The 51,960-nt window shown below is 54.0% G+C and overlaps 2 protein-coding genes and 3 long non-coding RNA genes across 6 annotated transcripts; 1 reads left to right on the forward strand and 4 right to left on the reverse strand.

Moving 5' to 3' along the window:
- The first annotated feature begins 7,293 nt into the window (after positions 1-7,293).
- Rfx1 (regulatory factor X1) lies at positions 7,294-43,989 on the forward strand. The gene is given in 23 exon segments (XM_028858622.2): positions 7,294-9,119; positions 19,508-19,846; positions 25,708-25,817; positions 26,188-26,271; positions 27,543-27,632; positions 28,884-28,997; positions 30,354-30,446; positions 31,796-31,890; positions 34,011-34,273; positions 34,276-34,397; positions 36,758-36,872; positions 36,875-36,938; positions 37,539-37,658; positions 37,952-38,064; positions 39,123-39,241; positions 39,358-39,467; positions 39,553-39,704; positions 39,794-39,891; positions 41,720-41,869; positions 41,964-42,172; positions 42,359-42,512; positions 42,594-42,639; positions 42,763-43,989. Coding segments are annotated over 22 exon segments (2,889 nt in total). The 5' UTR covers positions 7,294-9,119; positions 19,508-19,548; the 3' UTR covers positions 42,933-43,989.
- On the reverse strand, positions 17,386-29,469 carry LOC119088056. Its single transcript, XR_005091633.1, has 3 exons — positions 29,375-29,469; positions 19,828-19,940; positions 17,386-18,835 (listed from the first exon to the last, which is right to left on the reverse strand). It is a non-coding gene; the product is annotated as an uncharacterized LOC119088056 (long non-coding RNA).
- LOC119088055 lies at positions 32,488-37,541 on the reverse strand. The gene is made up of 3 exons (XR_005091632.1): positions 37,135-37,541; positions 36,534-36,769; positions 32,488-34,647 (listed from the first exon to the last, which is right to left on the reverse strand). It is a non-coding gene; the product is annotated as an uncharacterized LOC119088055 (long non-coding RNA).
- LOC119088054 lies at positions 39,891-41,782 on the reverse strand. Its single transcript, XR_005091631.1, has 3 exons — positions 41,703-41,782; positions 40,555-40,861; positions 39,891-40,273 (listed from the first exon to the last, which is right to left on the reverse strand). It is a non-coding gene; the product is annotated as an uncharacterized LOC119088054 (long non-coding RNA).
- Positions 43,990-44,062: 73 nt separating the features above from the next.
- Dcaf15 (DDB1 and CUL4 associated factor 15) lies at positions 44,063-51,642 on the reverse strand. Of its 2 annotated transcripts, none has more exons than XM_028858623.2 (13): positions 51,467-51,642; positions 49,773-49,870; positions 49,554-49,689; positions 48,974-49,080; positions 48,742-48,881; positions 48,487-48,657; positions 45,802-46,236; positions 45,623-45,714; positions 45,404-45,532; positions 45,238-45,323; positions 44,983-45,087; positions 44,783-44,898; positions 44,063-44,502 (listed from the first exon to the last, which is right to left on the reverse strand). In XM_028858623.2, the coding sequence occupies exons 1-13, from the start codon at positions 51,596-51,598 to the stop codon at positions 44,447-44,449; spliced, it is 1,803 nt and encodes a 600-aa protein (XP_028714456.1). In that variant the 5' UTR covers positions 51,599-51,642; the 3' UTR covers positions 44,063-44,446. The 2 variants fall into 2 exon arrangements, with proteins under 2 accessions (XP_028714456.1, XP_037061930.1); XM_037206035.1 differs by having other exon boundaries at positions 48,487-48,672; positions 51,467-51,613.
- Between the last annotated feature and the right edge of the window lie 318 nt (positions 51,643-51,960).

The following is a 51,960-nucleotide window of genomic DNA, read 5'->3' on the forward strand; positions in this document are numbered from 1 at the left end:
GCCCTTGTAGCCCGGGCTGGCCTAGAACTCACTATGTAGCTGAGGAGGAGCTGGAACTCCTGTCTTCCTGCCTCGGGTTGCAGGTGTGTTCTACTGATCCCAGCTAGAATCTGCGTTCATTGATCCTCATTAACGCTGTCTCCATCTTCACTTCCCACTTGGTCTCCAGGCTGTCCCAGTCTTCCTCCCCAACAGCAGGATTAGAATCCAGAGCTTTGTTCACAGGAGGCAAATGCCCGACTGGGCTCAGCTCTAGCCCAGATGCCTGGCTTTGCAGGTCCCTGTGTCTGCCCGTAGATGTGTGTCATAACCCGGGTCAAGCCTTTCGTGGTTAAGTCCTGACAGTATCCTTCAGGCTGGTGCTGTACTGCTTCATTTCCTTTGTAGCCAGAGCAGCACCAGCTCACTTCCTTAGCTCCCTTCGAGCCGAATTTGGCCTTTCTGAAGGGGCAGCAGGCACAGCCAACTTGGGCAGCCATGTTGGAACACATGCGTCTCCCAGAGTCCAAAACTAGCTTTGCCTGTTTGTTTGGAGTTTTGATGGTCGTTTTGTTTATTTACTGTTTAGGGTTTTTTTTTGTTTTTGTTTTTGTTTTTGTTTTTTTTTGAGAGTCTTCCTGTATAGCTCAGGCTAGTCTTAAACTTCTGATCCTTCCACCTCAGGCTTCAAGTGCTAAATGTTCAGGCCTAGCACACTCAGAGGTCAGAGGAAGATGCCAGGTGACCGATTCTGTAACTCTTGCTTATGCCTTTGTGACAGCATCTTTCACTGAATCCGGATCTAGGCCTAGAACTCACTAGGATCTAGGCTGGCTGCTTATAAATTTCAGTGATTATTTCTTCTCTGTCCCCAACAGTGCTGGGGCTACAGGTCTCACATATGTATGCAGTTATCTACTACATTTATCTCACATGTGTATACATGTGTGTATGCACATGTATGTGAAGACCCAAGGTTGGCCTTGGGTATTTTCCACAATTGCTCTCCACCTTATTCATTGAGGCAGGATCTCTCGATTGAACCTAGAGCTCACCGATATTCCTGGCCTAGCTGACCAGTGTGCTCTGGTGATCTGGTCTCTACTTCCTGAGTGCTGGTTTACAGCTGGCTGTCATGGCCACTGGCATTTCCATGGGTTCTGGGGACTGGAATTCTGGTCCTTTTCCTGCCAGACCCTCCCTGGTCTTCTGTTGGGTTTAACTCTAATTTATCCCTCTCTTTGCTCCTCCGAGGTGTGGATGGCCACCAGTGCTTCCAACCCTCAGGGGACAGGGTCTCACTATATTGTCCGTGCTGGTTCCCAGCTCCTCAGCTCAGGGATGTTCCTGCCTCAGCTCCCGGGTAGCTGCGTCACAAGTGCGTGCAACACTGCACCCGGGTGGGACAGCCTTGTCACTAGCTTTTTTGTTTTTTTCCCACAGGGTTTCTCGGTGTAGCCCTGGCTGTCCTGGAACTCACTCTGTAGACCAGGCTGGCCTTGAACTCACAGAGATCACCTGCCTCTGCCTCCTGAGTGCTGAGATGAAAGGCGTGTGCCACTAAGCCTGGCTTGTGGTGGTCACTAATCTTTTGTTTTGTTTTTGTTTTTCGAGACAGGGTTTCTCTGTGTAGTTTTTGCACCTTTCCTGGAACTCACTCTGTAGCCCAGGCTGGCCTCCAACTCACAGAGATCCTCCTGGCTTTGCTGGGATTAAAGGCGTGCGCCGCCGCCGCCGCCGCCGCCGCCGCCGCCGCCGCCGCCGCCACCACCACCACCACCTGACTTTGTGGTCACTTATGGCCAGATCTTATCCCTGGGTATATCTGGTCTATTCACATACATGTTCACAGTGATGTGAGCCAGGGCCTCAGAGGTACTGTGCAGGAGCTCTAGCACTGAAAAACCATCCCAGCCCCTCATGGGGCATTCTAGGCAGGGGCTCTGCCAGGGAGCCAAACTCATCCCCAGCCACAAGTATTGTCCCCGCCACCACCAAAAGTCTGCAGGACAGGAAAACTCTACCTACGAGGCCTGGTTTTTGAGATACTGGCAATGGAACCTTGGCTTTGTGTATGGAAGGTTAGCACCCTACCCCCCAAGCCACACCCCAGCCCAGTCTTTGTGAGCCCCAGTGCACGGAGAGCCAGCCACCTTCATGCCTCATCTCCAGGGAGATGACAGGTTCTGGATTCCCTTCTAGACCTGGCACATAGTAGTCTGGAGCCTGAGGCAGGATTGTGAGTTCCACGCCAGCCTAGGGCCACATAATGTGAAACCGCGTCAGATCAATTGTCGGTTTCTTTTTGTCTGTTTCAGGGGAGCCCGACTTCCTCTTCCACTGATCTCAAAGAACACAGTTGCGTTTTGTTGAGATCTACAGGCTTTCCTCGTCCAGCAGCCTTGATGACATTCGTCTTTGAAGCTGCACGAGGGACTTAGTGTCCTGCCTGGTGGTCTTCATATCTTTGTTTTGTTTATTTTTTTCTGGTTTTTCGAGACAGGATTTCTCTGCTTAGCCCTGGATGTCTTAGAATTCTCTGTGTAGCCCAGGCTGGCCTCAAACTCACAGAGATCCGCCTGCCTCTGCCTCCCGAGCGCTGGGATTAAAGGCGTGCACCAACACTGCCTGGCTTCATATCTCATCTTTAAAAAATATTTATAGGGTTGAAGAGGTAGCTCAGCGGGTGAGCGCACTTTCCGCCAAGCCTGACGACCTGAGTTCAGTTCTCTGGTGGAAGGAGAGAACTGGAGGTCCTCTGACCTCCACACAAGTGCTGAGACAGGTTTGTGCCCACTTAACAAGATAAAATTATTTTTATTCCATTTATTATGTGTATGTGTATGAGCACCTTAAACCATAGTACCATCTTGACGGTCCTTTTTGTTGTTGTTGAAAGAATCTTGGTGGCCTGAAACTCACTATGTAGACAAGGCTACCTTCAAATTCAGAGAGATCTGCCTGACTCTGTCTCCTAATTGCTCAAATTAAAGATATGTGCCCCATGACCAGCCTTTTATGTCTTATTGTCCCAAGAGCATCATACTCTAGAAGTGAGCTTGTTCTTAAAAAATTTGTAGTGTGTGTGTGTGTGTATATATATATAGGTGTGAGTGAATACCATGTATGACCAGAGGCTGAATGAAGAGGGTGCCGGATCCCCTGGAGCTGGAGTCACAGGCCATTGTGAGTTCTCTCGCATGAGTAAGTGCTCTTAACCAATGATTATACTGCCAATTGCTTGTGGTTTTGTTTCGTTTTTAATTTATTATCTATACAGTGTTCTGTCTGAATGCTTGCCTGCATACCAGATGAGGGCATCAGATCCCATTGTAGATGGCTGTGGTTGCTGGGAATGGAGCTCAGGACCTCTGGAAGAGCAGTCATGTTCTTAACCTCTGAGCCATCTCTCCAGCCCTTGTTGCTGTTTGTTTTTATTTATTTTTATTTTATTTATTTATTTTTAATTTTTTTGGCTTTTTCGAGACAGGGTTTCTCTGTATAGCTTTGCGCCTTTCCTGGAACTCGCTTTGGAGACCAGGCTGGCCTCGAACTCACAAAGATCCACCTGCCTCTGCCTCCCGAGTGCTGAGATGAAAGGCGTGCACCACCACCGCCTGGCTTCTTTTTAAAATTTTAATTTTTATTTTATATATATATTTTTAGACACAATGTGATGGCTATTCTTGGTTACTAGCTTAACTACATCTGGAATCAACTAAAACCCCATACTTAGGTGACTAAGTATACCTGTAAGGGATTTTTTAATGAAATCATTTGAAGTGAAAAGACCCACCTTTTTTTGAGACAGGATCTCTCTCCATAGCTCCTGGGGAGCTCACTCTGTGTCCAGACTGGCTTCACACTCACAGAGATCTGCCTGCCTTTGCCTCCCATGCACAGATTAAAGGTGTGCAACCCCACACCTGGCTGGGAGGACCCATTTTTTAAAACTTTTATTGATGTTTTGTGGATTTCACATCATGCACCCCAATCCCACCTATCTCCTGGTCCCTCCACTTCTGCCCTTGCAACCCCAAAACAAAGGTTAAAAATACAAAAGAACCAAACAAAAAATCTCAGTGGGGAGCTGCAGTGTGGCCCTGTGAGTCACACCGTGCCCTTTAGTCCACACATCTTCACTTGTGTTCATTGCTGTGAGTCACTGGTCTGTCACACCCTCCTCCTGGGCCCTCACTGGGCCCCCTCCTGGACATCCTGTTGCTGCTTGTGTCACGGAGAGTCTGTAGCTCTGAGTTTGTAGGCTCATCCTCTTCACATGCCCCAGCAGTTCATAGAGTAGGTGGGCGTTGGGTGGGCTACCTTGTAATCCTGGTTCTGGGCCAGGTGGTGACTGAGTTGGAAGACTCACTTTTTTAATGTTTTCAATTAATTAATTTTTAAATTTTTATGTGCATTGGTGTTTTGCCATGGGTGTCAGGTCCCCTGGAACTGGAATTACAGATAGTTGTGAGCTGCCATGTGGGTGCTAGGAATTGAACCTGGGTCCTCTGGAAGAGCAGTCAGTGCTCTTAACCACTGAGTCATCTCTCCAGTTCCTGGAAGGCCCACTTTTAATCTAATCTTCTGAGGTGCACCCCTTTGATGCAGGTTTTTTTTTCCCAATTTTTTGAGACAGGGTTTCTCTGTGTAGCCTTGGCTGTCCTGGAACTTGCTCTGTAGACCAGACTGGCCTTGAACTCACAGAGATCCATCTGCCTCGGCCTCCCTAGTGTTGAGATTAAAGGTGTGCACCACACCAACACCACCACCACCACCACCACCACCACCACCGTCCAGCTTAATCCACATCTTCTGAGGTGGAAAGACCTTTAATCTGGGCCACACCTTCAGGAGGCAGCCTATGTAAGGACATGGAAGATGAAGCTCTCACTCTGCCTGCTTGCTCTCGCTCTCACTGGCAAGTCCATTCCTGCACTGGCATTAGAGCCCACCTCTGGAAACTGGCATTTACTGAAGACCAGCTGAGACTGGCAACTACTGGACCTTTTGTTGGTAGACAGCATTGTTGGACTAGTTGGACCACAGCCTGTAAAGCCATTCTAATAAATCTGTATTCGTAAAAATCCAATTCATAATAAATCCAATCCATTCCATAAATTCTGCTTGTCTTACTTAAGGTTACTATTGCTGTGAAGAGACACCATGACCACGGCAACTCTCATAAAGGAAACATTTAATTGTGTTGGCTTGCTTACAGTTCAGAGGTTCAGTCCATCATGGTGGGGAGCATGGTGCGTGAGGCAGAGGCGGTGCTGGAGCTGAGAGTGTTACATCGTGCAGGCCACAGGAAGTCAGCTGCCACACTGGGTGGTATCCTGAGTATATGGGACCTCAAAGTCCACCCCACACTTCCTCCAACAAGGCCACACCTACTCCAACAAAGCCACACTTCCTAACAGTGCCACTCTCTATGAGTTTATGGAATTATGGGGGCCAATTACATTCAAACTACTGTACTGCTCCTCTAGAGAACGCTAATACAGACAGGGTCTCACCATGTAACTAACCCTGTCCTGGAACTCCCCGTGTAGATCAGGCTGGCCTTGAACTCAGAAATCTGCCTGCCTCTGCCTCTCAGGTGCTACCACCCCAGGCCACATCATATTGTTTCACCTTTTAACATCCTGTGTCCTAAAAAGCTTTCCTCCAAGACGCAAGGTTGTAATCTGCTACACAAGAGGTTGCAGGTGGAGGAATGTCTGTGTGTGCGGAGGGCAGAGGGCAGCATTGGCTGACAGTCACCAGGCACCCCTCTTCAATGGCATGGAGCTCACTGACTGGCTGGCTGGATATAAGCCTCAGGAACTCTCCTCTCTCGACCTGTCCAGTGCAGGCGTTACAGGCGTGCACCATCATGCCCAGTTTCGTGTGGGTTCTGGGAGTCTCGTATTTGCAAGGTAAGCGTGTACCCATCGAGACATCTGTCTAGACCTCTCCTTTTCAGTGACCAAGGACAAACCCAGTCCTTGTGCACGCTGGCAAGCACTCTGCCATTGACTCCAGCTCGAGCCCTGTGGCTTCCTGCCGCTCTGATGTACACCTCCACCCTTTCCACTTCCTGTGAACTGGTGCACTGTGTGGGTGCAAAGCTTGAGCCAGGCTGGTGTTCTAGGCAGCTGTGTCCCCAGAAAGTTTCTGTGAACTTCCTTTTTCAGTTGTTGAAGACACGCTGGCCTTGGCTCTGCTTCTGCCTATCTCAGGGTTCAGGGTCCTCTGGGAGTTGGGGAATGGCGGGAAGTGCAAATAAGGCTTCTAGGTGCCTCTCCACAATGAGGAGTCTTCCTCTGACCCAAAACCTAAAGTCTTGCTGGAGTTTGCTTTTCTGCCCTCTGGCCCAGATGTCTTTCAGTTCTTAGGAGGCTCTCACTCTCAGGGCTGAGTACAGCAGTTATTTCTAGATAGGCTGGAGGAGCCATGTTCTAGGTAGTCATGGAGTAGTTTTTACTGATGCTCACACATGGGACACGGGAAAGCCTTATCAGGGACACAGGCAGCTGAATGCTGCATCTCCAGAAGCAGGTGGAGCAACTCTATTCCTTGGAGTCCCTCCACTGTTCATCGTCCCCAGGGCGCCTGCTTCACTCGCCTGGGATATTGCATTTCTACAGAATTACCTGGCAACCAGCGCCATCAGCCAGATGTAGGCCTCCTCCTTTGTCTCCGAAATCCCTTTGTTGACCTTGTTTGTGGTGATGGAGACAGAACCACCAAACCACACCCCTGCCCTCAGTGGGGTACTGAGGCAGTACCACAGCTGAGCATCATCTAACTCTTTCTTACTGGTGGGCCTCAGGCAGGTGCTCCAATGGTGAGCTATTATGTTCCCACCTCTTTGTTTTTTTTTTTTTTTTTTTTTTAATCTGGCCTGATTCAATCTTCCTGCCTTGGACTAGAGTGGCCCAGGCCTTCCTCCTTCTAGGTTTTGTGGTGCTTGTCCCATACCCCCTCATTTTGAGGGGTTCTTCTCCTCAGAGAATACTGGTTACAGAAGCCTCTTTCTTCCGTCTCTCCCCTCTTCCATTGCCAGAGCAGGACCTGTCTTACTTGTGACTGTTTATTGGGGTCTGATATAGACAAGACAAAGACAGGAGACTTACATATATATATATATACATATACACATATACACACACATATGTGTGTGTATATATATACATATATATACATATGCATATACATATATATATACATATATATATATATATATATATATATGGTTTTTCGAGACAGGGTTTCTCTGTGTAGCTTTGCGCCTTTCCTGGAACTTGCTTTGTAGACCAGGCTGGCCTTGAACTCACAGAGATCCGCCTGCCTCTGCCTCCTGAGTGCTGGGATTAAAGGGGTGTGCCACCCCTGCCTGGCTGACTTATGTTTTTACACTTACAATTCAGGACCTGGCATAGGAGAAGTATGGGAAACAGGCTCAGAGAGGTGGAGCCATTTTGCCTTTAGAACACAGCAGAGCTGGAACGAAGTCTCCAATTCCTGAACCTTTCTCCACCCCAGCTCCACAGGTATGAAATGGCAAAACTTAAGGTGTGATGGTTCACCCCTGTAATCTCAGCACTGGGAGGGTGGGGGTGGGGACAGGGAGTCAGTTCGAGGTCATCCTCAGCTTCAGAAGGGGTCTAATGCCAGCTGTGGGCTTCAGACCCTGTCTGTAAAAAAAAAAAAAAAAAAAAACCAAAAACGATCGTTTTTTGAGCTGGGACTTGCCATATAGCTCAGCTCCAGCAATCTTCCGGCCTCAGCCTGCAAAGCAGCTGTGTCTACAGGGCCACTCTACCCAACTTGGCCATTTCTGAACATTTTTGAGGTAGGCAATAGTTATGACACATGATTACTATATAGGAATTAACATATTCATCATCTCTCACAGTTACTCATGTTCTCCTGTGGAAAGAGCAGTTTGAATCTCATTTAGAAAGAAAATCTGACTCAATAAACAAAAATATTGGAGCACAAGATCCATCCCTGAGTGGCAAGACTCATCTCACCCTAATCTCGGTGCCAGCAGAACGATCGCATTTAACACTTGACATTTTGTTCATCGTGGGTCTACTTTTTCCCATTAATTGATATTTCAAAATACTGCATTAGAATATTATCTTGGTGATTAATTTCTGAGCTCGAGGAACTCACTCCGGCCTATGTCTGTTTTACCTTTTCTGGCTGCAGCTGACCTATCTCTTGGGGAAACTGAGGTCCGGAGCGGCGGGAGCTCTGGGGACAGATTGCCGCTGACCTTTGCTTATCGTCCTCTCATTAAATCCCCGTCTGCCAGAGACCTTTTCGCCGCCTGCGTGGCCGAGATAGCGGCTGAGCCAGGCCGTGACCTTTCCGAGGTTCTGACTCGCCCAGCGCCAGCCCATGCCTCGCCACCCTCTGGGGCTGGGAGAACGCGCCCGTGACGTCATCGAACTCCGAGCCCGGCCTCCGCCGCCGACGTCACAGAAGGGCAGCGCCGAGTCGCAGCGTTCCCTGGGGGTTACGAGCGTGAGAGGCCAGAAAGTGGCCCAGCGAGAGCAGGTCTGCGGTTCCCACCGGCACGCAGGGCCGGAACTACAACTCCCGACGCTCCGTGCACCTGGCCTGGGAGCGCGACAAACTTTTGGACGAGATTGATTCCTCCCTCGTCCAACCGGAGGGCCGACTTCAGCGCGTCATCCCGCCCCTTTGTAATTCTCAGGGCCGCTTCCTCGCGCGAGTGACGGGCTTCGCTGCCTTCTAGGGTTCAGACTCCGCTGACGGACGCCCGAACCGAGGAATCGCAGCTCCGAGAAGTCCGGAGGGCGTTGAAAAGCATGGACGAGAACCAATAGCATGCTGGGAGCGCCCGGCGCCGTCCAATCGCCGCCCCGGAGCCCCGCCCCGGCGCGTGACGTAGTAGGGTGGGTAGCAACAGTTGCCCCGGTGAGGGAAACGGAGGCGCCATAGCCACGGTAGTCGTGGCGACCAAGCAACCCAGCAACGCCAGTCAACAACAACAACCGCGGCCGCCCCCCGCCCCCACGCCCCCGGCCCGGCCTGGGGACCCCGGCGCGCTTGGTCCCCTCTGCACAGCGCCCACGCACCTCCTCAAAGCCTTCCGCGGACACGAGTGCGGAGAAGCCGAGGTAACCGGGGCAGCGCCCGGCGAGCTGGGCGCGCCGGGGCGAGCGGCGGGGCCCGCGCGGCGCCTGTCGCTGGAGCACAGTCCTGAGGGAAGGGGCGGGCGGTCAAAATGGCGGCGGCGACTGTCGGGACCGTGGGGGAGGGGGCCAGGGTTCGGCCCCGGCGACGCCACCCGCCCCCGGACCCGCAGCCCGGCCCCCGCGAGGGGCGGGTGCTCGCAGGCCGCGGGCGAGTGGAGGTCGGGCGGCTGGGGCGGGGGGCGCTTTTATGTGCCGGGAGGTGCGGCGAGGCGGGACTACCGAGGCTGGACCAATGACAGCGTGCGGAGGCGGGGCGTGACTGGGAGGGCGGGGCCTAGCGGCCCTCCGCCTTCGGAGTCGGGTGCGGCCGCCGCCGCCACCCGGACGGTCCGGGTCTTCCCGAAAAGAAGCCGCCGGTCGGGTACCTGCCTAAGATTCAGAACTTAGGCAGATGTTCGACTATTCTGTTTCGGGCCTTTGTTTTCCTTCCTATAAAATGGGGGAAATTGTTGCCATCCCCTTCATGACAGTAACTCCTAATTCCTTCTGGGAATTTCCCCGGGACTCATCCTTAAATTCTCATTCTCTCTCTCTCTCTCTCTCTCTCTCTCTCTCTCTCTCTTCTCTCTTTTCTCTTCTCTCTCTCTCTCACACACACACACACACACCACGTCTACTGTTTCTCAGTGAGATTTGATAAATTGTTAGTATTGATTGCAAAATGACCTCCACTTCTAAACCCGGGAGAAGGTGGAGATGGTCAAGTTTCAATCTGACTCTAGCCTGGGGGATTTAATTGTCAGAATTTGAAGTTCCTGCTGGAGAGAAGTGATCTTAGGCCACAAATTTAGAGGCTCTGAAATTGTTCTCTGGGGTGCCATCTCAACCGTGCGGTGGTACAGGTGTGGGCTCTTGTTCCTGGAGGCTGGACTTTTCTCCCTAGTCAGAAGGTCTTGTGGAAACAACAGACCAATGGAGTTGTCCTAGATTCCTTAAGCCACATCTCTTGACCTGCCACATGTTTATGTCAAGTCAGTGTAAGGGGTCCAATGTTATAAGGTGGTACCAGTCCCACGTGGGCAGGAGCAGATGTGACGTCAGAGCAAGGAGAGACACATCTGTTAGTGCACGGCCTTTGCAGCTGCTTTTGGGGGTGCAGAAGTAGGCAGCCGGCCCTGTGCTGTTCCCTGCCTTGCATTGTGGGCACTGGTCTATCCTGCAGCCAATAAGAAGACTGGCTTTGAGCCAGGCGGAGCTCTGTGAGTTCGAGGCCAGCCTGGTCTACAGAGCGAGATCCAGGACAGGCACCAAACTACACAGAGAAACCCTGTCTTAGAAAAAAGACTGACTTTTCCATTGGAAATTAAGCAGGGAAGTATGGGCTCCCACTTACAGCAACTTTTCCTACTCTCTTCAAAGGGTTTTCAAAGTCATGACTGTGTACATTAACTTTCGGGAAGATGCCGGGATTAGCTAGATTGCTTTTTTAAAAAAAAAGGAAAAAGAAAAGAAAAAAAAAAAACTGTTCAGCCTCTATGAGGGAAGGTTGACTTTGAACAGAAAGTGGTTGATTCTCTGGTTTAATTGACTGCTTGAACATCCTCCTTTCCAGCAATTCTCACAGTTGAAGGCCCAGAAGGGTCATTTGACTGGGGAAGGTTGGTACTGACTCAGTTTCTTTTTAACCTAAATACAGTTATTCTGTAGCTGTGTGTTCTTGGGTGAATCATGTCACTTTTGGGGGTCCTCCATGTGCTCTCATCTAGGGGCACAGCTTTAGATCACTGTGTATGAATGCCATGAAATGTATCCCACATGAAGCATCAAATACATAGTAGGGCTCAAGTGATGTCACTTCCTGTCCGCCCTCGGAATTAGCTGGTGTTTTCTATCATTTTGTATGAGAGAGAAGGCTGATGCTGTGAGTTGATGACAGGAAGCTGGAGACCAGGAGTGCAGCTTCTTTGTCCTCTTTTCTCTTCTGGGGATTGAACCTATGGTACCTTCCAAACAGGCAATTAATCTGCCAGCCCTACTTTTTACTTTAAAAAAAGTTAAATGTTTACTTTTTGTATGTGTGTGCATGAGCATGCATATGTGCTACAACATGCAGGTGGAGGTCAGAGGCCGGCTGGTGGCAGTGGTGCCTACCAGAAGGTCCATGGGCTAGAGCTGGTCATCAGGCTTACTTAGCAGCAGCTGCTTTTACAGCCTCATCTTAATGGTCCATTTTACTTTTTGAGACATGGCCTTGCTAAGTTGTCCCGGTGGGCCTTGAACTTGGGAGCCTCCTTGCTTAGCTTCCTGAGTAGCTGAGATGACAGATCTGTGCCACCAGGCCAGACTTAGTGCTCCTTCCGCTTCCTGTGGAGAGGTGTAGCCGACTCTGCTTGCACTTGAGTGACTTTTGTTTCTGAGAGTATCCAGGAAAAAGTGCTACTCTCTGGCACTGAGCAGCACTGTGAGGAAGGTAGGAAAGTGTTTTTTTAAACAAGGATTTGCCCTCTTCCTTGACAGCCCTGAACTAGGGAGGGTCTCGTGTGTGTGTGTGTGTGTGTGTGTGTGTGTGCTGTGCGTGTGCGTGTGTGTGTGTGTGTGTGTGTGTGTGTGTGTAGGTCGTATTGTGCACCAGGAGGGATGGCAGTCACGGGGTCAGCTGGCACCTGCTACTGCAGAGGCTGGAACCTCCACCCAGAAGCTCAGTCAGTGGCCTCCAGCCGGCCCGCCTTCCACGCTCACTAGCCATCTTCATTCAGCTGCGCACCTATGCCCAATGCCCCGTGACAGCTGAGTCCCTTGGGGCTTGGGACTCAATGGAGAACACCTGCCCAGTGTGTGTAAGACCTTGCATTCCATACCTAGCACTGCAAAAAGGAAAACAAAAAAGGATTGAACTCCCAGGATATGCCCATCAGCGTTCTGGAGCCGGGGATGAAAGGGGGCCCTTATGGAGCTTACCTTTCCAGTTCACAAGGGAAGAGAAACTGTAAGGAATAAACAAACGGCTATACAGTGGCCAAAACATTAAAGGGAGTGTGTGCTTCAGAGTATCAGGGGACAAGGGGAAGTGGCCTGAGTGTTAAGGAGCTAGGCTTGGGACAGGGTCAGAAGCAAATGTAAGTGGGCGGGGGGGGGGAGGTGCTGAGGCAGGAGGGAATGGGAGCCAGAACAAGAAACACAAGGTCTGAAGGGACAGGTCCTGAAGGCCCCACAGTCATGAGAAGGACTGTGAGTGTTACATGTTCTCTGGTGAGACAGGACACAGTCCAGAAAGGATCCTGTAGGATGTGGAGGCAGTCCTGAGGACATGTGCTTCAGGGGTCCATGTGAAGATGCAGCGTCACAGATGTCTAAAGGAGAAGTAGCCAGCCCAGTCAATCAGACAAGGACAGGGCGGGGTGCAGCATTACAGCCGACTTTCCCACTTCCCTCCAAGTCCATTACCAAAGCTGTTCCACAGGTGAGCTGAGTAGAGCTTCTCTCCCTGTCTTGTAAACCATTTGGTCCTAGAATCTGACATTTGTGACCTGGATCTCTCATATCAGCTGTAGCCTGCTTCCTGTGTTTGATGACGGGATGCAACCTCTCCTTACATAGGCTGGGCTGGGCTATACGGCCTTCCCCCTCCAGCCCTGCTGTCTGTGTGTGGGTGAGAGCTGAGAATGATTTTTACAGTTTGGGATGATTGGAAAAGGTCAAAAGAATACTTTATAATGTGAATATTTTATAAATTTCATGTCATAAAAAATCATAAAATTCAAGTCTGTGTCTTGAGTTGGTTTTCTTGCCCCCAGTCTGCACACCTTCTCACCTGTTGCTCTATCACAGTGCACTGGCAGAGTCGATTGGGTACCAACAGACACTGTCTGCCCACAGAACCAAACATAGTTACTCTCAAGGAATGGGTTCAGGCGTTCACCAGAAACTGGCCGTTGGCTTTGAAGACCGTGTTGTGTTGGTGATTGGTTCAGCAGGTCATTGACAGAGCACATGGGCTTGCTGCGGGTTCCTTTTCTGTGTAGTACCTTCCAGGAAACAAGGGTCTTGTGCTCAGGTGCATGGGAAATATGCATGCCACATCCACGTGTGCGATTCATCGGCCTCTAGAGAGCCCCAGGCTTGACCTTGCTCATGGGTGGGGGGGTGAGTCCTCAGAGAAGGACCCATGAGCATAGGCTTTTGGAGTCCTTTCCTGCCATAGAGCAGCTGGCTCTGTGGCAGCCTGGGCTAGGGTAGGAAGTCCTGAACTTCTGGAGGTATTATGGGGACTAGCTAAGTTATATTTGGGGCCACCACAGCCTTCCGAGCAACAGAACCTGGTGACCTGCATGTTAGCCACCTCCCCAGGGACTGCCTATTAAGTGCATGCACAGTTGTGAATGAATGGCAGGAACAGCGTTTACTGTCCATAGCACCGGCTGGCTGCTAAGTGATCACTCGAGTTTTACAGTGGTCCTATGAACCCTAGTCACAGATAGGTAAACTAAGGCACAGAAGACAGTCAATAACAAATGTTTAGGAAAAGGTTCATATGGGGCAGATGCTAATGGCTACAAACCCTGAGCCAGGTTGGCTCGGATGCAGTCCCTTAACAATGGCAAGAAGCTGGGGTCAGTGGAAGATGTGCTCTCTGTGTGGTGGAGTATGGCCTCTTTCCTGTCTTGATGCCTAAGTCCTTGGCAGGGGTGGGGTGGGGTGGTATTGAGGCTGCCTGCCGCCCCATATCTTGCTTGGGTCCTGTAGTCTGAACCACTGTTCATCCTCTGGGCTCTCACAGGATGGCCCAGCACCAGGTAGTTCCAGGGCTACACTGACTGTCTCTCTCACACACACACATGTGTGAGACACACATATGAGGAGTGTTGTTTTTTACTCTTTTGGGGGGCCTGCCATCCAGCTCCCAGATAAATCACACACGGAGACTTATTATTAGCAATGCCTGGCCTTAGCTTGGCTTAGTTTCTAGCCAGTTTTTCTTAACTTATCCCATTACCTTTAGCCTCTGGGCTTTTTCCATTCTCTTCTGTAAATCTTACTCCTGTTCTGTCTTGCTGTGTAGCTGGGTGGCTGGCCCCTGATGTCCTCCTCTTCTGGTTCCTAGATCTCTCCTTCCTTCTCCCAGATTTCTCCTTCTATTTATCATCTCTGCCTTCCAGCCCTGCCTATTTATCTCTCCTGCCTCACTATTGGCCATTCAGTTCTTTATTAGACCATCAGGTGTTTTAGACAGACAAAGTAACACAGGTTCACAGAGTTAAACAAATGCAACATAAACAAAAGTAACATCCCTTAAAATAATATTCTACATATCCCTCTTTTTGACTAAATAAAAATGAAAGGGTTTTAACTTAAACATAGTAAGCCTATATACAATAACAATTATCAAGTAAGGATTGCATTTACAATATTGTGTCTATTTATAGTTAGTGTATTCAGAGAAAATAATGCATTATTTACCCTATCTTAGTGAATCCAAAGTTTTACACCTAACTTACTGTCATAACTAAGGAAAACTGCAACTATAACTATCTAGTCTTCAACTCTATCAAAGACCCAGAAGGATGTAATATTATCTAACAACAGAGACATTTGGCTGCCTGGACAGTCATCCAGAGTTCTCTGCAACGTTGGGGCATCCATCTTCAGCCTACATGCCTACAGTATCTGGCAGACTTTTCATTGAAGCAGGAAATTTGAAGGACTATCTTGCCTTGTATTGGCAAAATGCATCAGTCACTTTTCTCTGTGTCTGGCAGGATGTCTGACAGACTCTTTTGTGAAGCAGGAAATTTGAAGGACTGTTCTGCCTTGTTTTGGCAAAGTCTTTTTTTCCTGTGTGTCCTGCACATCCAGTCTGCACAGCACATAGTCAAACAGTCAAAGGCAAAACCAGTTTTTTGCCCAGTGGCTAACTTCGCTACAATGAAAGCAAACTCCATAAGGAGTTTCTTCAATGTCCATCATCTCTGAAGTAAATGGGTGCTGCCAGGAACAGATGTGTCTCATTGTCATGGAAAAACTTTGTTACCAAAATATAAAATGCCATATTCTGTAGGTCTTTGAAAGGTTTGGAGACCATCTGTCTATCTAAAAATATATCTCTATATGATCTGGAAAGCATACCTAACATATCTACAAATTTGATTGTTATAAATGACTAACCACTAACCTATATTTCCTGATTATCCTATATAGTTTGTAGTATCAGCTTTCAAAAACTAGGACTTTATATTTTTAAATAAACTGCATAGGCACAATACCTTAAACAAGAATAGAAACATATATACAATATGTTCTAACAAAAATAACTTTGAAATTTTTATCAAAATACAAAAATCCTTTAAACAAGAGTAGAAACATATATATAGTGTAACAAAAATAACTTTAAATTTATATCAATATACTATATTCCCCTAAATAATAAACATCCATAACCCACCAAATAACCAAAAGCCTCCCACACCCTCTTGGGAATGTGGATGTCGTTTTCTCCAAACTGCTTCCTATTTGTCTGTGGGTGAAGCATCTTTAGGGTCCCAGAGAGAAATTTTTGAGATTATGACCAAGTCTTGGGAAGACCAGCAGTAATCTTTGCTGATGGATATTACCTGTCAAGTTTTAGGAGGTCTCCCCTGATCAAAACTCATCCATATTAACCCTGAAGAAATCCACAGCCTCTCATCTCCTGTGGGAACAAAACTCCAGAGCATTTCTGATTTCTATTCAGCAAATATATTTTTTGACTTTTTAAAAGTTAAGGCATTGCCGGGCGGTGGTGGCGCACGCCTTTAATCCCAGCACTCGGGAGGCAGAGCCAGGCAGATCTCTGTGAGTTCGAGGCCAGCCTGGGCTACCAAGTGAGTTCCAGGAGAGGCGCAAAGCTACACAGAGAAACCCTGTCTTGAAAAACCAAAAAAAAAAAAAAAAAAAAAGTTAAGGCATTCCTAAAGTACATAAGCTGATTGATTTCAGCAGTCTCTCTTTCAATTCCAGATCTCTTTGAAGCTCTCCTTTGCTTTTCAACACTCAAAAAATTCAAAATCAACACAATACCATATAGGATCCAGACTCCCTGTATATTTCCCATCTTATGTGGCTTTTTTTCTTTTATATTACTTTTAGTCTCTCTTTAAAGACTTTATTTTATAAACTATTTTTTTCTATGACTATACCCTTTTCCTTTCTTTTTTCTTTTTTCTTTTCTTTGGTTTTCCAAGACAGGGTTTCTCTGTAGTTTTTGGTGCCTGTCCAGGATCTCCCTCTGTAGACCAGGCTGGCCTCGAACTCACAGAGATCCGCCTGGCTCTGCCTCCCAAGTGCTGGGATTAAAGGCGTGCGCCACCACCGCCCGGCCCCTTTTCCTTTTCTTAAGCCTACGCACATTGTTAAACACACTGTAATCTGCTGAGGTTTTTCCGTCTGGACCCCTTTTATTGCATGTCTTCAGCCTTTTTTGACCGTACGAGCAAACTTTAGACTGCTAACCTACACCTGGATGTAGTGTGCGACTCTCAGTTGGTTCCATTGGATTCTCAGGTCGTGAAAGCCAAGTGTAAAACTCACGGCTGTCCAGAGGTTTGTCTGATCAGGAACTGCATTCAACCTTCCTAGTGTTCTAGAATGCCGATGCTTGCAAGGTGGCAGGCGTTTTTACCTAGTTTTTTTGTTCCTACTTCATGTAGGAACGCTCAAGAGCTCACTGACTGATTGGCAGAAACTGTCCCGCTCAAACTCCTAAAGGAGCCATGTCCCTTTTTTGTTTATTCAGCTTTCTCAGGCTCTAGATGGTATGCCATTTTGTTGTTGTGTTTGGTCTTTGTTTTTTTTTTTGGCCTTTTGGGGGCCCACCACCCACCTGAGCTCCCAAATAAATCACACACACACACACACACACACACACACACACACACACACACACACAGAGGCTTATTCATACTTAAGAGTGCTCGGCCTTAGCTTGGCTTAGTTTTAGCCAGCTCTTCTTAACTTTAAATTATCCCATCTACCTTTTGCCTTTGGGCTTTTTCCTTTTCTTCCTTCTGTAAAGTTTACTCTCTTACTCTGACTTGCTGTGTAGCTGGGTGTCTGGCCTCTGGAGTCCTCCTCCTTCTCTGATTACTTCTTTCCTTGATCTCACTCCTCCCAGATTTCTCCTTCTATGTATTCTCTCTGCCTGCCAGCCCCTCCCATCCTTTCTTCTGCCTCGATGTTGGCCATTCAGCTCTTTATTAGACCATCAGGTGTTTTTCAGGCACAGTCACACAGCTTCACAGAGTTAGACAAATGCAACACAAACAAAAGTAACACACCTTAGAATAATATTCCCAACAGAGTGCCTGAAGCCCTGTTCCTGGGGAGCACTCTGGTCTGGGAACAGAGTGCCTGAAGCCCTGTTCCTGGGGAGCACTCTGGTCTGGGGACAGAGTGCCTGAAGCCTGTTCCTGGGAGCACTCTGGTCTGGGGACAGAGTGCCTGAAGCCCTGTTCCTGGGGAGCACTCTGGTCTGGGGACCGTGTTGCAGTCAGTCCTCAGTACTTTGCTCAGTCCTCCCTTCCTCTTCCTCTTCTTCTCCCTTCCTTTTCCCCCGGGAGTGGTTAAGTTCAAGCTCTGCATTGTCCCTGTGCAGGCTGATTCTCCGCTGCCCACTAGGGATCCTCCTGAGTTTACCATCCGAGGGTGAGGCCTAGCTCTCCGGAGGGGCAGGCACAGGGAAGTGGGCGCATGTTAAGGCCGCACTGTCCGTTGGTCCCCCCGGTGCTCAGGCCGACTCCCTGGCTCTGCGGTCCTAATTAAGGCAGAAGGTAGCAACCTCTGGTAGGAAGGACAGGAAGCTGTTGTCTGCTGAGTGTCAGAAGTAATTAAGGTCCAGGCGGTGTTCCGGGCTACTGTTCGCTGGTGCTGAGAGCACCCTGCATTGGCCATGGGCCTCGGGACTGAGTCGTTAGTGACAGACAGGATGCCTGGGTTCTGCGTGCTGAGCCAGGGCTGCAGGTGAGTGAGTGAGCAGTGGCTGCTGTGTGGCTGCAGCTCTCCCCTTGGTGCTCTCAGGCTAGGCTGCCCTGCTCTAGAGGTCAGCCTGCTGACACGGGTGCCACGGTGGTGCCAGAGGCTCCATGCCGAAGCCTCCCAGTTGGCAGGCTCCCAGCTGGGTGCTTTGTGGTTCAGGGTCACAGGGTCACCTCCAGAGCCCAGGGCAGGAAAGGACACAGCTGAGGGCTGCAGTTTCCCCTTGAGGTGCTGGGAATGAGCACCCTCCAAAGGCATCGTCCATCTCATGCAAGGATGGGTCCAGTGCTGCCAGGAAAGCTTCTGCACTGGCCAGAGGATCAGCTACTCCTCCCTCAGGAGGTCCCACCCTGAACCTGCAGATCATTACTGCCTCAGGGCCTGTGAATGGCATCCTGCTGTGAGGACACTCAGATGGCCAGTTGGCTCCAACTCTGAGATAAGCTGTCAAGGGTTTAGAGAGGCCTACCACTCCCCTGCTGTGTGGCCTGGGGCTAGCATCTTACCTTCTCTGAGCGTCAGCTCATCTGGCAAACTCAGTCTCCATCCACTGTGGTGGTTGCAAATCTAAAATGGAGTATGTGATGGTTGGTGTTGGTTGTCAGCTTGGCAGATCTGGAATGCGCATGTCAGCAGGAGGCCCAGGAGATGCCCACTGGGAGGTAGCATAGTGGCATATGTCATTCCAGAGGCTGGGGCGGAAGGGTCACAGATTCACGGTTAGCTTGGACTACACAGGGAAGGCCTGTTGCAGAAGACCCAGTGCTGAGGCTATGGCTTAGAGGTAGAGTGTTTGCCTGGCGTGTGCACGGTCCTGGGTCCCATCCCCAGAGCACCAAAGAAAAGATCCCAGCACAGGAGGCAGAGGCAGGCAGATCTCTGTGAGTTCAAGGCCAACCAGGGCTACAGAGTGAGCTCCTGTCTCAAAGGGGAGAGGTGTCCTTGGTTCGATGGTGGGAGGAAGGAAGCTGCTCCAGGCCAGACACTCGCCGCTTGACCCAAGTGACAGTCATACCGTTTATGGAGAGGAACACAGGGCCCCTCGCAGTCTGGAGCGTTGTCCTGAGGCACTGTAGGCATGTTAGGTGCAGGAGGGGGGATGGGGGAGATGAAGGGGGTGTTGGAGGGCAAGAGCCACAGTCACAGCTCAGAATGAGGGTGGGGAATCCTGTCTCTGTCCATTCCCAGATCCCCTACAGGGATGGTCCATTGCATCTAGCCAGGGACTTAATCAAGTTAGTGATGAGTCCAAAGATATCTCCAGGGAGCTGGGAGCTGTCCGTTTCCCTCTGCTAGTAGATTAATTCTTTTTTTTTTTCTTCTTTTGTTTTTCTGTTTCTCTCTCCCCCGCTTTTCTTCTCAAGGAAGAGGAAAACCGCCTTATTTATTATCACTCACTGTTGGCATGGCAACACAGTCCTATGTTACTGAGCTACAGGCAGCCCCACAAGCATCTCAGCCGCCACAAGCCCCACCCCAGGCCCTGCCCCAGCCACCACCCCCGACAGCACCCCAGCCTGCCGCTGCAGCGACCCCCCAGCCCCAGTATGTCACGGAGCTGCAGACCCCCCAGCCCCAGACGCAGCCTCCGGGCAGCCAGAAGCAGTATGTGGCAGAGCTTCCGGCTGCCCCCGCACCCTCACAGCCTGCCACACCTGCCCCCTCCCCTGTGGCCCAGCAGTACCTCGTGGTCACCGTCTCAGGTAAGTTCACACCCACATTTGTGGCTGGACTCTTAGAAAATCTCTGCGAGGAGTTTCGGGAAGCTCAGCATCCAGGGATCCTCTCTGGGGCTCCCTGTGGGATTTGGGACATCTTTGGGTAAAGGGAGTCAGGCCAAGCAGAGATGCTTCTGTATCCTGCTGGGATGTTCCTGTTTTTATCTGTCCCTAAGTAAAATGTCCCCAGAAAAGAGGATGGGATGGTGAAATTCAGTTTGCACACACCTGCAAGAGTCAGGCTGCCTACAGCCCTGGGCCTCTCTGCCTAGGTCTTAACTGCTGATACAGGGACCATTGTGGCTTCTGTGTCTGGGGACACGTGAGAGGTGCTTAGAAGGCTAGCTAGAGGGGTCTTTGAGAGAGACTGTCTAGATGGCTGGGATATGTCCCCTCTCTTCCCTGGAAGGGCAGGACCTGGTGGCCAAGCAAGCGCCTGTGTCCATGACCACCCTGTACCATGGAGAAGTTCAATGTCGCAGCATGAGAATGGGGAAAAGGGAAGGCCAGAATCAAGAGAAAAACCCAACCACTGAAGCTGGCCCATCCTGGCCCAGAGCCCTAGGTCTGTTTTGTCCCTCTGGGGGTCACTACAGGTCCCCATCCTCTGTCCCTCTCTCCCCTCCCCTTCTTGGGAAGCGGGAAGGAGGAAGATGCTGCCTTCACACAATGCCCACTGTGGTACTTCATCCTTGTCCGTGTGCTCTGCACTGTTTCTCCCACGCCTGAGCATGCAGCTGACCTCAGCGGGACCAGGTACTGGCCGGCGCATCTACAACCCCTCAGAGGTGGAGTAATCCACGTGCCCCAGCCTCTCCTGCCAGACTTGACCCTCTACAGACTCCTCCTCCGTCAGCTAAGACACATAACCAGCCTGTTAGCCAGGACCCCTGGGGCCTGCCCTCTGCCGACGTCTGCAGTCTGCTTCTTAGCTTCTTCTTTTAAAGTCAGCTGTTCTCAGAATGCTCGTTCTTTCATTCCTGCTTCCTCATCCACCCTGTTCTCAGCCACCTGTGGCCTTGCTCCTGACAACTCCAGCCAGGGTCCCCTTCACCTCATCGTGTCAGACTCATTGGCCATTCTAAGCTCTTGTTATCCTTGGCTTCCAGGCAGAGCCTGGCACACCGTCCCCTCCTGCTGCAGACCTGTCCTGCACACCTGCCCAGGCTTCCTCACTTCCGCCATCTCCTCTGTCGCCTCCACTCTCTTGCCTCACCTCTGGGATCCACTGCAGAAAGGGCGGAGCTCAGGCTGGGCCGCCTCTGCTCCAGCAGTCGTCACCCCCTCACAGTGGCCTCCTGGAGTGTCGTGACTCCTGTCTCCCTTCTTCCCAGTACTGGCACTGGAACCCAGGGCTCCACACACTCTAGGCCAGGGCTCTGCTAGTGAGCTACACCCCTAGCCCTCTTTTTACTTTTTATTTTGAGACAGGGTCTCCATAAGTTGCCCACACTGGTCCTGAAATTACTCTGTAAGCCAAGCTGCCCTTCACCTTGTCATCCCTTTGCCTCATCCTCCTCAGAAGCTGATGACAGGTTCATGCCCCCAGATCCCAGTGTCAAATCTTTCCATGCTCCTGTTGAGGTCTCTGCCCTAGCCTCTGTCCTGAGGCCAAGGAGCCTGTGACTAGTCCTTCTAGTCATGGCTACCGGAGGTCAGACTGGTCTCTGGAGCCAGCTTGGCAGATGGTTTTCAGAATGCCACCCTCTCTTTGCAGGCCCTCCTCTGAGATGTCTCCTTCCACCCAGGCCAGCTTAGCCTCTACTCCTGTCCTGCTCCTCTGAGTATTGCTGCTGCACCCCACCCTCTACTTCCTAAGCCCACCCAGATCCTCCACCTCTACCATCTCCATGGCCAGCCCTAATGATTAGCTTCTTAGGTCTTGCTCTCACGGCAGTAACAAGGAGCCTGTCCCTGACTGTCACTTAGGCCCCTTCACATCCTATCTCAACCCAGATTCCAGAAAGGATCCCCTAGGGCTTGGAGTAGGCAATATTGGAAGGCTGGCCCCACCTCAGAGAAGGGCTTTAAAAGTACCCCATAAGCCAAGTGTGGGGATGAACACCTATAAATGCACTGGGGAGGCTGCAGCTGGAGAATTCCGAGTTCCAGGCTAGCCTGGGCTGCAGATCAAGATCTTGTCTCAAATTTTTCTTTTCCACATCATGGGTTTCCTAATAAGCACCAAGTGCCTGTCTCTCTGGCCCACCAGACTTTAGCCTGTGCCCTGACATACCGCTTCAGCCTCGGCAGTCTCCTGTCCCCATGCCAGATCGCTAGCTTAGCTACTTCCTCCCCTTCTGACCCTGGCACCCTCTACCTCAGCAGGCCCAGCTAGTCCTCTGTCGCTCTCTCCAGACCTCTTTCTCAGAAGCCACTTCTCTGCCTCTGCTCCTACTCGTCATCTTCCTTCACTTTTCTGGAATCATCATCATGTGATGTTTTGAGGACAGGGCATATCTCTGGGTCCTTGTGTAGTGACTGCTGGGCGCAAGACTGGCCTGGTACAACCAGTCGAGGCCATCTAGCCTAGCATCCCATTGCCCTCGAGTGGCCCACTGCAGGTTCCCACTGCAAGCACCTGGTGTCCTCAGAGCAGGGCCTGGAATAGGCACGCTCTTCCAGGCCTAGAACACCTCGCATCCTTCCTGTCTCTACCTCAGCGTCTCCTAGCTCTTCATGGCACACCGAGGGAGGCCCTGGTTTTTAAAGGCCCGGGCCACAGTACCTTTTGTTAGACAGACCTAGGCCATTCTCACTAGCTGTGGGGTGGGAGATAGCACCCTCCCGAGGACAGGGTAGGGTAGGCAGCAGCTCTTGTCTAGTGTAACACTAGACAGGAGCCTCTGCCAGGCTCACACCTCTGCCTCAGACAGTGGCTTATTGCCTGCTCTTCACAGTGGTCCTGGGGCATGTCTTCCCACTGTTCAAGTCCCAGCAGGAGTGAGCCCATCCCTACAAGGGTCCTTGATGCCTCCATGAACTCTGAGGGAGAGGAGAGAGGCTTTTGTGCTGGGGTCTTCCTAATCCCTTCCCCAGGCTGCTCGTGTGAACCAGTCCTTTGAGGAAAGGGAAGCTAACCCCAGAGAAGGGAACAGCGAGGTGCCTTGCCAGCTCCTGAGCCAAGAGCAGTCTGGGCTGACCAGGAACCCTGCAAGTTCAGTGCAGGGAAAGGGCTGCCCCTTGCCCTGGAAGCCAGACAGCAGGAGTCAACTGAGCCCTCCAGCCTGGGCCTGGCATGCTCTGCCCCAAAGTGACTTTGGTGACATTAGGGAAGGAGCTCAGGTTTCTCTGGTCAGACAGGACAGATCCATAATCCCTGTCCTCCCGAGAGGCCTCTAGGATTTAAGGTGGAAGGAGGTGGCTGTAGGCTGGGAGGGTGGGGCCAGACCTGCCTGGAGGGGCGCGGTCAGCCTGCAGAAGGCGCTGCAGCCACGCAGGCTTTTCTGCTTCCCTCATCTTGGACCTTCCAGAGTCCAAGAGGGCTGTGCACAGCCACAGAGGGCTGGTTCTGCCCTCCTCGTCTCCAGTGGAGATGGGAACTGGGGTCCAAGAAGACATAATTCTCTGGGACAGCAGGGGCCCAGAACCTTGCCCTGAACTGTTTCATACCATCCCCAGGAGCAAGCAGAAGAGAGGCAGACAGTTCTACTATCTACTCTGGGGAAGAGGGGCCTGGCTGGTGAGACAACCAGAGTTTAGCCTCCTGAGCCTGCCTTCAGCTTCCTGAAGAGCTAGCTTGCTGTCTCTAAGCTGAGGGGTGGACAGGTGGGAGAGCCTGGTCCCGGAGGAAGTAGTGACCACAAGGAGGAGATAGGCTATCTGGTTCACAGAGAATTAGCTCTGCCTCCTACCCTAGCTTTCAGGGGCCTCCCTGCTTATGCACATGCCCAGAAGAGAGATGGCCAACAGGCACAGCTTTCCCTTGACTCCCTATTTTCCCTTAATTTCCTCCCAGCTCCCCTTTCAAAACACAACTAGGAAGCCCTTGGCCCATTCACCCTCCTGGTGTGGATGGGTAGGGAAGAGCCTGGGCCTTAAGGGCCACCCCAAGGCAGGTGATGACAGGATTGCTTCAGGGATAGGTGCCTGATTGGAGCAGATCCCCAGGTGTGCAGCTGCAGGGGGCAGGTAGCTAGGGCCAATGCCTTGTGTGGCTTCCCACCCTGAGCAACAGTGAGTCTCCATGAGTCTCAGTTCAGCACCCATCCTTGGGCTGGGCCTGACTCCCTGTACTCCAGCACCAGGTAAGGGGTGAGGGAGAGAGCCTATGACTCTAAGGCTAGCTTGGATTTCTCTCAGAGGGGCTGAGGGAGAGGGCCTTCTTAAGGCCCAGAGAAGCCTAAAGTAGTTTTGAGGGAAGATTCCAGCAGAACCTAATTATTACTGCTTAGAATTGGTGTAGCTACCCAAGTAGGCCTGGAGAGAGCCACAGGATACTTGGATGCTCTTAGGCAGACTGGGCCAGTCTCCTGGCCTCTCCAGGTCCCTTTCTTGTGTCCCTTTTGGAGGCTGAGCCCTATTATGGAAACCTCAACCTTGAAGTGTCTTTGAGGGCCCCGGCTTCCTGAGCCAGTCTGTGTGATCCTGCCTAATAAGACTAGCAACTTGAGATTGGTGTGTGGGGTTGGACAATGTGGGTGTACAGGGAGACCTGGGACTCAGGCCAGGCCCCCCAGCTGGGTGATAGGGGTCTCTGCTACCTGCAAATGAGTGAGAAAGAGAAGCACTGGCCCCGAGGGCCCAGACTCCCCTCCGGCAGCCCCCGGTACACCAGAAGCTGTTCGTGTACACGGCCAGCCCTTTGATGACCCCTTTGCCACCATGTGACCCTTCAGCCCTGAGGGGCTGAGCCACCTCTCTGGACTCCTGCCCACTGCCAGATCCCAGGAAGGTGGGCCTGGGGTCTTGGTCCCTTTAGACCATACTGGAGACTGAGATCAGGCACATGGCCGCCCCACCTGACCTTGGCCCCTAAGCTGCTAAGGAACAAGCTAGGCTCCATGGGCCAGATGACATTCCAGCTTGGGCAAGAATCTCCTAGCCAGTGTGTCTTAGGGGCACCATCCCTCTCTCCTTCCCTGCTGCCCCATGAATCACTTAGCAGTATGTGTATGGAACGTGACCTGCCTCTTGCTGATTGCAGCCCTGGGTACCAGCCTTGCTCCTGCTCTGGCCCGCCCCTCACAGCCTGCATGAAGCAGGTTGTTTACCTGAGAGGGCATGAAGGCGTTCTGAGCTCATGGTGGGGACTGTGCTGGTCCCCAAGGTCGCAGGTATAAGCCACCTGCACACTCTGCTGCTTGCTCCCATAGTGCTGGCCCCACGGGATGGCCGGACAGCAGGGTTGGGAGCAGGCAGGGGCACCATGTTCTGGGATTGTCTCCTCTTGGCTGCCTGCACTTTGGGCTCCGAGCCCCTTCCTCCCCGCCCCCCGCTCAAGTAGAGGAGGAAGGCTCAGACCATCTTTATTTCCTAAGAAACCAGGAGAAGCCCAGCACCTTGGTCCCTCCTGAGCTGTCAGGATTTGAGCCAGGGGGAGAGGGTCTAGTCTATTGCCTGTCCATATCCATAGTTCTGTTTGTATGGGAAACAGGCTCCTCAGACATACAACTTCAGAACCAAGAAAATGAGGGGGCTAATTCCAGATGTTAATGATCCTGGGTCCTCTGGGTCCTCATCCCATTCTGCCATGCACCTCGGATGGATGCTAGAAAAGACCAGGCAGGACTTGGAGAGCTCAGGTCTCATTAAGGGTGACTATAGATTGCATTGCCCTCTGCTGATGGGCTCACTCTTGAGTAGAGAGGCAGAGGCAGAGCTGACCTGCCAACCTCTTCCCACAGAAGGTGCCATGCGGGCTAGTGAGACTGTGTCAGAGGCCAGCCCCAGTTCCACGGCAGGCCAAACCGGTGTCCCCACCCAGGTGGTACAGCAGGTGCAGAGCAGCCAGCAGGTAGGACGTGGCCTCCACTGGGGGGGGGGGTGTGGGGCAGCAAGTAGGACGTGGCCTTCGCTGGGGGGCGCGGGAGTGGCGGGGGGGCAGCCAGCAGGTAGGACGTGGCCTTCGCTGGGGGGGCAGCCAGCAGGTAGGACGTGGCCTTCACTGGGGGGGGCAGCCAGCAGGTAGGATGTGGCCTTCACTGGGGGGGGGGCAGCCAGCAGGTAGGACGTGGCCTTCGCTGGGGGGAGGGGCCTGCGCTGGGGGGAGGGGCCCTCCCCTTCTTCCTGCCATGAAAAGCTGTTGACCTGTCTTACCAGGATATGGCAGCAGCCACCCTCTTGGTAAGCAGACCCAGTTCAGCTCTTCCCTTCTGCCTCCACAGCGGCTGCTGGTCCAGGCAAGCGTGCAGGCCAAGCCAGGCCACGCCTCACCCCTGCAGCTCACCAACATCCAGGTACCACAGCAGGTAAGGCTCCTGCTGCAGCCTCCCTCGGGGCCGAGGACCAGTTCCTGCTGCCTGCCTGCTTGTCTCACACATGGGCCTCAGCACAGGCTGCCCCAGCTCCTGGCTTTGGGCAGTGGCCTCTACAGACAAGATCAGATACCCCAGGGGCTGTCCAAGCAGCCTCGGGAGTCACTGTATTTGAAAGAGGACTGGGGAGGACTGACAGCCGGTACCTGCGGTCCAGCCCCAGCCTCTCACAGTGGCGTCTCACAGAAGGCCACAGTCTGGTGCTGGGACCCTGGACCATTTCTAGTTTGTCAGCTTGAGTGCTGGGGCTGGAAGCCAGCGCTAGGGCAGATTAAACATGTGCTCGCCCACCGGGCCACACCCCAGCCCAGTTTGGCAGACTATAAGGACAAGAATGTGTTTGTCTTCTTTTTTTTCTTTTTTCTTTTTTTTTTTTTTTTAAATAATTTTTTAAAAGATTTATTTATTCGACGGGCGGTGGTGGCGCACGCCTTTAATCCCAGCACTTGGGAGGCAGAGCCAGGTGGATCTCTGTGAGTTCGAGGCCAGCCTGGTCTCCAAAGTGAGTTCCAGGAAAGGCGCAAAGCTACACAGAGAAACCCTGTCTCGAAAAACCAAAAAAAAAAAAAAAAAGATTTATTTATTCATTATGTATACAGTGATCTGCCTGCATGTATGTCTGCAGGCCAGAAGAGGGCATCAGATCTAACTACAGGTGGTTGTGAGCCACCATGTGGGTGCTGGGAACTGAACTCAGGACCTCTGGAAGAACAGCCAGTGCTCTTAACCTCTGAGCCTTCTCTCCAGCCCATCTTCTTTTTTTTTCTTGAGGGGAGGTGTTTTGAGATAGGATCTCATGTGGCCTGGAACTCTGTATGTGGTGGAGTATGACCTTGAACTCCTGACCTTAGGATTGCAGACATGCACCTCACACTGGGCTCTAGAACATATTCCACGTGCCTTTTGAGCCAGGACCCAACTCTGGCTTTGCTACCGGTTCCAGTGCTCAACAAGCCCTTCACCAGCCTTGAGCTTGGGTGTCACCTGCTCTGGAGTAGAGCCATAACTACGCTGTGTCGGGACGTGGGGCAGTTCCTGAGCTGACGGGCATGGAGTGCCTAGAATGTTCCTAGTGCATCAGTGCTCAGTGGTGGCATGGCCGTGAGGTGCAGGTCCCCCCCCCCCCCCAGCACAGGAAAACAAAACCAAACGCTTGACTTGGGCCGATGATGCTGGTGACCTGCTCCTCCTTCTCCTGACTCCAGGCTATCCCCACACAGCACCTGGTGGTGCAGAGCGCAGCGCCGGGCACGAAGGGTGGCCAGGTCTCCCTGACGGTGCACCCTGCCCCTGAGGTAGGTGCTGCCACACTGACCTCTTCCCATCTCCTTCCCCTGTTCCAGCCATGTACCCCATAGCTGCCAAGCAGCATATTTGCCCCACCACCTATTTTGAGACAGGATCTCACAGTGTCATTCAGGCTAATGCCAAACTCCTATGTAGAGCTGGCGACCCCTAACTTCTGATCCTCCTGTCTCAGTTCCCAGTGCTGGGTTGCAGGTGTGTACCACTCTGACTAGCCTCACTTGCAGCTCCTGAGCCCTAGCAGCCCTGCTCCATGAACCCTGGTGGGGCATCTAGCCAATGCCTGGCCCTGCAGCTGAGCTGAGGTTGAGACAGACAGACAGACAGACAGACACGACACACACACACACACACACACACACACACACACACACACACACACACACACACTAGTAAGGGCTTGGAGACCACAGGCTGGAGGCAAAGGCAGATAAGATAGATCTCTGTGAGTCTGAGACCAGCCTGGTCTACACATCGAGTTCCAGGACAGCCTGATCTATTACATAGTGAGACCTTGTCTCCAAAACAAAAACCTAAAAAAGAATACAGGCCAGATGCCAGGCTTAGCCGAGTCTGTGGGTAGGATCTACAGGTTGCAGCCCGTATTTCTGTGTGGCAGAGCTGATGGCTCTGGATGTGTCGTCACATACCTGCACCTGAGAGGCTGAAGCAGGAGGGCTTCAGGTGTGATGCTAACAGGTCTTAGAGTGAGACCCTGTCTCAGAAAGAGCAGGTGAAATCCACCATTCATCTGCTCCCTCTTAGCAGAACTGCAGTCCATCCTAGTGCAGCGTGTCCCAGAGCAAACACAAGCCCCCTCCCCGCGGCCCCCCCCCCGTGGCCCTGGGAACCCCTCCCATTCATTTCCACTAGGAAATGGGGACCAGAAGCACTCACCACAGCAAGTGGGGGGGGGGCAGCAGAAAGTGAAGGTAGATGTCACTTTCGTTACTATTGTTAATGGAGGAAAGCCTGGGGGTGGGAGCTGGGCCCTGGGACCAGCCCAGCCCCACCTGTTCTTTCTCACCTTTGCTGCAGCCCTTCTGATTATGGAAGCCCCACGGGGCCTCTGGTCCTGCGAGGATTGGACACCCTGCAGCTCCTCCCTGCAGAGTAGTGTGATGGCTGCTGTGGGATATTCCACCCTTTGCAAAGAGTCTTCTCAGGCGGGTTTGCTAGGGCCCAGCTGCCTCAGATACAGCCCAAGCTGGCCCTGACACTGTGCGTTTGTTCTCTTATAGAGGTCACCAGTGCAGGCCAACAACTCCACCAGCAAGACAGCTGGCGCTCCTGCAGGCACGGTACAGCAACTACAGGTCCACAGCGTCCAGCAGAGTGTCCCTGTCAGCCAAGAGGTACCTGGCCAGGGTGGGCAGCAGCCACCCATGTCTGTGCCTCTGGCCTGCTAGAGCCAAGCAGAGGGGGTCCAGCTCCAGCCGCCATGTGGGCATTTGGCAAGAGCCTCTCCCTAGATGCAGTGTCCCTGACTGTGACACTTGTGGAAGAACCTCAGAGGGCACGCGTTGGCTCTGAAAACTCATGGTGGTAGGCGAGGGAGGTGGTTCAGGGGGTAAAGGACACTTGCCACTAAGCCTGACGACCTGAGTTCCATCCCTGAGCCCTGCGTGAGAACAGGAAGGCCAGCAAGTTGTCTTCTGACTTGTGCACACACGCAACACTCACAACAAAGAAGAAAAGAAAACCCACCTTGGGAGGCTGGGGGTGTACTTACCCATCATGCCAAGGCCCTGGATTCCATCTCGGTTCTACAAAACCAAACAGCAAGAACACACATTGGCCTCTTTAGGCCAGTTTACTGAGGAGGGGAGGTAGCAAGGCCAAGTACTTGCTTATTCCTAAGGTGTCAGGGCGAGGCCTCAGGTTTTTCACTTTTTTTGCATGTGTATGTGTGTTTTATTTGCATGTTATGGCTGTGTGCATGTGTCCACCTAGAAGTGCAGTTACAGACAGTTGTGAGCTGCCATGTGCGTGCTGGGAATTGAACCCGGGTTCTTGAGAAGAACAGACTGTTCTTTTAACCACTGAGCCATCTCTCCAGTCTACCATCCCCAGGATGTGCCCAACCTTCCAGAGGAGGCCAAATTCTCCAGTGCCAGCCACAGTGGCCTGGGCAGATCAAGAAGGAAGGGTGGGCTTGTGTCCTTCCTAACTGCTTAGCTTTTGGGGCTCTTGGCCTCTCAGGAACCAAGGTGAGACGTGTGCCCTCACACTCTTTGCTACTTGAGAGACTGAGGCCAGGGGATCTCAACTCCGGAGTCAGTCTGGCATCGTACTCAGACCCTGATTCAGAACAAAAATGGAAAGAATGCTGGGAATACAGCGTAGCGGTAGAGAGCTTGCCCACCATGCCTAAGGCCTCAAGTGCCCAGTATCAGGCTGGAAATTCTCACATAGGCCAGAGTCATAGACAGACTCTTCCCTAGAGGGAACAGAAACCACCCAACCCTAAGGATTCAGATACTTCCCTTCTTGGGCTAGAACCACTCTGAACCTCCAGATTCAGACAAGAGTCCGACAGTAAGGAACCTGGAAGGCCTGTGTTGCTGGACCCCACATGGAAAGGCTGCCCCTGGCCTGGGGAAATGGCAGCCTTTTCCCTGGAATGCTGTTCTGAGGTTCCCAAGCATGCATGGGACTTGCTGCCCTGGTTACTATGGTTACCATAGTGTGACTTGCCTCTTCTTTCCCAGAGGTCGGTAGTCCAGGCCACTCCCCAGACCAAAGCTGCCGCGGTGCAGCAGCTGACTGTGCAGGGGCTGCAGCCAGTTCACGTTGCTCAGGAGGTGCGTGTCTCATCTCTCTACGTCGGGGGCAATCCGACTGGTGCCGGGCTGGGGCTGGGGGGCCCGGAAGGGCGGAGACCGTGGGATCCCTCAAAGTTTGAAGCCCTGTACAGGTCAGGCTTCGCTCTAGCCCTGGGCAGCTGACTCCATCCTGAATCCTACCCCATCCCAGCACCCGACCGCTCAGGACACGGGTCTTGTTAAGAGAGTTCTAGATTTGAATCCCGCTTCTTTCTGATACCGCCCGCCCGGTCCATTCCTTCCTTCCCTAACAAGACCAGGTGGGGAATCTTCATCTGGGTGGCCATGTGCGCACAGCCCGGTGACCCCCCAGTGTCTCTGTTTGTCCTCCAGAGCTCAGGCAGTCAGTTTCCCGCTAGGAAGGCAGAGCAGCAAGAACCCCGGCCCACGCCGCCGCCGGAGCCGCCGCCCCAGCCTCCCGGGCCAGGGCCAGCGTGCTGCGGCGAGGCCTCGCAGCTAGGCAGCCCAGAGCAGCCGCCGCTCCATTACGAGCCGGGTGTGGAGCAGTGGGTGGAGCTGGTGGGCGTGCTGCCCCCACACCTGCTCCTGCCGCAGCAGAGGGTAGTCTTCGAGCCACTGCCGGGGCTCTCGGCCCGAGCCAGCCCCGACCTGAGGGTCAGGATCCACAGAATTCCCCAGGTGCTAGTGTTCGGCACCGCCCTCAAAGTAGGTGGCGGCGGACCGCGGACGCACAGCGGGGGGCGGAGGGCGGGCGGGGGCGGGGCGTCCCGCCCGCCGGGCCGCTTCGGCCCCGCCTCCAAGCCAAGTCCAGGCCCCAGGCTCCGCCCCTGCAGTCCAAGGAGGGAGGAGTGAGATGTCTATGCCCCGCCCCCAAAGTGCTGTCTTTACAGGTTCTGCCTCAGGAACTAAGTCCCAGACTGCACCCCTGCAAACCAGGGTTGGGGGTGGAGGTGGGTTATCCAGTACCCGCCCCTAAGGTGTTGTCAGTCATTTCAGATTCTATCCCATAAACTGACCCCTCTCCAGGCTCCACCCTGAACATTCTGCTTGGGAAACTTTCAGGTTTCCAGGAGCCCCTCAGGCCCGATCTTTAATTACAAACCAGATACACACGTGCCTGTGTTTACCACCTATCTGGTATCCCTTCCCGTGCCCGTCAGCATCCTCAACCTCTGTTGTTCCCAACCAAAACAGAATCCCAGCACCTCCTGTTTTTCAGCCACAGCCCAAAGCCTTCCATCTTCAGCCTCTGGCCTCTGGCCCATGTTATTCAGAGAACCCTGATGGGCTGGGGATTTTTCTGGGTGTCAGGGAGACTGGGTTGTGGCCAGCCCTGACCCACGACCCTGTTCTTCCTCCTGCCTCAGGTACAGCAGCTCCAGCAGGTGCCTGTCCCACATGTGTACCCCAGCCAGGTGCAGTATGTGGAGGGTGGTGACGCCAGCTACGCAGCCAGTGCCATGTAAGTGGGCAGAGTGACGGGGGAGGGGATGGGGGGGCGGCACAGATCTGTCTGGGGCATGGGGCCACAGTTCCAGCTCCCCACTGACCAGCAAGCCTGAGGTGATAGCCTCACTTCCATGGGAGCTTCCCAGGGGCAGCCAGAACTACCAGGAATATAGGCTGCTGGTAGCAGAATAGACACTGGTCAGTTAGTAGGGCACCTCCACTAATTAGGGCCTGTGTGGCTAGATGGACTTCGATTTTAGGAGGAAAGGGAAAGAAAAAAAAATACATGTATGTATACATATGATATATAGAGATATTTGTAAATACATTTCTACGACATAAATTTTTCATTTTTGCCAGGCAGTGGTGGCACATGCCTTTTAATCCCAGCACTCAGAAGGCGGAGGCAGGCGGATCTTTTCCTGTGCTGGGATTCAAGATGTGTGCTACCACTGCCTGACTAAATCTGTCTATATGAATCAGGAAAAAGCAGTTCTTCAGTTCTCAGATCTCACCTTTAATGCCCCACAGAGTGTCTGTTTCTCTGTTACTACCCAGAAATGCTCTGAGCATAAAACTACCCTGTTTTAGCAGCACTGGGGAGGCAGAGGCAGGCGGATTGTTTTATTACATTGATTTATTTGTAATGGGAGGGGCATGTGCGTGCCATGGTGCACATATGGAGATGAGACCTGAAGGAGTCAGTCTTCTCTCTCCATCCTGTAGGTCCCCAGAGTCAAACTCAGTTCCTCAGGCTTGGTAGCAAGCACCCTACCTCCTGAGCCATCTTGCCGGTCCCTAGGAAGATCTTGAATTGAAGGCTAGTTACCCAGTTAGATCCTGTCTCAAATAAAAAAGAAATGGATCGTTTCTTGTTTCAGAAACACAGGCTGAATATTCTGTCTCAGACTTTTCCTTGGAGGCTGGGGAGAAGGCTCAATAGTCAGTTGCTTGCTTACTAAACATGAGCGCCTGAGGTCAGATCTCTGTACCTGTGTAAGAGCCCGGCATGGTGGCATGCATCTGTAGCCCCAGAGCTGTCGTACTGGCCCTCGTTTGTGTGTGGAGATGGTGGAGAGAATGGGTGTATGTACACCATGTAGTAAGTGCAGTGCAGAGGCCAACTCTAGAGTCTGTGTGCTCCATGGGCTTCGGGGATCAAACCTAGGGCTTCAGGCTGGTTGGCAGCACCCCGCCCCCTGAGCCACCGGCCAGGCTCAAGTTTTCATGTCTTAATCCCTGACATACTAAGTGGGCTCAGAGACAGAAGCTGAGAGGTGGCTCTGCCTGTCCCCTCTCCACAGAGGCCTCCACCTGCACTTAGGGTCATCGTTTCCTACCCTTCCAACCTTGTCTCTGGTTGTCCACTGTGCCTGGTTTAGGCGGCCTGCAAGGCCGTCGTCCTCTTCTCCTCACCCTGCTCTGGCCCACTTTAGTTTGCAGCCTCCAAAGATGGCCCAGCTGCCCTGGCACAGTTGCACGGTTAGATTTGCAGCGTGTTACCGGAACAGTCCGTCAGTTCGTGTTCTGGGTTGAAGGGGCAGCCCCTGCAGGAAAGGTAGACAGTCACAGACACTCCTCTGTCTGCCCGACCGTCTTAGGGACTTTGTCATCCCTTCTGGGTTTTCCCTCCCTGGACCCAGGACTTACTTGTTGTTGCTGAGGGAAGTGTGTGTTGTATTTGCATTCTGGACCCCACCTTGTTTTCTCCACTTCTGCAGCAAGGGAGGTGGCCCCGTACCAGAGTGCTGCCCAGTTCAGTGACAGCTACCCACAGAGGGCCAGGGAGATGCTTCGGCAGGTGCTTGCTGCCAATCCTCACAGCCTGAGTTCGATCTCTAGGACCCACATGGTGGAAGGAAGGAGAGATCTGACTCCCACAAGTTGTCCTCTGACCTCCACACGTGTGCTGTGGTACCTGTGTGTCCCCTCCGAGGAATCAATAATTATAAAGAAATCTCTTTAGAAAAACACCAAGGACGTGGTTGCCCATTCAGTTTTAGGCCATGCCGAGTCTCTTACAAGTGAAGGTGGGCCACCCTGGTGTTCTGTGGCTTCTCCGGTCCTCTCCTGGAATCCCTACTTCCTTGGACAAGGCTCACTGATCATAGCCTCATGTCTGCTTCTTGGCAGCCGCTCTAGCACCTACCCCTACCCTGAGACGCCGATCTACACGCAACCAGCAGGCACCAGCTACTATGAGGCTCCAGGCACCGCTGCCCAGGTCAGCACGCCGGCTACTTCCCAGACTGTGGCCAGCAGTGGCTCCGTGCCCATGTATGTGTCCGGCAGCCCGATTGTCGCCAGCTCCTCCAGCAGTGAGGCTGGGGCCAGCAACAGCAGCGTGGGGGCAGGGGGCAGCGGGGGAGGTGGCAGCAGCAATGGTGGTGGCGGCGGAGCGGTGGCGGCGGCAGCGGCGGCGGCAGCAGTGGAGCAGGCACCTACGTGATCCAAGGCGGCTACATGCTAGGCAACGCCAGCCAGTCTTATTCCCACACCACCCGTGCCTCACCGGCCACAGTAAGTGTTCTGACCTCACTCGGGAAACGGGAGGTGAGCACCTGGGAGGGGTGGCAGGGAACTTGGCCATAATCAGGGTAGAGAAGTTGGGCCCGAGGCACTCTAGCTCAGTGGTCCAGTGCTCACCTGACCCAGGAGCCTGGTGTCCTATGCAGTGTGACCTTAGGTGTTGCTCAGTGCTCTGTACCTTAGCTGCTGTGTAATGCTCAGGGACAGTCACAGAAATGTCCTTAGTCAGAACTGGTGACAGCTAGATAGGAAGTGAGAGATTTGGGCTCTTAGAGTCACTGTTGGTGGCACTGGATTCCAGCCCCAGTCAGGCCCACTATCAGTAGGGACTGTGGGTTGGGTCAGAACACCTTGTCCCCGCCCCCCCCCCCATCCCCTACACACCAGAGCACCCTGACTACTACACTAGTCCTCACTAATTATTTAGTCTATTTTAAAGGGTACTGGTGTGAACCATGTGATTTCACAATGCTGTGGGTCCTCCGGTGCTGCTTAAGACACACACATGATGCCGGGCAATGGTGGTGCACACGCCTTTGATCCCAGGAGGCAGGAGGCAGGGGCAGGCGGATCTCTGTGAGTTTGAGGCCAGCCTGGTCTACAGAGTGAGTTCCAGGACAGCCAGGACTGTTAACACAGTAAAATCCTGTCTTGAAAAAACCAAACCAACCAAACAAAAACAAAATAAAAAACCACACACACACAAGTAGAATGACCAGGGTCTGATGAGGGAGTAAGAGCCCTGCCTGCTGGAGAAGACGCCGCTTGGCCTGGATTGCTCTTGAGCCCTGGGGGCTGAGGTCACTGAGAGACTGTAGTGCGTGTGTACGTGCCTGTGTGTGTGTGTGTGTGTGTGTGTGTGTGTGTGTGTGTGTGTGTGTGCATGTGTGTTTTGGTGCCTGTCCTGGACAATAAGGGCTTGCTGTGAAAGCAAGGGCTTCTTCTGAGTTTGCATCCCCAGCACCTCCCCAAGTTTATAAACCCCGGTGCTCGAGGGCAGAGACAGGTACCTGGGGCAGCCAGCCAGACTGTGAGGTTCAGTGAGAAATGCTTTCTCAAGAAAACAAGGTGGGGGTGGGGTGGGGCTAGGGAGGTGGCTCAGTGGTTAAGAGCACTGGCCGCTCTTCTGGAGGCCCTGGGTTCAGTTCCCAGTACCCACATGACAGCTCACAGCTGTCTGTAACTCTAATTCCAGGGGACCTGACACCCTCTTCTGGCCTCTGTGGAGACCAGGCATGTGTGGTACACAGACAGACTGTAGGCAAAAAACTCATACACATAAAATAAAAACAACAAGAACAAAGTAAGCAGCAGCCAAGGAAGACGGCAGCCCCAGCCTTCGGCCTGTGCACACGCGCTGCACACGAGCTCCTGTGTGCCCTCTCACGTGAACACTGACACACACACACAAACAAAAGGACCGTGACAAATGCAGTACACCTTCTCCTGCTCACCTGCTCACCTGCTCACCTGCTCAGCCCCGTTTCCCTAGCAGACAGTGTTTGTGGCCGGGGGCAGTTTCCGCCTTTTTTTTAAAGATTTATTTATTTATTATGCATGCAGTGTTCTGCCTGCATGTATGTCTGCACACCAGAAGAGGGCATCAGATCTCATTACAGATGGTTGTGAGCCACCACGTGGTTGCTGGGAATTGAACTCAGGACCTCTGGAAGAACAGCCAGTGCTCTTAAACCTCTGAGCCATCTCTCCAGCCCCCCTGTCTGTTGTTTTTGAGACAGATCTCCCTGTGTAGTCCAAAATGGCCTCAGTTTCCCCAGTGCTGGGAGTTTAGGTGTGTATCACCATGTCACCAGGCTTGCTCCATGGAATTGTAGATGTGGAGAGATGCCTGCCACAGTCAAGATACAGAAATGAGGCAGCAAAGGCTTCCCTCACTCCGTGAGGTTCTAGGTTCCATCCGGAGCACTGAGCACTGAGGAAAAAATGTAGAGCTATTTCATCCTAGAGATCTCAGCTCTTAATATTTACCCTCCTCTACCTCCCTTTCAACATCTTCAGCCCCTCAGGAACCATGATCTGTTATCCGTCTCTATAATGTCACTTCTAGGTGGACTCTTACTCTGTGACCTGGGGAGATTGGCTTTTCATTCCTCATATATTACCAACCTTGTCTTTAAGTAGCTGCAGGTGGCTAGTGGCATGTGTACTGGTCAGCGCTGTTCCAGAGGCTTTGAAAGACTGTAGTTCCCAGGAATACTGTGACAGGATATGTGCCTTACGCCGGCGGGGTGGCCGTCAGAACCTCAGTGGAACCCAGTGGCAGAGCACGCAGCCAGTCTCCAAGGATGCCACGGACTGTCAGCACTGTCCTGCCCTCTTGTGTGCTCCAGGTCCAGTGGCTCCTAGACAATTACGAGACCGCCGAGGGCGTGAGCCTGCCTCGGAGCACCCTCTACTGCCATTACCTGCTGCACTGTCAGGAGCAGAAGCTGGAGCCCGTCAACGCCGCTCCTTCGGCAAGCTCATCCGCTCAGTGTTCATGGGGCTGCGCACCCGCCGCCTGGGCACCAGGTCTGTCCCACCCCCCTCCCTCAGCTGCCCTGGGCCCCAAGGGCATATGCTCTCTGCTCGTGTGACCCACCCCAACTCCAAGTGGGTCTGAACCACAGGGCAAGAACTCTTGCTCCTGCTCACTCCACTCAGCTCTACTTCCTGTGCCTACGTCTGGGACATTGCTCTGGCTGTGCCTTCCCGTTTCTGTACTTACTCCATCTCCTTACTCAGCTATCCCTTGGTGTCTGCTCATCTCTTTTCCAGTTAGTAGCTCAGGCATCATTCATTCATTCATTCATACTATCCTTGGTGATGTACTTGATCTCTTTGTCTCAGTTTTCTCATGTCTGTCCAAGCTATCAGGAACACCCTTCATAGGGTGGAGAGGAAGTGGGGTTACATGCTCAGTATAAGCACCTCGTATGCCCTTAGGACCAAGCTAAGTGCTTGCCTGGTATCAGAGTTGGTAGCAAGCGGTGACTCTTGCCACCTGGTGCCTTTTGCTTCCTCAGCTGAGCAGGGTAGCTTTCTCTGTCCAGGCCCTGAAAAGAGAGCAAAGCTGTGTGAGACCCCGGGTGTCCTGCCCAGCTGGTAGAGCACCTCTCCCTTTCTTTCCAGGGGCAACTCTAAGTACCACTACTACGGCCTGCGGATCAAAGCCAGCTCACCCCTGCTGCGGCTGATGGAGGATCAGCAGCACATGGCCATGCGAGGCCAGCCCTTCTCCCAGAAACAGAGGTAGGAGCCTCCTGCTCTGAGACGGAGCAGGGACTGCAGAGCTGACTGCTGTTCCACCTGACCATGCCCTAGGTCATCAGCCTGCCTGTCCCCCACCAGGTGACGTGTCCCTCCCAGGTGACCCAACCACCCCTCCATCAGTCCTCACCTGCCACTCACCCCCACCCCAGCACATCCCTTCAAAAACCTAGTCCCCACACAGCTGGGCTCCCCCCTGTGCTAGGTGGCTCATCTCCCCTCACCCCAGCTGGCCCATCTCCCCACCAGCCACCCCACTACCCCTTCCCCTCCAGGCTCAAGCCCATCCAGAAGATGGAGGGCGTGGCCAACGGTGTTGCCGTGGGGCAGCAGAGCACAGGGCTGGCAGACATCAGCGCCCAGGTGCAGCAGTACCAGCAGTTCCTGGGTGAGAGCCGATGGGCAGGGCAGGGCAGCCTGCCTGCTGCCTCCGGGGACCCAGGAGGGCCACAGGGGGAGTCTGGTGGACACTCAGGCTTGCTTCCTTCTGTCTTTGTGGGATTGTTCTATCCCCAGAAACCTTTCTAAGATCTCCCAACCCCGTTGTTTTGGGGGGGAGGGGGTGGGCAGTTTAGACAGGGTCACACTGTATAGTCCTGGCTAGTCCGGAACTCACTATGTAGACCATGCTGGCCTCTAGCTCACAGAGATCCGCTTGCCTCTACTTCCTAAGAGCTGGGATAAGGTGTGTGCCACCATGCCTAGCCTGCCCTGTATTTGGAGACCAGGTCTCACTGTATAGTCAGGACTGACCTGGAATTCATGAGCCTTCTGCCTCGGCCTCCAGTGCTGAGACCCCAGGGTGTGCACCATCTTATATTCCTTTCAGTAGCCAGTGCTTCTGTGTACCCAGTGAAGCCTGGTGATGCGGAACCCCACACTGACAGGTAATGCCTTGGATGGTCCACTAACATGACAGGGGATCCCATCCTTTTTGGCCTGCAGCCCTGTGTCCATGTGACTAGGATTAGTAACTGAGAGAGCCTGTGTGTACCCAGGGTATGTGTTCAGTTTCTACACACACTAAAGGTGACAAAGGGGGAACAAGGCCTGATGGTGCCCTTAACAGCTGCCAAGTCTCATGGCCACATGGTGGCACTGTGGCTTGGGAGTGGAGAAAGATATGGGAGATCAGTCAAGTGTGGCCCTGGTGACCATGTTAACCCTGAACTGCACCCCTGTGGTACTAATAGGGCCTGTAGACACCTGCTGTCTCGGCAGGGAGGCTGCCTGGACCAGGTGTCTAAGGACCAGTCAGAACCGTCACTCAGCAGGCCAGGCCAGGCCCAAGCACCTCCTATGCTCTGTGGAGGGGCCCTGGGCCCTGGGCCGGGAGCTCACCCTGCTTGAGCCTCACCACGTTGGGAAGACGATAGGCAGACTAGGACCCTGAGGTAGCAAGAGAGGTAGGCAGGTGGACATGGCCTCATGGCGCCCTCCCCATAGATGCCTCCAGGAGTCTCCCCGATTTTGTTGAGCTGGACCTCCAGGGCAAAGTGCTGCCTGAGGGCGTCGGCCCTGGGGACGTCAAGGCCTTCCAGGTCCTGTACCGGGAACACTGTGAGGTAGGGCAGTCAGATGGTGAGTGAGTAGGTGGGTGGGCCAGCCTTGAATGCAGCCTTGGGCAGGAAGTCCCATGCTGGCCCTGCCCAATCCCCATCGTGAAGTCCTGTCCCTGCAGGCCATTGTGGACGTCATGGTAAATCTCCAGTTCACACTGGTAGAAACACTGTGGAAGACCTTCTGGAGATATAACCTTAGCCAGCCCAACGAGGCACCTTCGCTGGCTGTGTGAGTCCCTGGGGCTCGGAGGGGGTCACCCTTGCATGTGGGGGTTACACATGTCCTTGACTGAAGGTTGAGTGTGTCCCCCCAGGCACGACGAGGCAGAGAAGCGGCTGCCCAGGGCCAGTCTGGTGCTCCTCTCCAAGTTCCAGCCCGTGCTGCAGTGGACCAAGCGCTGTGACAACGTGCTGTACCAGGGCCTGGTGGAGATCCTCATCCCTGACGTACTGCGGCCCATCCCCAGTGAGTGCCATCCCCAGTGAGTGCCGCTGTCTGTGCTCCGCCCCGGAAGGCTCCCCGCCCACCCTGACCAGCACCCGCATCCTCCACAGGTGCCTTGACCCAAGCAATCCGGAACTTTGCCAAGAGCCTAGAGAGCTGGCTCACTCACGCCATGGTGAACATCCCTGAGGAGATGCTGCGGGTGAAGGTGAGGGGTGGCCTGGGCAGCCAGGCCGCAGCATTGTGGGGAGGTTTGTCTGCAGACCTGCTGTGTGCCTGTGAGGACTGGTTCCCTTCGAGGGCCCCAGGGCAGGCTCCAGGCATCATCTTGTGCCGTATACCTTCTGGACCCATTTCTGAAAGGCTCCCAGGGTTTCAGCACTTAAAACATTATTTGTTCATTCATTCATTTATTTATTGAGACTCACAAGAGATTCCCCTGCCTCTTCCTCCTGAGTGCTGGAATTAAAGGTGTGCCCCACCTGCTCAGCAAGACTGTCTTCTGCAACAGCGTAGTGAACGGTGGTCCACACCTATAGCTCCTTCCAGTACAAGGCCAGCTTTGGTTTCACCAGCCCAGCCCGGAGACCCTGTCTCAAAACAAAACCACACAGACAAATGGAAGCTCTGTTCTTGACTGAGGAAGAAGTAACTTAGCTGTCCAGAGATGTTTTTAATGTATAAGGAATTCAAACAAACAACACCTGATTGGTGCTGTCCATCCACCAAGATGCACTTGCTCTGGTGTCTACTTCTGTTACCAAAGTGGTGGAGAGGAACCAGGGCTCCATGCACAGTAGGGAAGTAAGGACTCTACCACTGAGCTGCACCCCCAGCCCACACAGTCTGGGTGCCTTGAGTCACTCCTCACCTAGACAGAAAAGACAGGGAGAGCCCGCAAGAGTAGAGAGCGCAGGAAGCAGGCCTTGCAGTTGCCGGGCCTCACAGTCATTGGTCCGCGCTGTGTGCACTCTGAAGACTGACAGCAACGTGGGTCCGTGGTGACGGAGCTCTGCCCTCACGGAACAGGTATCCGAGGCTGCTCTGATTGAAACATATGGAGCTCAGTGGTACACCCTCGCCAAGTCTGTGCAGGGCCATGGGCTCAGTACTGGAGGGGCGCGGCTCTTCGCTGTGTCTTAAATTCAGAGTGGCAGGGCATTCGTGAAGATGCGTACCTGTAATCCCAGCACAGGGTGAGACAGAAGGGTCACCTCGGTCCTGCCTGCACAGTGAGACCCTGCCTCACAGGGGAGAACCAAAAACCCCAGTAATTTGGGCTGGGGAGTGAATCTCAGTGGTGGAGTGCCGGCTTAGTGTGAACATAGACCTGAGTTTGATCACCACCACACATACACAGTAAAAAAAGTGCCAGTCAGGGCCAGGGAGACGGCTCAGTGCATAAAGGTGCCTGCCTTCCACTCCTAGGAACCTGAATTTGATCCCGAGACCCACAAGGTGGACGCAGAGGACCACGACCACAAGTCCTCTGACTTTCATACGTGAGCCGTCACACAAACACAAATAAAAAATAGCCAGCAGCGGTGGTGCACGCCATTAATCCCAGCACTCAGGAGGCAGAGGCAGGCAGATCACTGAGTTCAAGGCCAGCCTGGTCCAGGATGGCCAGGGCTACACCGAGAAGCCCTGTCTCGAAAAACCCAAATAAATAGAAAAATGATAGCCCAGTCATCGCAGTGAGCTGAGCCTCTGAGCCACATCAGTACTGGAGGTCCTCCCTTGATCTCCAGACAGGAACGGTAACGCACACTGGTTTTTAAGAAAAGGCAACAGAAGCCGGGCGTTGGTGGCGCACGCCTTTAATCCCAGCACTGGGGAGGCAGAGGCAGGCGGATCTCTGTGAGTTCGAGGCCAGCCTGGGCTACCAAGTGAGCTCCAGGAAAGGCGCAAAGCTACACAGAGAAACCCTGTCTCGAAAAACCAAAAAAAAAAAAAAAAAAAAAAGAAAAGGCAACAGGTGAGGCTGGGCCGGGCGAGGTTTGTGTGGAAGGCACTAACCTACTGTCTCCATGCAGGTGGCCGCGGCCGGCGCCTTCGCACAGACGCTGCGGCGCTATACGTCACTCAACCACTTGGCACAGGCGGCGCGAGCCGTGCTACAGAATACGGCGCAGATCAACCAGATGCTGAGCGACCTCAACCGTGTGGACTTCGCAAATGTGCAGGTGAGCGAGCATCAGTGGGCTGGGATGGGAGGGAGGGAGGGAGGGAGCGACCGGGAGAGAAAGGAGGCTGAGCAGGCTGCCTGCTGCGCTCCAGGAGCAGGCCTCGTGGGTGTGCCGCTGCGAGGACCGGGTGGTGCAGCGTTTGGAGCAGGACTTCAAGGTGACGCTGCAGCAGCAGAACTCACTGGAGCAATGGGCAGCCTGGCTGGACGGCGTCGTGAGCCAGGTGCTCAAGCCCTACCAGGGCAGTTCCGGCTTCCCCAAGGCGGCCAAGCTCTTCCTCCTCAAGTGGTCCTTCTACAGGTGCGCGCCTGTGCTGGGGTTCTGGCTGGGGGGGATGAGACGGGAACCCCAGTGCATGTTAGGGAAAGCCCCCTCCAAGGTGTGCTCGTGAGGAGTGGTGGGTAGGGTTAGGAAAGCCCTTTAGCTCACGGGAGACACCAGGGAAAAAGCCCTGCAGGCCTGACAGTGTCTCGGTCACTGCCCCAGCTCCATGGTCATCCGGGACCTGACCCTGCGCAGCGCTGCCAGCTTCGGCTCCTTCCACCTCATCCGGCTGCTCTATGACGAGTACATGTACTATCTGATCGAGCACCGCGTGGCCCAGGCCAAGGGCGAGACCCCGATCGCAGTCATGGGAGAGGTGCGCACGGTGAGGTACTGACTGGGGATGCGGATAGGCTCAGGCCCTGGACTCCTAACCTTCTCCTCTGTCTTCTTCCAGTTTGCAAATCTGGCCACCTCGCTGAACCCCTTGGACCCTGACAAAGGTAGTAGTGCATGTCCCCACCTAGGACCTGGGTTCCAGGGGTGGGAGCACCTGACAGGGAGGCCGGGTGTCCCTAGAAATTTCACAGCCTTTCGCTGAGCTGGGCTTGCTCCCTGTGCTCCAGACGAGGAGGAAGAGGAGGAGGAGGAGAGTGAGGATGAGCTGCCACAAGACATCTCGCTGGCTGCGGGCAGCGAGTCCCCGGCTCTGGGCCCAGAAGCCCTAGAACCACCGGCGAAGCTGGCGCGGGCCGACACACGTGGCCTCTTTGTGCAGGCCCTGCCCTCCAGCTAAGCCCAAGACGTCCCTGCCCCCTCCGCCCACCCAACCCGCCGTTGCTGACCCTCCAGGCCAGGGTCAGTCCCTCCAAGCCAGGGCCCGGTCCCTCAGCTTTTGTGGCTTCACTGTCACCCTTCCAGCCCACGACAGCTGGAGAGGGCCCCTGTGACAGGGAAGGCTGGGGAGCCCCCCTCCCGTGGAGCCGGTACAATCCCGGGCCGGGCCGGGCAGAACTGAAGCTGCAAACCGTGACACAAAAGACGTGCCTTAAGGAGCCTGCCCAGGTGCCCCTCTCTCCCGCCCCAGCTCGCAGCCCTGTCCCCCACTACCACCCCAGAGGGCAGCAGGCCGGCCCCTCCCCTGCGAACTGTTAACTTATTCTGCTCTCTGGCTTTGCACAGCCTGCCTGGGCAGACCAAGCCTGGGCAGGCGCAGGTGGGTGGCACGCGGGGACCCCCACTGTCAGCAGCAGCAGCAGCCCCACTGCTCCCCTTTCTTGGTATAAGTGCAATTAAAGCTGTGGGTGTCGCACCTTCTCCAGAGCTGGGTTCTCCTGGCCCCGCAGCCCAGAGAGGGGCAGATTGTGAAGGGCCCCCGGCCTCCAGCTTCCAAAGAGGAGCATCCGGCTGGCTGCAGGGCCAGGTGCTCCAGACCTGAGGCCGCGCCCTGCGCCTTCCACCCTACCGGCTTGTGACCGAAACCTGCTCCCAGAGATGCTTCTCCTCCGTGCCGTGCCCCCGACCCCTGTAACTATTGTGTGATTAGTGAGTGCCGCTTGAGCGGAGTCAGTAACTTGTTGGTTTTTTTCCAACCATCATGGCCTTATCCGTTCCCGTTTTCTCAGTGTCTTCAATCTGTGATAGATGTTTATGAAAAAAAAAAAAAGGAAACCCGGCCTACTGTATAGAAATCACTATTTTGTGTGCTCCGCGTGCTACAGCTTTCAGGGTGGTCCTGCACACTCCCCAGGGGCCTCCCTTCCCAGTGGTGAACGTACCCACGCGCGTGGTAGTCTAGTGTGCTGTTTTCTACCTTTTTGTAGTCTTTCTTAAAACAATAAATACTGCTGTGATCTTTGTCTACTGATGATTAGCAGGGCTGGGGGCGTGTCTGTGTTGAGGACAGAACGGGGACACCAGCCAGGCTCAGAAATAAAGCATTTAGTACATGAAGAACAAGGCCAGGTGGCCACAGGGTTCCCACCCCAGGGGAGGGAGGCCGGAACCACTGGGCCTCCCTAAGGGCTACACCTTGCAGCCAAGGAAAGGGCCAGAGCACAGGAAGCAGGACTGGACTTGCTAGGGCAGGCCAGGCCTGAGGGGCTCCTCCCTCTGCCCTTTCCCAACTTAAATAGGCATAAATAAAGACACATCCAGACTCTTGGGCCACCAGAGGCTGCTGCTGCACCAGTCCCCTCCCGCAACCTAACACTAGTGCCAGCTGTGGCCCCTGCAGGGCCAGCCCAGGAAGGCGGTCCTCTCCCGGGCCTGCGGAGGTAGTTGGAGTCAGGGTCCAGGGCGGTCCAGCCCTCACAGCACAATCCAAGTGTACCGCTCACTGTCTGCCAGAACCTTCAGTGAGCACCCTGCAGAGAAGGACATGCAGGACCATGATGCACTTGTCTAGTCCTGCAGACAACTTCCATGGGTTAACTGGACCCAGAAAGTTCCAGAAACAGGCTCCCTGATGATTCCTCCACCCCCTTTTCCAGCCATAGTTAAGCCCTCTGAGTAAGCCCACAGCGGCACGGCACTCAGATCTATGGCACCCTGCGTGTCCCGCATGCACACTCCCTTCAGCATGCCCTGGGGTCCAGGGTAAGGTCAGCGTGCTGCCCTGCTGGGGCACTAGTGGGCAGCTCCTACCTTTGTGCAGCGCCTCGTTGGTCATCCGGTTCACATAGCGGCCACTGCTCTCTGGCACCAGCCACTTCATGACCATGTCCACACAGCTCTTTCGGTAGGAGCTCCAGACACTGCCGCTGGAGACCAGGCAATGAGTCAAGAGGAGCCTTTCCTGCCAACTGGCCAGGCTTCCCTGGCCACCCCCTCTTGCCCTGCCTCACCTGGTCTGCCCTTTGACCTCGGTTAGGTCACCCACGCTGACTGTCTCAAAGATGCCCGTGCTGAGGTCCCAGGCCACCTTTAGACTGGTATGATAGGTCTTTGGTCTGTGATGGTGGAGGACGAGGGTGGCCAGTGAGTTCCTGCACTGGCTTGTCAAAACACCAGTGACAGGATGGGCTCACCCTTTACACCCTGCACAGAAGGGGCTGGGTATGGCCACCATGTGAGGGTTAGCCAAGGGCCCTGCCACTTACCGGAGCTGGCCCTCCTCAGTGGGGGCTGGGAAGGCTAGGAGCAACAGGCCAATGTTGATCAGGACCTGGTTGGTTTCTGGGCAGACCTGGGAGTAGGCAGTGACGGTTATAGATAAGAGGTCCTCTAGTGGGCACACCCCAGCCTCCTGCTGTACCCTAGCCTTACCTCCAGGATAACTATGTCATAGTCACTGAAAGAGCAGAACTGGTGACCCCAGGTGGCATCATGACGGATGACCTCGTTGATGACATACTCGAAGTCCAATGTGAGCTGCTCCACTGTCAGGTATTGGCCCTGGGGACAGACAGCAGAGAGCCAGGGGTAGGTGGTGCCAACCACCCCACAGATCCTGGGTCACCCACGGCCTGCACAATGGCTACCCACCTGCATGTCTGTCCGTTCTCGCATGGGCCGTAAGTTGCGTCCACGGAGGTCAGTCACCACAAAGGGCAGGGAGATCTTGTCATCCTCAAACTCTGGGGAGGCAGGCACAGGGTAGGAGCAGGCCAAGGGTCCTCCTGGGACTGCCCCATCCCAGAGCCTGTCCCAGGAAGCCCCCTCACCATCCTCAGGTTCTGTCCCTTCCCCAGACTGCAACACATAGTGCAACTTGGTGTAGTTGATGTAGCCAGGCTCCGGGGCAGATGCCTCTGATGCAGGAGGACTGTCCCTGGGCACCACTTCCCCACTTGGGGCTGGTGGCTCTGAGGATGAGCGGCAGCAGCTACTTGAGGACCCCAGGCCCGAGGGCAACCGAGCTTCCTCCAAGGTACCACCCTTGGCCTCTTTGGCCCTGCGGAAGATGTCAGCCACAAACTCCTTGGCCTTGGCAATGGCTGGTGAGGGCTCGGAGGCTCCAGAGGGCCGAGCTGGGGCCACCTCAAGGCCAAGGCTGGGGAAGGCAGGGGCTGCCTCAGGGCTCCAGGGTCCTGGAGAGCTGGGGGCGGCTGGGGGCAAAGCTGTGTGGTCATACAGGATTTGGCAGAAACTGCTGTCACCTGCAGGAAGCATGAAGGGGGATATGTCACCACGGTTCACGGTTACTCTGAGCTGCCTCAAAGCCCGGATTATTAGAAATCCACCCGAAGGAGCCCCCTGGAGCATTTCCTGTCCTGAAATCAGTGTGAAATCCTTCAAAGGGTATGAGTTCAGAAACTACATACACTCTGAACACAAAGACCAGATCTATGCAGACACGCACTCATTCAAGACTTTTAAAAAAGTATGCTGGGAACAGAACCTGGAGACTTTACTCCACTGCTGAGCCACCCCCAGCCTCAAACCTCACCTTTGAACAAATATGCTACTCGGAAAGGACACAGCAAACGAGGTGCACAAAGCTGTGCCCTCGGGGTTCAGTGTACAGTGAGGACCGACAAGTGAGTTCTCACCATGCGGCCAGACCAGCTCAGGCAGACAGGCCACACTCATCAGAGGAAGGGGGTCAGCAGAGGAGCTGGCAAGCCACCAAAGAGCGCCACAGCTCTCCCTCTAAGCAGCACCATGCCCCTCAGAGAGGCTGTTGTCTACGAGGCCGTGGGGGACACTTTCAGGAAAGGAGGATTACTGAAGATGGCTTGGCATAAACTTCCAGGATATGCTCAACTCCAGCTGAGGACAAGGCTGATACCAAACTTCAGGCTAAGAGTCCCCAGTCCTGCTTGGGCCTTGTGTGGGAGGCTCATGGTCACCAGTCAGCTGGTACAGCCTTGGTAAAGGTTAGTTACCCTCCACAGTGACAGAGGTGCCCAGGCAGGCCTGGGGAGAACTCAAGCTGAGCCTTAGGATAAAGTGCCCTGTCCTTTGCTGGGCAGCCTGGTCCCATGCACTCTACCCTGCCTCTTCCTTCCCCTGCCCCAGGGCAGCCATCTTAATGGGAATGCTCTTGAGTTCTCCCCAAATCAAAACAAAAGTAGTGCCCAGCTCTAGATTTCTCTTCTGTGTCTGTGTCCAGATGCATTGTGTATGTTGTGGTCTCTCTCTGGTGTCCACAGGACACTGACCTGACCCTGTTCTACCACAGAGAAGGCACCAGGAGGCCCCTTGCTCCCTGATACGGACCTGAACACCCCCCGACGAATTCAGGCTTTCTCAGAAGTGGGGAGTCAGCAGGGCAGAGCTGTGGGCTCAGGCTCACAGGTCCTCACTCTATTCCTGCCAGTCAGTGACATCACACTACTTCCTAACATGTCCCTCTAGCAAGACATGGAGAAATGGCTTAGCAGGTAAAGGAATCTGCCACTAGGTGTGCGGACCTGGATTCAAAATTCCTGGAACCCACATGGTAGAAGAGAATCAACTCCTGAAAGTTATCCTGATGTACATGGCACATGCATGTATACACAAACCATGCACAGACGGAGACACATAAAGATTTTCTAAGTAATACAAAATTAAAACATGCCAGACATGGTGGCACATGCTTTTAATCACAGGGAGGCAGAGGCAGGAGGATCTCTGTGAATTTAAGGCCAGCCTGGTTTACAAAGCTAGTTCCAGGACAGCCAGGCCAGGGCTGTTACACAGAACAATAAATAAATAAAATGTGATTTAAAAATTAAAACAAAAAAAGAAGACACCAGGCATGGTGATACACATCTTTAATTATAGCACTCAGTAGGCAGAGGCAGGGATCTTTGTGAGTTTGAGGCCAGCCTGGTCTATATGGTGAGTTCCAGGCCAGCCAGGGCTACAGAGACACTGTCTAACAGAAGAGACACCATGCAATTTGTCACTGATATTCCCTGACACCAAGGATGCACGCACGGCAGGTACCACTGGCTATGGGGCTCATGGTACTGCCCATTGTCACACCATCAACACTGTAACAACATTGTCTTTCATGCTCACACTGTGACAAACTGTCCAAGAGTGCACTGCTTAGGACATAGCCCTGTCCTCTGAGCACAGTAACTGGAGTGCATCACATCTTCTTTTCTGTCATGCTGGGGAGGGAACAGAGTCCGTCCTACAGGCATGAGCTCAGTACCTGAGCAGTGCCTCTAGGGACAGCAGTGCCCCCTGCCCCGAGGAATAACCTCTAGCCCACTGTTGCTAAAGCAGCTCCTGGGCTGACAAGCTGTATTTCAAGTAGCTACAAGGCCATCACTGAACATGTCGGCCTCTGGAATGTGCTAGTGCACAGTACGGGGGTGGGGGTGGGGTGGGGGGTGATGCACCAGCCTCCCTCGAGGCTGACCCCTCTCAGCCAGGTCTCCTGGTCTGCCTGTGAATAGAAATGGGCCTACCTGCTGAGTGGACAGAGACAGCGCAGGCCACCAGTGAGTAGCTGGTGTTGAGAAGCACCACCTGGTCCTTCTTGAGCTGGAAGGCGGGTTGGAAGGTGGGGAAGGGGTACACCACCTGGTATTTGGTGTGCAGCATGAAGCCATGCCGCAGGCACTGTGCGCTCGGGTCCCCTGCAGCAAGACACACTACAGCTCACTTGATGCCTGACGGCGGGCCGGCAGCCATGCATCCCCCCAGGGCCCCTGATGCCTCACCTGGGTGGGCACGACTGGCATCCTGGCAGGCAGCACAGCGACCCTGAGGTGGCACAGCCACAGTGCTGATGTAGATGTCACGATGGTTCTCATCACTCATCATCATCATGTTCATGAGCATCCCATTGGCTGAGCGGGTACTAGGGGTAGCACACCCTCAGCCTGAAGCCCGTCTAGGGCTACCAGCCCACCCTGCCTGCCCCGCGGCCACCCTGCCTGCCCCGCGTCTCACTTGAAACCAAACACGATGACCTTGGAAGCGTCGCTAGGCCACTCACACACAGTAAGGTACAGGTCGCTGTAGATCTCCTCATCCTGGAAGAGCCGCACCTGCCGGACCTGAGCAGCACGCTCAGTCAGTGGGAGGCTAAGCGGGGGCTGACCAGAGGATGAAGATCTACACCACAACCAGGCTACAAAAGAGCTCCCCTCACAAGCTGCCCAGGAAGGTCTGAGCCAAGAGAGCCCTGCCAGCTGGAGACACCTGACTGAATATATTCTCTCCTGGCTCCCTCCGGGTGACGAAGCCCATGTGCAACAGAAACGGAAGCAACACCCACCTTGGGGCAGGGGGCTAAAGCCACTATGCCAACCTGTGTGAATGTAAGAAATCTGCCTGCATCCCGCCCAGGCCAAGGGTGTCAGACGGGCTGTACATGCCCCTTGAGCCACATGAAATTACCAGTTTGAACTAAAAAGTCAGCAGCTCCACAAGGGCCACCCCACTGGGACATCGCTGCCATTTTACACACAGCCTGCATGATGCAGGAGCTGCTGAGACCCTGCTGTCTGAAGGGCCAGCCCAGTCCTACCAGCTTGAGTTTGCTGTGGACGTTGAACTCCCACCAGTAGAGGTGGTAGATGTAGAAGGAGAAGTCGTCATCCCCACTGCTGCTGGTGTAGGAGAGGACGTAGCGGCCACACTTGGAAAATCCCAGGAAGATATGGCTGTGGGCAGAACGGGCACAGTGGCCAGATGAGGACAAGCTCACAGCCCCACCTGCCACCTCCCAGCCTGGCCTCAGCCTCACCCTGCATAGAGAAAATCCTCGTCTACGATGTTCTTGAGGGACACGCAGACCCTGGGGGGCAGCTTCCGGAAAAGACGAGGTGAAAGCTGCCCGCTGATCTGGGGAGAAGACAGCCAGGGCTCTTCAGTCAAGTGGTTCCCTGCCTCCTTACCAGAGGAAGGAAGCTGAGCAGCTTCCACAGCCCACTGCTGGGGCAGAGGGAGACACCTAGGCCACATGACTTAACAAAGCACCCTAACCCCATCAAGGACCCTTGCTGTATCCCAGCCCTACCCCTGTGGACCCAGAGTCCTCCCAGCCTAAGCCCAACATCCTCTCCCTGTGGAAGGATCCTGAAAGCTGACCATGAGATAGGAGAGACTAGGATGCGGGCCATGCATTCATTTGCCTGCTCTCAATTATCCCACAAAGGGACCCATTTCTCTTTTTAGAATGTATTTATTGTGCAGGCTACAACCCACGTAGAGGTAAGGACAATTTGCAGGAGTCTGCTACCCAATTTCACTATGTGAGTCCTGGGGATCACACTCACATTGTTATCAGATTTGGTGGCAAGTACACTATGGAGCCATCTCACTGGCTAAAACCCCAGAACCCAAAGCACCCAGTATTCCCAAACTGTCTCCAATCCATTATTAGCCAAATCCTTTTCTTAATTAACTGCAACCTGCCAATCGTCACACGATAAAACATCACCAAGGAAGGATCTGAGGAAACTTGACAGGCATACACTGACCACTGGGAAGCTATTTTGGCCTGCCTTCAAGAAGATAGTGGGAAAGAGCTGCATGGGAAGGGCTGGCACCTTGCCCTCAGTACATCTCAACCCACAAAGCGAATGGTTCTGTCGGCCAAGCCTTCCAGAGAGGGTATAACCCTTGCCCAGGGAGCGCCCAGGCTAAGGACAGAGCCACAGCCCTGCCTAGGGAGCACCAGTTAAAAAAGATGAGGCACGGTTTTGCCCTCACGCAGCTTCTAATTTCTAGTGCACGTAGCCAATCTTGTTCCACTGCTGCCCACTTAACAGGATATTCACATTCCTGCCCTTCCAGGTGTCCCAATCTGACGAGGGAGACCGAGCCCTGATCAAGCGGCTTCCACTCTGAGAAGTCCTGGCCCTACTCTGGAAACATCAATGAAGTGAGGCAGACCCAGGTACACCAACTCCGTGACGGTCAGAGCTGGGACAGAGAGGGAGCACCAGGCATTGGATGCCGGGAGCCAGCGGCAGGGACTCTGCCACGGGGGTGGGGAGCTGGGCGGCAAGCTCCACTGCGGAGCGGGGCTTTGAAAAATGGGTCTCAGCAAGGGTCTTCCCTTCCTCCAGATTCCTCGGGAAGCCTCTACAGTAACCCGCGCAGCCGCCTCCATCCCCGCTCCTTCCTCCGTGATTCGCCCCGGCCTCCTCCACCCGAGCCCCTTCCCCGAGGATCCGGCCCAGCCGCCCTCCTCCAGGCCCCCTGCAGGTGACGCGCCCAGCCTGCTCCATCCAAGTCGTCAACCTCCGCCTCCCACCCCGACCCGCGCCCCGGCTCCAGCCTCAGCCCCGCCATCCCCTCCTCATCCCCACCGCCCGGCCCGCCCAGCCCCCTCCCGGCCCCGCCCCCACCTCGCCGCGCCGCCCTCCCTCGGCCGCCTCCCGCGTCCCCTCCTCCTCACACCCCGGCGCGCTCGCCTCAGGCTCCAAGCCTCACCTTGACCCGCTCCAGCTGCTTGAGGACGTGTTCCCGTCGCCGCCCCGCTGCCCGCTTCCCCCCGGCTCCCCCAGGGCCGCCGCCGCCGCTCCCGGCCCCGCTGTTCCGCTCCGATTTCGAGCTGGGCGCCATTTTCACCCCCTCCCTCCACTTCCGGAGCAACCGGTCCCTTAGCCCCGCCCCCTCCGCGTTCTGATTGGCCGTTTCTCCTCACAGCGGCCAGCCGGTTGGGTGACAACCGGCATTCTTGGCCTCTTCCCGCTACACCTATCCATCAAAGCTATCTCGGCTTTTGGTTGGTAGAGATGGCAACAGCTCCCGCCTCATTCCCGCCCTCCATTAAGGATGAACCACTCAGAAACCATTGTGGCGTTCTTCGCCCAGAAAACTTTAAGTGAATAGGCGAAGATTCCTGTCAGGCGTGACGTTGACACGCCCCTGAGTGGGTTTCCATGGAGACCGCTAGCCGTCCAGGCCGGTGGGCGGGGCGATGG

This window comes from Peromyscus leucopus, chromosome 5 (genome assembly GCF_004664715.2).
Source record: "Peromyscus leucopus breed LL Stock chromosome 5, UCI_PerLeu_2.1, whole genome shotgun sequence".
In the NCBI taxonomy this organism is placed as follows: domain Eukaryota; kingdom Metazoa; phylum Chordata; class Mammalia; order Rodentia; family Cricetidae; genus Peromyscus; species Peromyscus leucopus.

Bases quoted from the DNA above. Each gene is read 5' to 3' on its own strand.
- Dcaf15 (XM_037206035.1), bottom strand. From the start codon at position 51,598: ATGGCGCCCAGCTCGAAATCGGAGCGGAACAGCGGGGCCGGGAGCGGC. The intron at 48,673-48,741 runs GTGAGGCATCAG...AGTGAGCTGTAG, and splicing joins TGCCAGTCGTGCCCACCCAG to TGTGTCTTGCTGCAGGGGAC. The intron at 45,324-45,403 runs GTAAGGCTAGGG...GCCTACTCCCAG, and splicing joins ATGACATAGTTATCCTGGAG to GTCTGCCCAGAAACCAACCA.